The sequence below is a fragment of the Bos mutus genome, chromosome X (genome assembly GCF_027580195.1).
Source record: "Bos mutus isolate GX-2022 chromosome X, NWIPB_WYAK_1.1, whole genome shotgun sequence".
In the NCBI taxonomy this organism is placed as follows: domain Eukaryota; kingdom Metazoa; phylum Chordata; class Mammalia; order Artiodactyla; family Bovidae; genus Bos; species Bos mutus.
In genome coordinates, this window is record NC_091646.1 from 45,370,265 (window position 1) to 45,442,353 (window position 72,089).

Sequence of the window (72,089 nt, forward strand, 5' to 3'; positions counted from 1 at the left end):
ATAGTTTCCTCTTCACCAAATTACTTTTCACTCTTCTCCACACACCCATCCCACCAGGCTCTGCCTTAATTTAACACCTACTTATCCTCCAGCTCCTCAGTTCAAACCTCATTTTCTCCAGATCAAGTCCTCATTTTGAATACACTTTTTATGAACTGGAATAAAACAATGTAGCGGAAGCATATGGAGCAAGAGTGGCAGCCGTACAGTTTGGGGTTGGAGAGGTCAGCAGGTAACAGACGAAGCATGCCCTTGCAGGACTAGTTGATGATTTGGTTAGTAATAGTGTAAGAGCAACAGAAAATTAATAAAAAGTGTCAGTGATCAGATTTGGGTTTTGAAGAGATACTCTGGCTACTGTATGGAGGATCTGCTTAAATAAGGGAAAGGGGTGTGCAAGGAGACCAATCAGGAAGCTATGTGCAATAGTCTAAGAAGGAGGAAGTGGTGGCTTAGACCAGAGTGGTGACACTGGAGGTACAGACAACTTAGTGACAGATATATTAACAATGTGAAATACAGTCAATAAACCTTCTTGAAGGATGAGGTTCGAAGAATGAAGAAGATGGTGTTCAGATTGTGTCTAATCCTGGCTTGTGCAATTAGATTAGAAGACCAACTTTTACGAGTATTTGGATGTGTGGTGGGAGCAGGGTTGAAGGATTGGTAAAAACACTTAGGACTGTGGGCTGGATGTAGATTTTAGTTTTAGACTAAAGTTTTTAAATTACTTAGTAGAGTGTTTTATTGTACTATTACAGCTTCATAATAATTATAGCTTACACTTAGTGAATACATACTTGTACCAGACGCTGTTCTATGTGCTTCACATATATTAAGTCACTTAAACATCAATAAATGATGATGTTTATGATTCCATAATTATCATTATCATTATTGCAATATATAGTGCCTGTCTTTCCTGGACAGAGTTAGTTAACATCAGCAATTTCTTTCTATCCAATTCTTTTTATAGACTCCATGCAGAAAAGTACCATATAGTATAGGAACATTCTTTAGAGAAATTACAGTGCAGTTGATTAGGTTATAGCTATCTCTAGTTATATTCTAATCCTGAGGGCACATCCTGGGTTAGTGACCTTGTTTAGCTTCTGATGTTCCCATGTATGTAACTTGTCTATAAATCTGTACTCAGAGCGGGTTGCTTTCACCAGTGTATGAATCCCGATTAACAGTTAACCTCATTCTCATAAAATGCTTATACCTGGCATTGTCCCTAAATTTTCATGGTTATTTACTAAAGCTACATATGTACTCACTAGAGCATTCTTGCCCAATCTGGGACAAAGAGCTCATTAGGTTTAAAAATAAAATCTCAACTTTTTGCAAAGTCATCTCAGCAAGAAACCCAGCTGGCAGCATTTTTTATTTTATTTCTAAAATTCAATTGTATAAATCAAGGGCCAAAAGTCTCTTAGAGCTTTCTCTGGCCTAAACACTGATAATTTGAGGACTTCAAAATGCTTGCATATAGCTCATTTGGGGACCTGTGGACTAACTGGACTAGTCTACATTGAAATATCAAGGTATAAGAAGTTTGCACAGGTATTTTTGAAATGGATTAAAATTGGCAGGTTGCACGCTATTGTCACTTTTGATCATCAGCACCACCTTTATGTTATGTGGAAATGGATCTCTTTTTTTGCCTGTTAAGATGAAGGGTAGTAAGAAAGAGAAAATGTTATTTATATTGTACAAGAAAACATTAGCAAGACAAAATTCAAAATCAACTATATTTTAATAAAAATAAATTTACAAAAAGAAACATTAGCAGATATCTATTGCAGTAGACAGGCAGTGGTGTCAATTGAACATCTTCTCTCTCAGCTAGATTTTAGGTGGAAAATCAGTTGGGCCAAAAGAAAAGAAAACAAAACAATAGCGGCATTAGAGATGCTATTCAGATTTTCTCAGCAACATGGGACATTGAAGTATAGATTACTGTATAGGCTGATGAACTCTTCATTTGGTTTCCAAATCTATTGCTGTGATCTCAGAAGTTAAGCTTTTGTCAAGAATAGTAAAAGAGAAAAGCAAGCATGACTAAAATAATTGACAGACTAAAATCCTAAGCAAGATTTGGGATACAATACAATACAGTCAGTGGAGCTCAGCTCAGGCTCACCAGCTTCATTCACACCCATTTATAAAACAATCAGGAAAAACCTCCTCTAATGAGGGTTTGCCAAGAAGACACTTGTTAGGATCTATATGCGGGGAAAGCTCTTTGATTCACAGAGAAGTTGATACAGGAAGCTGAGTAACTATAGCTGCCAAAAAGAGGGATAAATAGCAACTCAAAATTGGATGATTTGCAATATACAGCAACAGGAAAAGCTGTCTTACTCTCATGATAGCAGTGGCACCTTGGAGCTACCCACACCACCAAGGAAGAAAGCTGATGGAGCCCAAGAGGCAGCCTGTGCCCTTGCTCTGAAGTTGATTTGCCCAGCCAGGCAAACGCATGTGGGAGGTTTGACTTTGTCGTTCACACTGGTCCAGATGGTGCTTCTCAAAGCCAGAATCTCTGGGCCACCAGAGCAGCATGGAGAAGCTTTCAGCTCCTCCTGAATCAAATTCTGGCTCTTGCAGCAAGGAAGAATGCCAATCTTTTCCAGCCAAAAAGCTACTGAATTCGCTCGTTCCCCCCACCCCCTTTTGTCCAACTCTTTGCTTGAAACATTAGAGTTGTAAAATGTGAGTTAAACTTTTTTCCTTCATTTTCAAGACTATTTCTGATGCTTTGAATCATGACATCATCCAAAATTATGTTTTAAAATAAAAGAAGACATTCATTACATTTTTATTCCAATTGCACTTGATTCAGAAATAAACACTTGGGTTCAAAATGCAGAGTACAACTTGTAAGTCGTTTTCTTTAACTGCCAAGCCCATTGTAATTGTACATGGCTTGCCGATTGGTACTGGCTGAACCTTGTCACTGGAACAGGGTTCACCAGTGACCCTTCCACACCATGCATGCATGCTAAGTCGCTTCAGTCATGTCTGACTCTGTGAGATCCTATGGACTATATCCTGCCAGGCTCCTCTGTCCATGGGTTTCTCTAGGCAAGAATAGTGGAATGGATTGCCATGCCTTTCTCCAGGAGATCTTTCTGATCCAGGGATCCAACCCAGATTTCTTCCATTGCAGGCAGATTCTTTACCTTCTGAGCCACCAGGTTACTTCCATACCATATCATAGGGATTTTGGTTCACAACTTTTAGAACTGCCTTTGCCTTCCTTCTGATCCTATATGCTTTGTCTTATGTAGGGATGTTCGTCTCTACCAGACCATAAGCCCCTTTGAGAGCAGGGAATATGTCATGGTTCTATGACTCTACTCTTTGTCCTTCCAACCCAGCCTAGTGTTCTGAGGAGTAAGCATTAAATGCTTGCTAAAATTTTAGTTTATTTTCCAGTCACTCATTTCACCCTTTAGGGCGACCCATATTTTTTTCTGATCCCATATATCAAGCTAAGAGAATTAAGTGTTTTTCTGTAGTGATGCCTTAAGAGCTTTCTCTGAAACAGGGTCATGCAAACCAGGTAAGGAAAGGGATAGAAAGCATGCTATCAGGTGGTTCAGAACTGGTGCCCAATGTTCATTAAGTTCCTTGCCACATTCTCTTTTAGTTTTCCAATATCTTCTGGGTCTAAGCTTATGGAGAAAGACTCATTTTTCTTGGCTGGGAAGAGATATTATCATTATTATTTAATTTATCAAAATTAAATCATAAGATATTTATCATTATTGTTAACCTCACAAATATGCTGAGAAATTCTACAAGTCATACAGGCTCTTCTTTAGTTCAGATGCAAGTATCACTTCTTTTAAGAAGCCTTCAATAATTGTCCTGGCCTACATTTCTTTCCCCCTTCTCTAACCCAGTACAGTACAGTATAGCTTACTTTAGCATTTAATATACCACTGGAATTATAAACTCTTGAGGGAAGAGCTATGTTAACTTTCTTCATTTCCCTCAATGTCTCCTAACATGGGGACCAGACTCAATATTGGCTGATATTTTATGTATATGACTCAGAATTTATCTTCACTATTAACTAATATGTCTGATAATTTCATTTGAATGGCCCCATATTGTCTCCAATTCAACATGCCTAGTACTGAACTCATAAATTTCCTTAAAACTAGCTTTCTGTCTTGACTCAGTAATTTCTTTGAGCCACCTAGGCCTTAAACTTCACTGTAATCTTTGATTCTCTCCTCCTTTCTTTTCCTTCACAACCAATCATAGCTCTCAAATCCATGCCTTTTAAAATTTCTCCTTCCTCTTTCTACCTGCTGATAACTTCCTAATCCAGCTCTTATCATCTGACACACTATTTCAGGGATCTCCAATTAATCTATCTTGAGTCTCACTTCATCTATACTTTGAAAGTACGCCTTCATTACCAAATATATTTTCCTAAAACTCTGTGATAGTATGTCTTTCTTGCTCAAAATTTTGCTTGCCATTGACATTCGAGAGGCTTGTCACTGCCATCAAAGGTGAAGTCCAAAATCCTTGGCCTGGTTTCCAAGGCCTTCTACATCTTTCTAGCTTTAAGTAATGTTGTTAAGTATATCTCATGACTCCCCTATGTGAATCAAGTGAATCTAACTAACGTCCTTAAAATATGCTCCCTGTATCCCCTTGTTTCAGAGAAGGCAATGGCACCCCACTCCAGTACTCTTGCCTGGAAAATCCCATGGACGGAGGAGCCTGGTAGGCTGCAGTCCATGGGGTCGCAAAGAGTCGGACACGACTGAGCGACTTCACTTTTGCTTTTCGCTTTCATGCATTGGAGAAGGAAATGGCAACCCACTCCAGTGTTCTTGCCTGAGGAATCCCAGGGACTGGGAAGCCTGGTGGGCTTCCGTCTATGGGGTCGCACAGAGTTGGTCACAACTGAAGCGACTTAGCAGCAGCAGCAGCAGCATCCCCTTGTTTATGCTTTTGTTTCTATTCCTGTTCCTCTCTGCTAATGTAATTATCAGTATTATTGGTCCTTTCAGGTACAGCTCAAGAATTGAACACAATAGTTGGTACAATAATGATTTGCTGAATGAATGGATTTTTCCCCCTTTTAGGGTTTATGCTGCACCAATTGTCTTTAGAAATAATTTGTTACTTAGCAAATTTTTCTCACATTGTTTAATTTCAATATACCTTTCTAGAGTTTAAGCCAATTCTAAACTCCTTTTGGACAAGTACTAATTTATATGTTTTTATGTTTAAATTTATGTTTTTATGTTTAGTATCACTCACATACTAAAGCATAGAGTTCCCCATGTATGTAATCAGCTTACAATATACATGTGTAGATTACTCACAGGTGCTCAGTAACTCCTTGCTGCCAAATAGAATATGGAAGTAGAGATTGTGATACTGACTGAGAGGTTTTTAATTCCTGGTGGGCCCTGTGAATTGACTGACCCCTCTCCTTCAGAATCCTATGTTCTTAAATTCATAGTTGGTATTATTTAGCATTTTTTGATAAAACCTTTATTTTTCCAAGATTTTAAGGTTATTGTATGCTGAAATGATGTTATGTGAATATCATCAAATTTTACATGATTAAATGTAGCAAAAGTTAAATCTACTTGAAAAACCATGACAGCATATTTACCTTGTACTTCAGCTATCTTTGATGATGGAACAATGTATTGATTTGATCATTTCAATCCACTTTCCAAGATAAAAAAGCAAACAAATCAACACTACCAATTCTACATGCCATGTTAATTTTAACAGAGAATATAATTTCCAATCTTTGTAATTATGTAACTGAGTAAAAAGTGAAACATATAGTTCATTCCTAAAATGCTTTGTTTATATGTTACCAATATCCAGATGGAAGGCAATATTGCTGATCACAGAACACATGGCTTCAAGGTACCTATTTCATCTGCACACTGGGACTAGATGTTATTAATTTCAATAAGTACATATACTCTGTGAAAAATTAGAAATATCAGCAAGGTTAAATCAGGATGTATGATTTTGTTATTAAGTGAGAGGCTAGTGAGTAGAGAGGAAATAATGTGTTGCAATCTTTTTGGCACAGGTGATCCCCAACACTTATTTCTTGTCCTTTTTTTTGGTTGGTTGTTTGTTCTTATTTTTTATTTTTTTAATTTATTTATTTTATCTGGAGGCTAATTACTTTACAATACTGTATTGGTTTTGCCATACATCAACATGAATCTGCCACGGGTGTACATGTGCTCCCCATCCTGAACCCCCCTCCAACATCCATTTATGATAAAAACTCTCTTGTCATTTTTATAGATCCCTACAAAACATTCTAGCTGATGCAATGAATAAAGTGGTAAAGGATAGGGACTCAAAGTCACCCAGCATATAGAGTTCTAGAATTCTTGGCTTATAATTAAACAGGTGTGTATGTGTGTCAATATAGAAGTATGTGATGTCTGTGTGTAGTTTTCATGTTTGCCAAAAATGATAATAAACAAACAAAAGTGTATTTGATTGTGGTGGGCGTCCCAGGTGGTGCAGTGGTAAAGAACCTGCCTGCTAAGCAGGAGACTCAGGTTTGATCCCTGAGTGGGGAAGATCCCCTGGAGAAGGAAATGGCAACCCACTCCAGGATTCTTACCTGGGAAATCCTATGGACAGAGGAGCCTGGTGGTCTACAGTCCATGGAGTTGCAAAGAGTCAAACATAATTTAGTGACTAAACAACAACAAAACAGAAGTCCTTTAAAATTAGCATAAGTGAAAAAAGGGGTACTTTTTGTAAGAAACACAGTTTCTCAAGGAAACCTGAGGTAGAAAGGGTAGTTTATATTTCATGGGTATTTGGAAACTCACTGTCAAGAAACTGGGAAGCTTCTGTTTTTTAGCACCCTTTTTCCAGATCAACTTTCATAATATCAGCAAATACAAAAGCATGGCCTCCTTACAGCTTCTGAATTTCTAATATAAGAACATTACCAAGAGGTTTATCCAAATAGTAGAGGCTGACCTATATCTCTGTATCACAAGTCCAGTTTCAGTACAACTTGAGGTATATGTTCATCCTCATCTGGTCACCTATGGTTTAGGGGAGGGCCCAGAAGAAAATTCAGCCCAACTTATGTTGAAGGTTTCCACATGTTCAATCATTGTGGGCCTAGTAGGTGATGTGGTATTGGGTACATGGTAAGTATACAGCAGCTGGGATCCACCCTGTCTGGTGGATTTTAGGATACGGGGTGTGGGATTAGCAAATACCCTAAAAAGTGAATATTATAGCTATGTATAGGGGATAGGATAGAGGGAAGAGAGAAATAGCAGAAAAAGAAGCAGAAAAAGGGAGAAATGTAACCATCTAAGTGTATATAGTCATTTAGTTTTGATATATTTAATACACAAATCAGGGAAATAACTGTTTCTCATTGTTGTATTATTTATTGTTACTGTTCTGCTTACATTATCTGTTAAGACTTTTTAAAACTTCATATCCTGAAGATATATGTGTAATTATAATTCAATGGCAGTTTATTACACACATAATCTAATTTTCTATCCTTAATAAAACATCTAAATGAAAACCCAAATAGGCCTTTTATATACTCATTAACACAATATGTAAAAATCAAGACAGTGCCTAGAATTCTATATGCAGTGCCCTACTTTGGTGAGGCAGAGTCTATCAATTACCATCCAGTTTCTTTACATTTTTTAAAGTGTCCATACCCATTAGCTGGAATTAAAATGACATATTTATAAGATTAAATAGTTTTGCATATAGTCCTGTAACATCTATATTTTAGCATGCTGGTGTCTGAAAATGATTACTTTTCTTTCAGACTCATTACAAGTGTATTTTTAATTAACTAAATTGCTGCATCATGTTTCATTTCTTTTAGCAATATCCTTGGAGAGGTTACTATGAATTTTGACAGTAGGCATTGAATTTTATGAGCTCTGTCAGTCCTGTAGGGCAAACAATCTGGCCTGATATAGGTCAGGTGACAGTGACATGTGGGACACAGACTGTAAGGCTGGCAAAAGCTATATTAGTAGTTACAGAAAAAAAAATCAATGTTTTAGGGATAAAGGTTTTACATTATAAAATGCATTCAAATGCAAATATGAATTGAAAAGAGAACAGATAGGCAAAAGAAATTCTGGGGGACTGAGGAAGATGAGGATGAATGCACTGATGAAATGATGAAATGAAGCACTCCACTTTATTCATTGGAATCAGGTTGAAAGTGAAGGAAATGGTAGTCTGCTTGGTCATGTTCAACTCTTTGCAACCCCATGGACTGTAGCCCACCAGGTTTCTCTAGCCATGGTATTCTCCAGGCAAGAATACTGGAGTGGATAGCCATTCCCTTCTCCAGGGAATCTTACCAACCTAGGAATCGAACCCAGATCTCCTGCATTGCAAGTAGATTCTTTATTGTCTGAGTCACCAGGGAAACCCAGGTTGGTGATGTGGAAAAAGGTACTAGGCTGGAAGTTAAGAAACTTGGGTTCTAGTTCAGGGTGACTCATTTCTGTATAAATTTGGGCAAGTCAATTATCTTCCCTGAGTCTCAGTTTCCTTGTTGGCAAAATGAAAGAGTAGGAGCAAATTGTCTCTAAGGTAGCTAACTGCCCAGCCATTTGATCCTATGACCTAAAATGATTCTTCAGTTCAGTTCAGTTCAGTTCAGTCACTCAGTCGTGTCTGACTCTGTGACTCCATGGATTGCAGCATGCCAGGCCTCTCTGTCCATCACCAACTCCTGGAGTTTACTCAAACTCAGGTCCATTGAATCAGTTATGCCATCCATCCATCTCATCCTCTGTCATCCCCTTCTCCTCCCGCCTTCAATCTTTCCCAGCATCAGGGTCTTTGCATTAGATGGCCAAAGTATTGGAGCTTCAACTTCATCAGTCCTTCCAATGAATATTCAGGACTGATTTCCTTTAGGATGGACTGGTTGGATCTCCTTGCAGTCCAAGGGACTCTGAAGAGTCTTCTCCAACACCACAGTTTCAAAGCATCAATTCTTTGGCACTCAGCTTTCTTTATAGTCCAACTCTCACACCCATACATGACCACTGGAAAAACCATAACTTGACTAGAAGGACCTTTGTTGGCAAAGCAATGTCTCTGCTTTTTAATATGCTATCTAGGTTGTTCATAAGTTTTCTTCTAAGGAGTAATTGTCTTTTAATTTCATGGCTGCAGTCATCATCTGCAGTGAGTTTGGAGCCCCCCAAAATAAAGTCTTTCACTGTTTCCACTGTTTCCCCATCTATTTGTCATGAAGGGCTGGGACCAGATGCCATGATCTTAGTTTTCTGAATACTGAGTTTTAAGCCAACTTTTTCACTCTCCTCTTTCACTTTCATCAAGAGGGTCTTTAGTTCTTCTTCACTTTCTGCCATAAGGGTGGTGTCATCTGTATATCTGAGGTTATGCAGATGAGGAATTAACCCCATGCCCAAGGGCAAAGGAGAAGCCCCAGCAAGACGGTAGGATGGGAGAATTTACCTTTAGAATCAAACTTCATTCCCGCCAGAATCATTCTAAAATGATTCTTAGATGGTAATTTTCGATTCTGCTAATCCATGCAATTTTGTCCTGTCAGGGTATGGTATCAACAATTGATGTAATCCAATGATATCTATAAAAAGATGTTTGGTTTGCATATCTCCTATCTTTTCTCTGAGGTTGCATATCTTTTTCATGCTGCCCTGTCTTCTCCCAGGTGATAAGAAGGGAATTTCTTTTGCTGGAAGAAGCTGAGGGAGGCTGGGTGCCTTGATGAATGCAAAGCTATGGGGAGGGTAGCAGCCTGGAACACGCTGAGTTCCGCCTTTTTCTTTTGGCACTCTCTCACTGGGTAGTAATAGGTGGTAATGTTAAATCGGGGACTAACATAATACAAGTTTGATAATCTTACAGGACAGAAATGCAAAGCAAAAGCAATGGGGTTATCAGGTGGCACCCTCTTCACTTCATCTCAGGCAAGCTTCAGGTTCGGAGAAATGGTTAAAAGTGTGAGCCAGTTTGTAATTTGGAAATAGAAGAATTCATTTTCTAATAGGAAAGCTAAATTATATATATATATATATATATATATATATATATATAAACTTTTATTAAAACAGTTCCACCACAGTGACTCTGATTAAGAAGTAGGGCAATTTTCATCATGTAAATTATGTTTTCAAATTAGATTTAAATAGCATAGTAATACTTTTACTCTTGTTATCTACCATTTAAAAGAAATAATTTGGTTAAGTTCTTGAATTTTCACGAGATGAAATTCCATCACAATACTAGAGTAATTGAAACTGTGGTGATTTTTAGAGCCATCCAATTACAGGAATTCAACTCAATTATTTTTCTAATGAAGTTAGTTTTCACTTACATGTGTCGATCATTTCCTGTCAATGTGAAGAAGTCTTAAAAGTCTTTTTCTGATGAGTTCTGGATATTATTGTACCTGTAATGGGATAGTCATTGATACAGTCAGATAATGTAGAGCCCATAAAAGAAGCCATGATTATAAATTTCAGTATGTCTATTTATTGTTTTTCTGCCAGTATCAATAAACAATTGTGACTGTTTTTCTGTAATATACTGACCATAATACATTGAGTGGGAGTCTGAAATTTTACAAATAATTTAATGAAAATGTTAATGCAGGTGCATTCTATTTAGATAGTGTGTTAGTCGCTCAGTTGTGTCTAACTCTTTGTGAACCCATGAACTGTAGCCCACTGGGCTCCTCTGTCCATGGAATTCTCCAGGCAAGAATACTGGAGTGGGTTGCCATTCCCTTCTCCAGGGGATCTTCCCAACCCAGAGATCGAAGCCGTGTCTCCTGCATTGCAGGCAGATTCTTTACTGTCTGAGCCATCAATAGTAGTGGCATAGTAAACACAAGACTAACTGGACCAGTGCCTCAACATTCTGAGAATTATGTCTTTTTCTGTTTTGATAAAATTAAAGTCAAGGGAATTTAGGCCTATGTGATCATAAGCCTTTGCCCTCTGTTTATCCTTAACTGTAGTTTTCAGATTGGAGAAAACTGTAAGATCCTCAGAAGAATGTAAAGTTCAATTGATTATTTAACTGATCCCTGTTCAGACATTTATTCAGTGAGCCCACACATGTCCCAGGCATTGTGCTAAGCTTTGGGGATACCAAGGTTAATTGACCTGGTCCAACCTCTCGAGGAAGACACAGTTTGAGAATTAGTTTCTATATAATACAGGAGAGACAAGTTGTACCAATATAAAATTCAGAGACTGGGCATGTGCTGGTGGGTAGGCAGTGCAGTGAGTAGAAGAAGGAGGGTTATGTGAACAACCTGTGACATCTCCTATCCCAGCAAAGTCAGTTGAATGACTCAGATCTGCAATCGAGAAAACTTGTTTTGGAAAAATATTCCTCTCTCTTAGAGGCTCCTGCTCCCTTTAAGGAGTTAATTTACATCACCTCTCAGAAGTGAGAGATGGACAAAAAGCAGAGTGGAACTCTGAAGCAAAATGAAAAAGATCAATTTATTTAAGCCTAAAACTATGCTTTAAAATTATGGACTCTTGTGTAGAGATATTATGTGTCTAAATATTATTGTACAATATATCTAAAGGTTGGGGTCACTTTTAGTTTAATGACAAAATCTACGTTTTAAAAGGTCAGCCAATGAATTAAACATGCGTGTGGTAGATTTTTGCATTGCTTTACCATTTCAAAGATACAATCCAGTGGAGAAGGCGATGTGCCTGATGTACAATGAAACCAGGTTGAAATCAGGTTTTGTTATCTAAAAGGCTTTCTTGAAAATGTATAGGGTTGAAAAGGAGAAAAAAGTCAATTCTGTTTTTTAGAAGTAAATGTGGGCTGTAGTTACATAATTACAAAACAGTCACCCTCAAAGTAAAAACAAGCATTTAACCATGGCAAAAATTACACTTAACAATGTGTGGGTTTATTGAAACAAACAGAAATACATTGATCTGTAAATTAAATGCTGCTCTTTGAACTGAAGCCCATGGAACAGTTGGAGGGGGCTGTGTGAGGAAGACCTGTCTTTTTTGAGTATATAGGGAAGTGGATAAGGAGAGAAGCCTTGATATCTGCAGGCTAAAGAAAGCAGAATTGTGGTAAAAACTAAGCTGTAAAGGTCTGACAAAGTAATGATTTATTAGTGATTCATTAGTTAGTGATTAAGTCAAGAAAATGAAGAAAGTTCATTCCAGCAATATCAGTTGGCTTGAAAAATGGCATAATGTCAGCATAGCTTCAGATATTTATATTAGTTTTGTTTTATAGCCTTATTAATGATCAAGGGACATTGCAATGAGAACTGATTTGAACTTAACTTTCTTTTTCTTTTTTTAAAATTACAAACACCACAAAAAACAAAGACTTGCCAGCTTAGAAAAATGATAGACAAAAACCAAGGCCTAACCTGGACAGGTTTGCAATGAATATCATAGATGGGAATAGAATGCTTGTAGATAATGAGTGGTAAATATAGGTGATATCTTTCTTTATCTGGCCTCTGCTAGCTTCTCTTCTGAAAAACAGCAACAGCAAAAACAGCCACATCAATAAAAACTCTTTGTGACCCCATGGACTGTGGCACTGCAGACTCCTCTGTCCATGGAATTTTCCAGGCAAGAATACTGGAGTGGGTTGCCATTTCCTTCTCCAGGGGATCTTCCAACCCAGAGATCGAACCCGAGTTTCTTTTACACCCTGCATTGGCGCTGAGCTGCCTGGGAAGCCCAAAAAGAATTTAGGGATGGTTTATTAAAATATGCAGAAGGGCAACATTGACGTGCAAGAAAAATAAAGTCCAAACAGTAAATCCACAGCATAAGGATATTAGAGAAAAAGGCATCACACCTAAAAACAGTGCTGGGAGCAGAGGGTTAGTCTACAATACAAATTTGGGAACTCAAGAGAGGCCCTTCATTAGCATTTATAAGAACTCTTTGATAAAAGACTGAAGGGATTATCTGGATCTGGACTATTGCTTTTTTTCAAGGGGTCAGATAGCGAATTCAACTAGAAAATGAAGTTGCTCAGTCGTGTCCGACTCTTTGCGACCCCGTGGACTGTAGCCCACCAGGCTCCTCCATCCATGGGATTCTCCAGGCAAGAATACTGGAGTGGGTTGCCATTTCCTTCTCCAGGGGAATCTTCCCAACCCAAGGATCAAACCCAGGTCTCCTACATTGGGGCAGACGCTTTAATCTCTATGCCACTGAGTGGGCTATTCCCTCAAATAGGCTTTACTTAGAAAGGATTATCAGCAGCTTCCCTGATGGCTCAGATGGTAAATAATCCATCTACAATTCAGGAGATATGGGTTTGATCCCTGGGAAGATCCCCTGGAGGAGGGCATGGCAACCCACTCCAGCATTCTTGCCTGGAGAATTCAACGGACAGAGCAGCCTGACAGGCTACAGTCCATGGGGTTGTAAAGAGTCAGACAGGACTGAGTAACTAAGCTTTTAAACACAGAAAGGATTATCATCCATTTTCACCTAATTTGTGTGAGTCACAGCGGTGAAATTTCCCCTCATGAAATTGTCAAACCTTTTACAAGAATACTATTTTAATAGTCCCAATCTAAATTTCCAACTGAGAGCAGTTTCCTGTTCTCAGAGTTAACATTCCAACGTGGTCACTTTAAGGAGGACAACACTGGCTGTACTTTGAAGTACCTAAATGGTAGTAGTCAAAGAGCTTGCAATGACCAATTCTTTGTGCAGGGGAGTGAGCAACTAAGGGATGGGGTTCCCAGAGCAAATTGGTACTTTTTCTTCGAGGCAAAGTGCTCATATGTTTAAGGTAAATTACCTCTTCCAGGAAGACCATTTCACTCTCTAAAGAAGTAATTTAGTTCAAAAGGGTACCGATTCAGTATCATTAAGCCTTTCAGCAGCTACATTTTCTATTATGAGCAAATCCTGGATAAGGTAATTTGCCTCAATTAGATGATCACTTTGAATCCAGGAGGGAGTATATTTTACTTACTTTACTCATAGTCATCAATTTCCTTCTGATTGCCCAGGTGTATATGGAAATATGTTGTGTATTATATACAAGCTTAATAAAATAAGACCTCATCCTTTGTTCAAAGTAGCATATGTTCAGCGGTACCTTAGCACATGTCCCAGTTACTGTTAAAAGTTGGATTAAGTCCTCAGGACTTACACCCTTGTCTGTTGACAGTATTCAAAATGTGGTCCTTCATTAAAAGGAGTTTATGAAGTTTTTATTTTTGACAGGAAGGTGCATGGGGTAAACAGTGGAACAGACCTGGTCTAACTTTCATGGATATGGTAAGGATTGCCTTTTTAACAACTATGAAAGTGCTTTAAATATTAAGCCTTATGGAACCACTAATGACGTTTATTATTTAAAAGTCATAATGGAAAGAAATAAAGCTAAGGAAAATTTAGAGAAAATACTTAGGATTAGTGCCAAATAAATAGGTCTTCTGATGGCTAAAGAGTAGGTGAAAGTTACTGGTAGAAAATCTGTTATTAGTAGACTTAAAATGAGAATACAGGAAATGTGCTGCAGGAAAGCGAAAATTATTTGGGTGCCTCAATGTAAACATTAGGCAATGACCAACTGGCCACCCACTTGCCTCCCTGGTTCAGAACCTGTCAATAAATCTCACATTAGTCAACACTTACTGTGTTTTGCCTATAGAACAATCGAAGTAGTCCTACTGTTCTTCTCACAGCCCTTCCTAATTAGGGTGCATCACTGCACTTGAACTGCAAATGGATGGAACTCTACTTTGTTGGGTAACCCAAGTCACTTGTCCAACATATTGTATACTTACATATATTGCAAATCTGGTACTGTAAGAAAGGAGTCGATAGAATAAATTGTTCCAAAGCGAAAGAGCACTACTTTTGTTATGTAGTGACACAGTATACCTGAGACATTTTCTAGCTTAAGAAATAAAATTGGCTTCAAAAGAAATTCATCATTAACCAAACACCTCACCACCACCACAACATCACATCTAGCTATGTTTTCATTTGGGCTTTTCAAGTTTATGCGGTATCTTGAATGCATTTGGGGAACTAGAAAAAGAGAAAAATCTCTTTGATGCCTGAATTTTTAAAAAAACTGTTTCAGTCTATGGTGTTATACACCTTGGCAACAATTATTTTGCTAACCTAATCACACATGTTCACTATTGCTGTGTTATAAAGTAACTAAGGACAGCTGAGAGGCTGCTGGAGATGCTTGACACTCCATTTGAGGAACAACCATAGGTTTGATGGAATGGGCCGGGGATGACTTGTTGTTGTTCAGATGCTCAGTTGTATCTGACTATTTGGGAGCCCATGGACTGCAGCATGCAAGGCTTCCCTGTCCTTCACTTTCTCCTGGAATTTGCTCAAACTCATGTCCATTGAGTTGATGATGCCATCCAATCATCTTATCCTCTGTTTTCACCTTCTCTTCTTGCCTTCAATCTTTCCCAGCATTAGGTCTTATGCAATGAGTCAGTCAGCTCTTTGCATCAGGTGGCCAAAGTATTGGAGCTTCAGCTTCAGCATCAGACTTTCCAATGAATATTCAGGATTCATTTCCTTTAGGATTGACTGGTTTTATGTCCTTGCTGTCCAAGGGATTCTCAAGGGACTTCTCCAGCACCACAGTTTGAAAGCATCAATTCTTCAGTGTTTAGCCTTCATTATGGTCCAATCCTCACATTCATACATGACTAATGGAAAAGCCATAGCTTTGACCAAATGGACTTTTGTTGGCAAAGTGAGGTCTCTGCTTTTTTATATGCTGTCTAGGTGTGTCACAGCTTTTATTCCAAGGAACAAGCGTCTTTTAATTTCATGGCAGCAGTCATCATCTGCAGTGATTTTGCAGCCCAAGAAAATAAAGTCTGCCACTGTTTCCATTGCTTCCCCATACATTTGCCATGAAGCGATGGGACCAGATGCCATGATCTTACTTTTCTGAATATTGAGTTTTAAGCCATGTTTTTCACTCTCCTCTTTCACCCATATCAAGAGGCTCTTCAATTCTTCTTTGTTTTCTGCCATTAGGGTGGTATCATCTGCGTATCTGAGGTTGTTGATATTTCTCATCATTCTTGATTCCAGCTTGTGCTTCATTCAGCCCTGCATTTTGCATGGTATACTCTGCATGTAAGTTAAATAAGCAGGGTGACAATACAGCCTTGACATATTCTTTTCCCAACTGGGAGGGAACCAGTCCATTGTTCCCTATCCAATTCTAACTGTTGCTTCCTGACCTACAACAGGTTTCTCAGGAGGCAGGTATGGTGGTCTGGTATTCCAATCTCTTTTGGAATTTTCCACAGTGTATTGTGATCTATACAGTTAAAGGCTTTAGCGTAGTCAATAAAGCAGAAGTAGATGTTTTTCTGGAATTCCCTTGCTTTTCCTATGATCCAATGGATGTTGGCAATTTGATCTCTGGTTCCTCTGCCTTTTCTAAATCCAGCTTGAACATCGGGAAGTTCTTGGTTCACATACTGTTGAAACTTGATGGATTTTGAACATTACCTGGCTAGTATGTGAAATGATTGCAATGGTGTGGTAGTTTGAACATTCTTTGACATTACCCTTCTTTGGGGTTGGAATGAAAACTGACCTTTTCCAGTCCAGTGGCCACTGCTGAGTTTCCCAAATGTGCTGGCATATTGAGTACAGCACTCTAACAGGATCATCTTTTAGGATTTGAAATAGCTCAGCTAGCATCCCTTCACCTCCACTAGCTTGGTTTGTAATAATGCTTCATAAGGCCCACTTGACTTCTCACTTCAGGATATCTGGCTAGTGCTAGGTGACTGATTACACCATTGTGGTTATTCAGGTTATTAAGATTTTTTTTGTACAGTTCTTCTGTGTATTCTTGCCACCTCTTCTTAATATCTTCTGCTTCTGTTAGGTCCATAATGTTTCTGTCCTTTATTGTGCCCATTTTTGCATGAAATGTCCCCTTGGTATCTCTAGTTTTCTTGAAGAGATCCCTAGTCTTTCCCATTGTTTTGATTTCCTCTATTTCTTTGCATTGTTTACTTAGGAAGATTTTCTTTTCTTGCTATTCTCTGGAACTCTGCATTCAATGGGTATATCTTTCCTTTTTTCATTTGTCTGTTGCTTCTCTTCTTTTCTCAGCTCTTTGTAAGACCTCCTCACCCAACCATGTTGCCTTTTTGCTTATCTTTTTCTTGGGGATAGTTTTGGTTATTGCCTCCTATATAATGTTATAAATCTTGTCCACAATTCTTCAGGCACTCAGTCTGTCAGATCTAATCCCTTGAATTTATCTGTCACTTATACTGTATAATCAAAAGGGATTTGATTTAGGTCATACCTGAATGGCTTAGTGGTTTTCCATACTTTCTTCAATTTGAATCTGAATTTTGCAATAAGGAGTTCATGGTATGAGCCACAGTCAGCCCCTGGTCTTGTTTTTGCTAACTGTATAGAGCTTCTCCATCTTTGTCTGCAAAGAATATAATCAATCTGATTTCGATATTGACCATCTGGTGATGTCCATGTATAGAGTCATCTCTTTGGTTGTTGGGAGAGGTTGCTTGCTATGATCACTGTGTTCTCTTGGCAAAACTCTGTTAGCCTTTGCCCTGCTTCATTTTTTACTTCAAGGCCACTGCCTGTTACTACAGGTATCTCTTGACTTTCTACTTCTGTGTTCCAGTCCCCTATGATGGTTACACCTGGGATAGACTGTGGGGCCACTGTGTACGAGAGGTGGAAGTCTAACTGGTAGACTTCCAGATAGAACTGAAACATGCATTCTTAGCTGAGACACCAAGAGGTGGTTAAAGCAGTACTGAAACATCATGGCATCTGATTTGAAGGGGAAAAACTTGCTTGACAAGGCATCCATGTATTTAAATAAACAAAGATATTATCCATAAAAAATAAGAATTTTCAAATGTTCTTTTTTTTAAGCTTTGTTAGAGATACATTTGTTGATTGCAGACATCTTTATTTCTGAAAATAGGGAATTATCTTAAAAATAAATTAACCTAATTTCAGTACTCCTCTTATGAAAAAGTTCAAGGGCCTATGATCTAGAGATCTTGGCATAGAAAGATACTTTATTAATTTATTTATGTATCTGACTTCTTGGCAATTCTAACTGAACCTGGGTTTAAAATACAATTGATTTTTGTTATTTGTGGTAGTTATGCTTTATAAAGTATCGAACCATTGCTCCTAGGGGATATGCAAGGTTGGGTTCCTGTGAGCTTTTGGTTGCAACATTTTCATCAACTAATCAATATGTAACCTTGTTTTATGTGTGTGTCTCTAAATACACCTTATTTAATATATTGTGTTAATTCATTAACAATAGACTGATAGCCAATGGCACTAATAACTCATGCCTGAATAATGCTTACCTAACACATGTATTTTCTTTGTAAGTCATACTGTAGCCTTTTTGAAATTAGAAATACTTGCCAGCACTTCAGCACTATGCTTGGGGGCCGTTTGGAACAGGAATATCACCAAACAAAAGCATAAAAAAATGTAGCATCAAATAGACTGAAAAAAGGACACTTGTTTATAGTATGAATGCTGAAATAAGAAAGCCAAGTGCTGCCTTGTTTGATTTCAGCCAGAGACCTGTACACTGACAACTCAAAAAATTTTTCTTCACTGCAAAAGTCACAAATGGCAGACAATGCTAGAGTGAGCTAAATTTGAGTTATGATTTATGTAAGTTGTAGTAGGGAAAGAAATTTACAAACATGGAGTCTGCGAATAATGAGGAGCCTATTATAAGGTGACTAATTTTTATATTTCTTAGTTTTAAAGTGATTATTCTGTATTTGCCAAAAAGAGGTTGTTTAGAAATACATAGAATTTCACTTAAGTTTCAAATTTCACCCTTGGCCATTCATTTAGGAAAATCAATTTGAAAAAAAGTTTGATTTCCCTCCAATTTAGTTGAACATTGTAGTTATTTCTGAAGCCATATTCACAAACTTAATAGCTGAGACTTTAAGTCACAAAGATGCATGGAAAGGAAATAACAGGAAGATAAATCAAGGAAGAAAATATATACATAATGGAGCAGAACCCTATGGGAACTTCTTGGGACAGACCCCTCCCTTATATCTTCTCATTTAACTCCTCTCTCAAGTACCTGGAAAACAGTATCTGAAGCACATTTCCTGAGTTGTTTTACAAATGCTAGAACCTTCATCAAATGCAAGAAGTTAATTACTTGGTGCCCTGAGCATATAGTCTACAGGTCTACTGGAGCCTGAAGACTGAAGATATTAACCCCTGTGACACTGCCCTGTTACCTCACCATCAACCTATCAGAAAATTATGCATAAGCTGATCACATACCTTGTGTCTCCTCTTCTTCACCTAGGCTTTAAAAATTCTTTCTTGAATCCCTTTGGGGAGTTCAGGCTTCTTGAGGACTAGCTGCCCTAGATTCCTTGTTTGGTGCCTGCAATAATTGCTGCACTTTCCTTCACCACAACCCAATGTTTGTAGACTGGCTTTTACTGTGCATGGGTGAGTAGACCCAAGTTTGATTCCATAACACATGTTCTCAGGATTGCAGTCTGTAGTAGCTTTAAAGAGCTGAGATGTGCTTAATCAACACTTGTTGATGGGACTTGACAATTTCAATTTTACTTTACTGCTTATAATTGAAAATGATCTGAGGAACAGGATGAATGGAAACATTTATTTGAAGATAACAATACCATTAAGTTAACTCCAAGACACATTACAACTACATTATTTGGACCATGCTTTTATAACTTCCATTCTGAAGTACTTAGGATTGGCCAATATTTAAGACATGAACATTTGATTCCCTATAAAATAAAAATGGTCTAACAGACATTTTATAAAGTGCGCTCTGTTGAAATGCATCATTTCCTATTGCCAAGAGAGCATACACTTTGAATTGAAAGGGAGTGAAAAGAAAATAGAGAATGACTTATGCATGGTACTTTTAAGCTCATGACAGAAATAGCTCAGTCAATACGTATGTGGTCACTCAAGAAACTTCAAAGGGGCTGGTGTCTGAGTGTGGGAGGGAAGGAGAAGAAATATTAAGCTAAGATAATATGTCAATCAACATTTTTTTAAATAGAAAATATTGAATGTGTAACATTGTCTGTTAAAAAAACACTTGAGATGAGAAGCAAAGACTGTGAATGTTTAAAAACAAAAGAGTAGAATTGGACCAACACATGCAGGCAACTGTAGTCTCATTAAAGAGGTCATTACTAGGAAGATAGATTGATGTGTGCATGATTACTATCTACACTGGCAAGTTCAAACATCAGCTGCAAAGAGATGGGAGTGATTTGATCTCTCTCCTAGCTTGGCTTCATCGTATACAATCTGTAACCTCCTTCCTGTCTTCTGTTTTTGCTGTTGGTCTGTGGTTTCATGCAACAGGTTTATATTCTAGGTCACATTTATGAAAAATGAGAGGAACTGAAGAAAAAAATCAAGCTTTTAAAAGGATGCCAATTTTGTCTAGAAACTAAGTCATTACAGAGATAACAGTATTTAAAAACTTGTCTGAATTTCTTTTTATGTATTTAAAAAGCATACTTTCTATAACTGAAATGATCCCCATGAAAAGGAAAAGTGACTTTCAGCACATTACTTTGGGCCATAACATATTTTTTTGGGGGGGGGGAGGGGATTTATGATACCGATCATTAAGAAGTATAAGGACAAGTCCAGAAACACAGTTTTGTCTGATAAGGTATGTCAAAATGCTCAGGCCCAGCTGATAAAGGAGAATAGTCATCACTGAAGAGAAACTAGGGAGAAAAGGCAAATAAAATTTTAAAAACTTCTCATAAGACACAAGGGTTTTAGAAAAATTGATGAGTGAATTATTTCCCAGGGGCATCCTTGGTTAAAGTACGTGCTTATCTTAAAAAGTTTCTTCATTTTTTTAATATTTATTTATTTGGCTGCCCCAGGTTTTAGTTGTAGCATGCAAGCTCTCCACTGAAGTATGTGGGATCTAGTTCCCTGACCAGGGATCAAACTTAGGAATTAAAGAGTGTTACCTTTGATAGTGTGGAAAAACTCCTATTCTCTCATTGGTCTTTCTATATTGTCCAAACGTGCAGAAAGTAACCACTAAGGTCCTCCTCATGTAGCAGACAGATTATGTGGTAAAATGTAGGCCAGAAAAATTACTCCCACGGGGTTTTCCACAAGGACTGATGTTCTGAAACCGAACATTCAACTCCCTCCTAAAATATGCTTATTGATAGCTAAACATTTATTGAGTACTTACTAAATGCCAGGCTTTATGTTAACCACTTTCTATATATTACTTTGTTTAATTTTCATAACAGCCCTTTAAGATAGGTGCTCTTGTCATTTCTATTTTACAGATGAGATAACTCAGGCAAAAAGAAAGTTAAACAATGTAGCCAAGGACACATGGCAAGGAAGTGGTGGAGGCATGATTCAACACTAGTTCGTATTGTCTATAACATGATCATATGAATTAATTGATCAATTATTTAGCTAGTCATTTTTCAAAGGTGGTAAGAAAACTAGTTCTCAGGACAGATAAATTTTAGGATGAGGGAGGCTGACAGGGATTATGGGATACTCCAGAGAATGGAGGATGTCCGTGTGGAGTACCCCGGACAACCAAGAAGGATTATAAGGATACTGAGAGCTGAAAAACTTAAAGGGAAGAAACTGACCACTCCAAAGGGGACTGCTAAAGGTGCAAATTTCATAGCTTTTCACAAATTCACAGAGACCCAGTTCTAATAATTACTATCAATATTTTAAAAACTACACACCTTAACATTCAGAGTAGGTACAGAGCTGTGAAGCTGTGTATGAAGTGAAATCCTACCTTATCTCTGGATTCTTTTCCACCACAGAGGATGGTGGAGATCATAAAAGAACTTTAGTGGGACATGTGGGCAAGGGATAGAGTAACTTCTTGTTACTGTGACTCCCTGGGTTAGGTGTGAACATTATGCCAACAGTGACTGAAGAAGGATTCAGGGAAGCTGCACTTAATGAGGATCTTCCAGAGCTCTGCTATACCTGAACCTGATGACAATGAGAAGCAGAGAACAATAACTGGGTTTATCTATTAGATTGGAACTATCTTAGTGTTCAGATGGGTCTGAGATAGAGAGCTGTGATATAATAATTGTGTTAATAAATGGGTGCTTTGCAATTCTGTTACTGTGAAAAGCTGGTTCAGATCAGATCAGATAAGATCAGTCGCTCAGTTGTGTCCGACTCTTTGCGACTCCATGAATCGCAGCACGCCAAGCCTCCCTGTCCATCACCAACTCCCGGAATTCACTGAGACTCACGTCCATCGAGTCAGCGATGCCATCCAGCCATCTCATCCTCTGTCGTCCCCTTCTCCTCCTGCCCCCAATCCCTCCCAGCATCAGAGTCTTTTCCAATGAGTCAACTCTTCGTATGAGGTGGCCAGAGTACTGGAGTTTCAGCTTTAGCATCATTCCTTCCAAAGAAATCCCAGGGCTGATCTTCTTCAGAAGCAATTAATTTTACTTTATTCCTTCATAGTTCTGAGATTCTTTATCTGATTGCTTCACTTCAGGGGATACAGTGGTATACTTCTCATAGGTATGTATGTACATGTGCACACATATGCACACACTGGAGCACATACACATCACTTACTTCTATTAATAAAACTCTCAGTGACTATAAGGTAGGTATAATTTATTTTCAAGCTTGTACTAAATGGCATAGAAAGAATCTTCATTTACTAACTTTTGATTTCAGAAACCCAACAATATAAGATTTAACAGGTCATAATATTTCTTTTTACTTTTACAGTTTCCTCACTATAGGATGACTGAAACTTTAAACTAATTTTCATTTAAATAAGTATAATTAGCCTTGAGTATAATTAGCCTTTTTCAGAATCATAGATACTCAAAGTTGGAAGAAACCTTCAGGGTAAGTTAGAATAACCACTCTTGATGATTTAATTCTCTCTGAATTTTGTTGTTGTTTAGTCACTAAGTCATGTCCAACTCTTGTGACCCCCACAAAAAACTCTCAGTCTTCCTTCCTTTCCTTCCTTCTTCCTTCTTTCTCTCTCTTTTATTCTTTCCTAAATTCATTTCTTTAACTGAGTACATATTACATGCTTATTACAAAACCTTGTGTACACCAGGATCCAGGATAAAGGGCAGTGACCCCACAAGAGACTGAGCCAAGCATGCCTGTGTGTGTTTGAGAGTCTCTGGCAGAAGTATGGGTTGACGGTGGCCTGCTGTGAATTTGGGGGCACTGACTACAACAGTTCTGGAAGGTCTGGCATCTTGGCTTAAGTCCTTTTGAAGGAGGTCACTGCCATCAGCAGAAAACTGGATTAAAGACTTATTGAACATGGCCTTGCCAGAACAAGGCCCAGTTCTCCCAACAGCCAGTCCCTTCCATCAGGAAGCTTACACAAACCTCTTATCCTCATCCATCAGAGGGCAGACAGAATGAAAACCACAATCACAGAAAACTAATCAAACTGATCACATGAAGCACAACCTTGCCTAACTCAATGAAACTATGAGCCATGCCATGTAGGGCCACCCTAGACAGATGGGTCATAGTGGAGAGTCTGATAAAACATGGATCACTGGAGAAGGGAATGGCAAACCACCTCAGCATTCATGCCTTGAGAACCCCACGAACAGTACAAACAGGCAAAAGATATGACACTGAAAGATGAACCCCCCATGTAGTTAGGAGTCCAATATGCTACTGGAGAAGAGCAAGAAATAGCTCCAGAATGAAAGGAGCTGAGCCAAAGCGGAAACAATGTCCAGTTGTGTATGTGTCTGGTGGCGAAAGTCTGATGCTGTAAAGAACAATATTGCATAAGAAACTGAAACATTAGGTTCATGAATCAAGGTAAATTGGAAATGATCAAACAGGAGATGGCAAGAGTGAACATTGACATTTTAGGAATCAGTAAATTAAAATGGACAGGAATGGGCAAATTTAATTCAGATGACCATTAAATCAACTTCTGTGGGCAAGAATCCCTTAGAAGAAATGGAGTGGCCCTCATAATCAATGGAAGAGTCGAAATGCGTACTTGGGTGCAATCTCAAAAATGACAGAATGATCTAAGTTTGTTTCCAAAGCAAATCATTAAATATCACAGAAACCCAGGTTTATGCCCCAAGCACTAATGCCAAAGAAGCTGAAGCTGAACAATTCGATGAAGACATACAGGATCTTCTAAAACTAACACCAAAAGACAAAACGAACAAACAAACAAAAAACCCCCCAAAAATATGTCCTTATCATGATAGGGGACTGGAATGCAAAAGTGAGAGGTCAAGAGATACTTGGAGTACAAAGTTAAGCAGGGCAAAGATTAACACAGTTTTGCCAACAGAACACACTGGTCATAGCAAACATCCTCTCCCAACAACCCAAGAGACAACTCTACACATGGACATCACCAGACAGTTAATACCAAAATCAGATTGATTATATTCTTTTGCAGCCAAAGATGGAGAAGCACTATCAGATCAGATCAGATCAGTCACTCAGTCGTGTCTGACTCTTTGTGACCCCATGAATTGCAGCACGCCAGGCTTCCCTGTCCGTCACCAACTCCCAGAGTTCACCGAGACTCACGTCCATTGAGTCAGTGATGCCATCCAGCCATCTCATCCTCTGTCGTCCCCTTCTCCTCCTGCCCCCAATCCCTCTCAGCATCAGAGTCTTTTCCAACGAGTCAACTCTTCGCATGAGGTGGCCAAAGTACTGGAGTTTCAGCTTCAGCATCATTCCTTCCAAAGAAATCCCAGGGCTGATCTCCTTCAGAATGGACTGGTTGGATCTCCTTGCAGTCCAAGGGACTCTCAAGAGTCTTCTCCAAAACCACAGTTCAAAAGCATCAATTCTTCGGCACTCAGCCTTCTTCACAGTCCAATTCTCACATCCATACATGACCACAGGAAAAACCATAGCCTTGACTAGATGAACCTTTGTTGGCAAAGTAATGTCTCTGCTTTTGAATATGCTATCTAGGTTGGTCATAACTTTCCTTCCAAGGAGTAAGCGTCTTTTAATTTCATGGCTGCAGTCACCATCTGCAGTGATTTTGGAGCCCAAAATAATGAAGTCTGACACTGTTTCCACTGTTTCCCCATCTATTTCCCATGAAGTGGTGGGACTGGATGCCATGATCTTTGTTTTCTGAATGTTGAGCTTCAAGCCAACTTTTTCACTCTCCACTTTCACTTTCATGAAGAGGCTTTTGAGTTCCTCTTCACTTTCTGCCATAAGGGTGGTGTCATCTGCATATCTGAGGTTATTGATATTTCTCCCGGCAATATACAGTCAGCAAAAATAAGACCTGGAGCTGACTGTGGCTCAGATCATGAGTCCTTATTGCAAAATTCAGACTTAAATTAAAGAAAGTGGGGAAAACCACTAGACCATTCAGGTATGACCTAAACCAAATCCCTTGTGATTATACAGTGGAAATGACAAATAAATTCAAGGGACTAGATCTGATAGAGTACCTGAAGAACTGTCAACAGAGGTTCTTAAAATTGTACAGGAGGTGATGACCAAACCCATCCCCAAGAAAAAAAAATGCAAAACGGCAAAATGGTTGGCTGAGAAGGCCTTACAAATAGCTGGCAAATAAGAGAAGCAAAAGAAAAATGAGAAAAGGAAAGATATGCCCATTAGAATGCAGAGTTCCAGAGAATAGCAAGGAGAGATAAGAAAACCTTTTTAAGTGAACAATGGAAAGAAATAGATGAAAACAATAGAATGGGAAATACTAGAGATTTCTTCAAGAAAACTAGAGATACCAAGGGAGCATTTCATGTAAAAACAGGCACAATAAAGGACAGAAACATTATGGACCTAACAGAAGCAGAAGATATTAAGAAGAGGTAACAAGAATGAACAGAAGAACCATACAAAAAAGGTCTTCATGACCCAGATAACCACGATGGTGTTATCACTCACCTAGAGCCAGATCTAGAGTGTGAGGTCAACTGGACCTTAGGAAGCATTACTATAAACAAAGCTAGTGGAGGTGGAGGGAATTCTAGCTGAGCTATTTCGAATCCTAAAAGATGATGCTGTTAGAGTGCTGTACTCAATATGCCAGCAAATTTGGGAAACTCAGCAGTGGCCACAGGACTGTAAAAGGTCAGTTTTTATTCCAATCCCAAGGAGGGCAATGCCAAAGAATGTTCAAACTATGACACAATTGCACTCATTTCACACGCTAGCAAAGTAATGCTCAAAATCCTTCAAGCTAGGCTTTAACAGTATGTGATCCAAGAACTTCCAGATATTCAAGCTGGATTAGGAAAGGCTAAGGAACCAGAGATCAAATTGGCAACATTCGTTGGATCATAGAAAAACCTAGAGAATCCCAGAAAAACATCTAGTTCTACTTTATTGACTACACCAAAGCCTTTGACTGTGTAGACCAGAACAAACTGTGGAAAATTCTTAAAGAGATGGGAATACCAGACCTCCTTACTGACCTCCAAGAAACCTGTATGCAGGTCAAGAAGCAACAGTTAAAACCAGACATGGAATAATGTATGGTTCAAAATGGGGAAAGAAGTACGTCAAGGATGTATATTGTCACCCTGCTTATTTAAGTTATATTCAGATTACATCATGGGAAATGCAGGACTGGATGAAGTACAAGTTGGAATCAAGATTGCAGGGAGGGAAAAAAAAAAAAAAAGATTGCAGGGAGAAATATCAATAACCTCAGATATGCAGATGACACAACCCTAATGGCAGAAAGCAAAGAGGAATTAAACAGCATTTTGATGAAGGTGAAGGAGCAGAGTAAAAAAGCTGGCTTAAAACTCAACATTGAAAAAACAAAAAAATGAAGATCATGGCATCTGGTCCCATCACTTCATAGCAAATAGGTGGGGGAGCGGTTGAAACAGTAACAGACTTTATTTTCTTGGGCTCCAGAGTCACTGGATGGTGACTGCAGCCATGAAATTAAAAGACATTTGGTCCTTGGAAGAAAATCAATGACAAACCTAGACAGCATATTAAAAAGCAGAGACATTACTTTGCTGGCAAAGGTCCCTATATTTAAAGCTATGTTTTTTGAGTAGTCATGTACAGATGTGAGAGCTGGACAATCAAAAAGGCTGAGGGTCAAGGAATTGCTGCCTTGTAGTTTTAGTGCTGGAGAAGATTCTTGAGAGTCTTCAGACTGATCAAATCAGTCAATCCTAAAGGAAATCAACCCAGAATATTCATTGGAAGGACTGATGCTGAAGCTGCGACACTTTGGTTCATTGTAAAAGACCTTGATGCTGGGAAAGATTGAGGGCAGGAAGAGAAGGTGAGGACAGAGGATGAGATGGTTCGATGGCATCATGGACTCAATGAACATGAGTTTGAGAAAACTTCAAGAAATGGTGAAGGACAGGTAAGCCTGGTGTGCTGCAGTCCATGGGATCACAAAGAGTTAGACATGACTGAGAGACTGAACAACAATTACATGCCAGAGACCTTCCTGAGTGATGTAGTCAAAACAATTAACAAGATACTGTCTCTGATTTTAAGAAACTCATAGTTTAGTAGAGTTGAGAGACATGTAGGCAGATCATTGTGTAATGTGGGCAATAATTGAAAAAATAAGGATATGAAAGGAACAGATAGTACAGAGGAGAGAATAAGTAACTCTTGTGTGTGGATGCTGTGGAGGTGAGGCAAGGTTCAGACAAGTTTTTCCAGAGGGAAAACATGTTCATTCTGGGTTGTAAAGAGTGAGGTTTTCTAGGGGAGAAAATGATGGAAAGGGCAGAAAGAATTGCATAGTAAAAAGGCAGAGAAATAAAACAACCCTGGCATACAGAAGAACTGTAAATGAGTTTATCATGGCTTGTCATTGGTGTGGTGAAGTGGGGAGCAGGAGAAGCCAAGGCAGGAGAGGGAGATCCTAAAGGACTTTGTCTGTGTGGACAGAAGAGTAGGTGATGAGAGTCATTAGGGGTTTTTAAGTAACTTGTCACTATATTTCAAACATACATTTTAGAAACTACTTTGAACAATGCTGAATTTATAAAGTTTTACTTATGGTGAACTGAAATCTTTCTTACTGCATCTTCTGCCTCTTAGTCTTCATTCTCCAATGTCAGATCTTACAGAAGAAAATTAACCTCATTCTTCTTTTATACATGTGCTAAGTCACTTCAGTCATTGTCACTTCACTCTTTGTGACCCATAGACCATAGCCCACCAGGCTCCTCCATCCATGGAATTCTCCAGGGAAGAATACTGGAGTGGGTTGTCATTTCCTTCTCCAGGGTATCTTCCTAACCCAGGGATTGAACCCGCATCAGTCTCCTGCATTGGTTCTTTATCACTAGCGTCACTTGGGAAGCCCTTCTTTTATAAATGCTTCTCAAATATTTACCTACATATGTGCATGCGTGCCTACATACATGTCTTTCAAATATTTAACAATCCTTTGGTTTAAACATTTTCAGTTCTTTCAAAAAATTTATCCTCACAGAATTGTATGCCTGTGAGACAGGAGAGAAGCAGGCAGGGAACAACCATTTAAAGAATGATACAGCCACTGAGAAAAACAAGATACTACAAAAACTGGTTAGAACCGAATAGGTTCAAGATGGGCAAAAGATTCAACTTCCAGTGGACCTTGAGTCTTATTATATACTCATTGTAATACATTAGCATATGCTAAATGACATACCCACTGGCACCATGACAGTTTTCTGGCTGAACATAAAAAGGCCAAAATGTGGGCTGTGGCCCAATTCCTGGAAATCCTTGCCCTTTCTTCAAAGTAATTGGAATAAGCCTCCCACTCATTGGAATATGAAATCACCCAGCCCATAAAAACGACAACCCTGAACCTCAGGATCCCTTTCACCTGCTGAAATGAACAGCATTCTGCCTATGGAATATGTATCTCTCTAAAGAAACTTGCTTTCACTTTACTGTGGTGCTCCTGAATTCTGCCTTAAGCCAAGGACCTTCGCTTGGTGGCCTGTCTCAGGAACTCATTCGAGAACTGGGACATAACCATTCTTTGCAACACCCTTCTTTGCTGCTGCTGCTGCTGCTGCTAAGTCGCTTCAGTCGTGTCCGACTCTGTGCGACCCCATAGACGGCAGCCCACCAGGCTCCCCCGTCCCTGGGATTCTCCAGGCAAGAACACTGGAGTGGGTTGCCATTTTCTTCTCCAATGCATGAAAGTGAAAAGTGAAAGTGAAGTCGCTAAGTCACGTCCGACTCTAGCAACCCCATGGACTGCAGCCCACCAGGCCCCTCCGCCCATGGGATTTTCCAGGCAAAGTACTGGAGTGGGGTGCCATTGCCTTCTCCGACCCTTCTTTGCAACACCTAGAAAAAGAGAGTGGAGTATTTACCCACTGCTGCTTGTCTCCGATTACTTGAAGGTAGTATGTGGCCTGAGAGGGCTATTGAGGCATTGGTGAAAGCCCTGATGTGATGATTAGAAAGCTGCGCCCTATGTCTCTGAGGGGGTATGGTCAGCACGGGATGGGATGGATCTGAGCTCACATGACACTGTCCACTGCAGTTTATGTCAAAGGTGGGACAAGGGCATGTGACACGGGGCTCCTGAGTCAAATGCTCCAGTGAAGGTAAATTTAACCTGTTTCAACAAAGGACCTCTAAAACACAGCGGTCTAAATAATAAATTTAATTTCTTAAGCAAAATCTGGCTATTTCACAGTGGTGGGGTTTCCCTGCTTGACAAGGTTGTTCAGGGACAGAGGTTCCTTTCATCTTGATGCTCTGTCATCTTCTAGGTCATTTCCTAGATCACATGGTCAAAACTGAATTTCTGGTATGTCTAGTTTCCATCTCATGGAAAGGAGAGAAAAGGAATCCAGTGAAAACAATTTCCTTTTAAGCAAGCGAGGCAGAAAGTGTACACGTCCTTTATATTCCTATTTCATTGCCAATAACTTAATAATATGTCCACATTTGTCTGCTTTGAAAGCTTTGAAATGTCTCTAGTTGAGAAGCTATGTCTATAGTAAGAAGTAGGGAAAGGAATTCGGGGGGACAGTTATATATCCTCATTCGTATTGAATTTCTGCCCACTAAAACCGGTCAGTTTCATGTATTTAAAAATTCAAACTAGTCCTGAAGATGCAAAACAAAAAATAAAAAAACCCAATGGTTCAAACACAGCCAAAGCCATATGATAACCATTATTCACTGCAAACAGCTATAAGGATCTCTTGGTGGCAGTGTTTTAGTCGCTAAGTCATGTCCGACTCTTGCTACCCCATGCACTATGGAGCCTGCTAGGCTCCTCTGTTCATGGGATTCTCCAGGCAATAATACTGGAGTGGGTTGCCAGTTTCTTCTCCAGGGGATCCTTCCCAACCCAGGAATCCGAACCCAGGTCTCCTGCATTGCAGGCAGATTCTTTACTGACTGAGTTACTAATTGATCTCAATTGAGAACAGTGTAGGGTGACTCTCCTATTACTATCAGTCCTATTAAGGCCTATTGAACTATGCAAAATGGGATAGGGAGTGTGATGCTCTCCTCAGTAGAGGACCATACCATTTACCATTTGGCAGTCATTCTGCATGACTGGAGAATGTTTACATTTTATTGATGTTTACATGTTGTTGATGTTTACATTTCATTATAATTTAAAGAATAATAGGAAATTCAAAGTTTTCAAGTAGAATATTTTTTGTCACGTGTAAAATTTGAGAAATGCTACTTTCTGACAGGCCAAGTTGCAAAGGGAAAAAAAATAATGTGCCACTACTGTCCTTGTACATCATTATTAATGAGGGCAGTTTCTGCCATGCCAGTGGTATGTGTGCTCTACTTGGGTAGAATCTGTGTCCCAGCCATATCGCATTCCACAGTTATTTGTCTCTATAATATGATTTTGTACACTGCATACATTGAGTTACGTAAAAGAGACAGACCTTTTGTTCCTCTGTAAGAAGAAGTATGTCTCTAAAGCCATTAATTGGGTAGTATGAGATGTTGACATTTTACTGCAACTTGACAGACAAATCAGTGTTATTGAAGGCAGCCTGTAGACATTCGTGACAGCCTAAGAATTAATACTTTTAGCCAATTTCAAAATGTCTGCCTCATATTGGCAGGCAAGGTGTGCTGGTTTCCTGGATTGAAATCAAAGCATTTTTGAGGCATGTCCTAAGCTATTCAAATACTGTATATCATAGAATTAAACTGGATCTAATATCTTGTCTAGCTACAATTGGTTCACTTCAAAATAAACTTCACTTATCACTTCCTGGCTTTTTATTTTGATGAATGAGGTCACAGATGTTTTTCTCATGCCTGTTGTTGTTCAGTCGCTAAGTTGTGTCCAACTCTTTGCCACCCCATGGACTGCAGCATGCCAGGCTTCCCTGTTCATGCCTGTTAACTCAAAACGGAGTTAAATTTCAATGGCAGAGGTTTGCAGCCCAGATATAAGAGTAGAATGACAAAATGACTACAAATAGAATATATGCGAAAATGACTGGCAGAAAGAATTCTTGACAAACATCCATGAGTTTCCTAAAATTTCCACTTTGCTTTACATTTAGGTAGGACCTATGTGCCTATTTTTGGCAAATGCACAGGGAGCATGAGTTTTCTGGACTGTCAGTCAGGACTTTGTATGCTTTCTCTATTCCTCTTTACTATCATTGCAAAGAATTTGGAGGTTATGTGTTTTGTATGGCCTAGCTACAGGATGGTGTAAAGTTTCCAGAACGATTTTATGCTTTATACAAATGGCAAATAAACCGGTGATGTAACCAAAGCAAAATGGTTTAAAATTATCCAGAGACCAAGCCAATTCTCTATCTTAACACTCTCAGTGATTGAAAAGGGAACTAAAAATATCTACTCTTGCAAATGCTGGGTGAAGCTATCAAAAGGAAAGGTTTACTTCTTAAAGGATGCCAAGAAACTATAAAGGCCAAGATGTCAACTTTGAGGGAAGATCATAGTATGGAGAAAAACATGAAATCTGATCTGTAGTTTTCTATTTTTGTTCTCACTATATTTCTTGTCAGTGTCACATGTTTCTAACCAGTTCTGAAATTGGAAGTCAAGCTCATCCAGTAGTTAATGATAGCATCTTCAATTTTTTATAAATGTAGACACCTGCTATCAATAGTAAGTGAGTCTGAAGGACAAATACAAACTGTACTCCTTTTTATGTAGAATTAGTGGTGTATATTGGGCACCCAAAATGATGTAGGAGGAAGGGATTGCACCTAGCTAGAACTTGTACTTAAATTTCATTTTTTTCCCTAGAGGTGAGCTGGAGGGAAGTCACATTTTAGCAGAGGCAATGTTCATTATATTTTAGCCATTTGTTTTTGCTCTTCTTGCTGTAAAAACATCCTAAACACAGAAAATGGTTAATCAAATTTGTAGCAACGACTTCTTTGAGGTTGATTTACTTTAAATTAGAAACTTGTAGTAAAAAGTTCAACTGTAGCATATTAAAGAAAGTCATTATAGTAAACATAACCTTGCCTCCTAAGAAGTAATAAAATACTTGGCTGTCCTAAGTTTAGTTTATTCATGTATCCAAGTCTTTTCAAATTCTCATGTGTTTTTGGTAACTCTATGATATGTCTTTATATTCAATAACTAACTTATTCCAGACAGTCTTTTGTCAGAAAATCCCATATAAGATCAAAAATCTGAGCTCATGACAATAATATGGTTACAAGATGAAAATACTACTTTATGCTCACCATCTCCGCTGACTTTTTTTTTTTTTTTTGCCTTACCTCACTGCTTGCTGGAACCTAGTTCCCTGACCAGGAATGGAACCCAAGCCCTCACCAGTGAAAATGAGGAGATCCAACCACTGGATGGCCAGGGAATTCCCCTACTTCCACCAACCTTTATCTACACAAAAGTGGGAAGCAATATAATATCCACGACAGGAAAAATGATGTCATTTTATCTTCTGAAGACACACAACCTGACTGACTGAATAGCCTGCACTGCTGACATGCTGATAAAGTAGAGTTGGACGGTGTAAATTCTAATTGGTTATAAACTGGCCCCTGACAGAAAGACAACTACTAGTATGTAAGACTGATATCTATTGGAGACTTTCTCATTTAATAAGTAATTCATTGTAATTTTAGGGGAAATTAACTTTCACTATTGGTCCCTAAGAGTTTATCCAGGCAACAGGGTACCTAGCTCTAGATCAAGGAAATTTTATATCTAGGTAGTGCCTATTCAAATATAGCATCTTCTGTTTCCAAGGAGAAGATATAACTTTTATTTCTTGCCTTTATCTTCTTTTTCTTTTATTTATATTTAAGTCTTTTTTTTTTTTTTAAAGCAGATGGAGACTGTTTGGGTTACAGATGTCACTGAATTATCTATGGGCTCAATGAGGAGATAATAAAATTTTATTTTTCATCTGCGTAGAAGACTGAAGGATTATAAAAATTATGTAATAGGGGCATTTTTGCAATCCTAATTACAATTTTTAGTTTGGGTTGTTAAAACTTCCCAGTTTTGCTTACTCTAGATTCAGACTGTCACAGAAATGCATGTGGTTTTACGTGTTCTATGCAAATACTGGCAAGATCCTTAGAATGTCCATCATGTTTCCAAATTTAACTCTTTACCTGTTATGCTTACAGAAGGTTTGGGAAATGATGATAATAAAATGTTCTTCCTTTCTCAACCTGCCTGAAAACAAGCTCTTCATTGGGGTGAAATGCAAGATCAGTTAGGCAATGATACAAAACTAATACAAAACTAGAAAAGTGAGTAGAAATTCACAAGGAGAAGTGTTTTGTTAAATAAAAGTTAGCATTTAATTTAGCTGGGCTGTACATTCTTAATATTTGCTGGATTTTGAATGATTATGTAATTCATTGCTTTTGCCAGGGATTCTCAATTTCAGTACTATTGAGATTTGGGCAGGATAGTCCTTTGTTGTATGAGGATGTCCTGTGGATTGTAGGATGTTGTGTAACATCTCTGTCCTCTACTTACTAGATGCCTATAGCACCTTCCTCCCTGGTGAGTCAGCCAAAAATATCTCTAGACATTGAAACATGTCCCCTAGGGGCAAAAACAAAATTGCCCCTGGTTGAGAAAATTGCCCCTGCTTCAGTGCAAAAGACTTTACAGTAGAAAATTTTGTTTTCTGCCAAAAAGAGGCAAACTTTGTATATTTGATATCTGGAAAAGAGAATTTTTAACATCCCCTTCCTCTATTAGGACAAAGTCATGTTTAGTAATGATAATGGAGTGAAATTAATGGCCAAGAGAGTAAGGACTTTCTTTTATTGATTATTATTATTGTTATTTAGATATGTTTTATGTGTAATCATGCTAGTAAAATATTTTACAATGAAATAAATAGTATGGAAAAGAAAAAAGTAATATATTAACACCTTTCCTTCAGTTTTATTGAAATGTAGTTGATATACAACACTGTATAAGCTTAAAGTGTATAGCATAATGATTTGACTTACATGTATGGTGAAATGATTACCACAATAAATTTAGTTAACATCCATCATCTAATTTAGATAAGTAAAAAGGCAAAAAAACAATGTCTTTTTCCTTGTGATGAGAACTCTTAGGATCTAATTGCTTAATAAATTTCAAATATACCACACAGCAGTGTTAATTATAGTCATCATCATGTTCTTCATTACATCCCTAGTGCTTATTTATTAGTGGAAGTTTATGAGATATAAGTTTATAAAGAAAAAATAATAGAGTAATATTTTTACTTATACTAATGTATTTTTAAGGGAAAAACTTACACCTACATATTGGTGTGTTGTAATAATAAACAATAAAATAACAATGTTGTAGATTAATGACAGTTAAAAGTTCAATAAGAAGTTAAAAAAGGATACATTTTAATGTTAAATTTATGTTCAAATTCAGCAAACTAAAATATCCTCTTACCACACCAGAATACCAAATCCAGATACAAAATTCGAGTAGTCACATAGAATGACAATATTGAAGCAGCTCAGGTCCAGTTTATCGGCTGTTAAAATTATTGCCCTGCCATTGTTTATTTTGAAGCTACTATTTAAATGCAGGAATATTCAAAAGCACAAAGGTTGGCAATGTGAACTCTACCAACAGCAAGCTTATATGATTCTAAGCTGTTCTGAACTTTCTCTGGAAATGAATGCACATAGAGGGATTGATTATATTCTTTGCAGCCAAATATGGAGAAGCTCTATACAGTCAGCAAAAACAAGACCAGGAGCTGACTGTGGCTCAGACCATGAACTCCTTATTGCCAAATTCAGACTTAAATTGAACAAAGTAGGGAAAACCACTAGACCATTCAGGTATGACCTAAATCAAATCCCTTATGATTATACAGTGGGAGTGAGTAGATTTAAGGGCCTAGATCTGATAGATAGAGTGCCTGATGAACTATGAAATGAGGTTCATGACATTGTACAGGAGACAGGGATCAAGACCATCCCCATGGAAAAGAAATGGAAAAAAGCCAAATGGCTGTCTGGGGAGGCCTTACAAATAGCTGTGAAAAGAAGAGAAGTGAAAAGCAAAGGAGAAAAGGAAAGATATAAACATCTGAATGCAGAGTTCCAAAGAATAGCAAGAAGAGAGAAGAAAGCCTTCTTCAGCTATCAATGCAAAGAAATAGAGGAAAACAACAGAATGGGAAAGACTAGGGATCTCTTCAAGAAAATCAGAGATACCAAAGGAACATTTCATGCAAAGATGGGCTCGATAAAGGACAGAAATGGTATGGACCTAACAGAAGCAGAAAATGTTAAGAAGAGATGGCAAGAATACACAGAAGAACTGTACAAAAAAGATCTTCATGACCCAGATAATCACGATGGTGTGATCACTGACCTAGAGCCAGACATCCTGGAATGTGAAGTCAAGTGGGCCTTAGGAAGCATCACTACGAACAAAGCTAGTGGAGGAAATGGAATTCCAGTTGAGCTATTCCAAATCCTGAAAGATGATGCTGTGAAAGTGCTGCACTCAATATGCCAGCAAATTTGGAAGACTCAGCAGTGGCCACAGGACTGGAAAAGGTCAGTTTTCATTCCAGTCCCAAAGAAAGGCAATGCCAAAGAATGCTCAAACTACCACACAATTGCACTCATCTCACACGCTGGTAAAGTAATGCTCAAAATTCTTCAAGCCAGGCTTCAGCAATATGTGAACCGTGAACTTCCTGATGTTCAAGCTGGTTTTAGAAAAGGCAGAGGAACCGGAGATCAAATTGCCAACATCCGCTGGATCATGGAAAAAGCAAGAGAGTTCCAGAAAAGCATCTATTTCTTCTTTATTGACTATGCCAAAGCCTTTGACTGTGTGGATCACAGTAAACTGTTGGAAATTCTGAAAGAGATGGGAATACTAGACCACCTGATCTGCCTCTTGAGAAATCTGTATGCAGGTCAGGAAGCAACAGTTAGAACTGGACATAGAACAACAGACTGGTTCCAAATAGGAAAAGGAGTACGTCAAGGCTGTATATTGTCACCCTGCTTATTTAACTTATATGCAGAGTACATCATGAGAAATGCTGGACTGGAAGAAGCACAAGCTGGAATCAAGATTGCCGGGAGAAATATCAGTAACCTCAGATATGCAGATGACACCACCCTTATGGCAGAAAGTGAAGAGGAACTAAAAAGCCTCTTGATGAAAGTGAAAGAGGAGAGTGAAAAAGTTGGCTTAAAGCTCAACATTCAGAAAACGAAGATCATGGCATCCGGTCCCATCACTTCATGGGAAATAGATGGGGAAACAGTGTCAGACTTTATTTTTCTGGGCTCCAAAATCACTGCAGATGGTGACTGCAGCCATGAAATTAAAAGATGCTTACTCCTTGGAAGGAAAGTTATGACCAACCTAGATAGCATATTCAAAAGCAGAGACATTACTTTGCCAACAAAGGTTCGTCTAGTCAAGGCTATGGTTTTTCCTGTGGTCATGTATGGATGTGAGAGTTGGACTGTGAAGAAGGCTGAGCACCGAAGAATTGATGCTTTTGAACTGTGGTTTTGGAGAAGACTCTTGAGAGTCCCTTGGACTGCAAGGAGATCCAACCAGTCCATTCTGAAGGAGATCAGCCCTGGGATTTCTTTGGAAGGAATGATACTAAAGCTGAAACTCCAGTACTTTGGCCACCTCATGCGAAGATTTGACTCATTGGAAAAGAGTCTGATGCTGGGAGAGATTGGGGGCAGGAGGAGAAGGGGATGACAGAGGATGAGATGGCTGGATGGCATCACTGACTCGATGGACGTGAGTCTGAGTGAACTCTGGGAGTTGGTGATGGACAGCGAGGCCTGGTGTGCTGCGATTCATGGGGTTGCAAAGAGTCGGACATGACTTAGCGACTGATCTGATCTGAGAGGGATCTGTGGGCTTCCCTAGTGGCTCAGACAGTAAAGCATCTGCCTGCAAGGCAGGAGACCTGGGTTCGATCTTTGTGTCAGGAAGATCCCCTGGAGAAGAAAATGGCAACCCCTTCCAGTATTCTTGCCTGGAAAATCCCATGGACAGAGGAGCCTGGTGGGCTAGAGTCCATTGGGTTGCAGAGTCAGACACGACTGAGTGACAACACAACAACAACAACAACAGAGGGATCTATGTGTGTCAGAAGCTATATGGATAACTGGAAGTCCTTTGAGTTCACTCCATGTCAGATATGTTTATCATGACAAGTGATAGAAAAAAGTATTATTATTGAATGTAACAAAATATAAATGATTAAATCTCAATAGTAATCACTGTAATTGATTTGAACTTAGACAAGTGGTTCCCAACCAGGAGTGATTTCTGCCTCCCAGGGGATATTTGTCAATATCAAAAGACATTTTCTTATGTCATCCCTGAGGAAGAGCTACTGGCATCTAGTGTGTAGTGGCTGCATCCTCCAATGCATAGGGGAGCCCCCACCACCCAGCAAGAATTATCCAACTCAAAATGTCAATAATGCTCAGGTTGGGAAATCCTGACTCAGACTGATCAAAGATTCCCGCCCCTCCCCGGCCCCAACAGAGGAGTATTTTGTCCCTGACATTGTTTAATATCCAGGTGCATGGTGACAATAAAAAAGCAGAGTGACTTTTAGTTTGTTTTATTATTGTCTGTAAATTTTCTACAGACAATGCACCTCCCTTATTTTCTGTGTCTGGAGCAGACTTCTCTCACCACTCCGGCATGGGTAAGATGTCTGACAGCAAAAATCTAGACGTAGAGATAATTATGTGGTTTTCATAGGCCTCACTAAAATATTCAATGCCATTAACTGAACTGGACTAATGAAGCTTGTAAGAAAAATTAGCAATTCTGAAAGATTTCCCAATATGCCAAGGTTTTTCTGTGGTGATGTGCTTCATGGTTTAGTGCTATGGAGTTTGGCTGGCCCCAAGTATTAAGAAAGGGCTTCCCTTGTGGCTGAGCTGGTAAAGAATCTGCCTGCATTGTGGGAGACCTGGGTTTGATCCCTGGGTTGGGGAGATCCCCTGGAGAAGGGAAAGGTTGCCCACTCCAGTATTCTGGCCTGGAGAATTCCATGGACTGTATAGTCCATGGGGTTGCAGAGTCAAACATGACTGGGTGACTTTCACACACAACAGGTATTAGGAAAGGGCTTCCCAGGTGACGCTAGTGGTAAATAACCTGTCTGCCAATGCAGGAGATGCAGGAGATGTGGGTTCAATCCGTGGGTTGGTAGATCTCCTGGAGAAGGGCATGGCAACCTACTCCGGTATTCTTGCCTGGAGAATCCCAATGGACAGAAGAGCCTAGTGGCCTGCAGTCCATGGGGTCACAAAGAGTCGAACATGACTGAAGTGACTTAGCACATAAATGTTAAGAAAAACTTACATTTTAAACTAAAACTTTTTTGAGACCTAGGAAGGCAGGAGGTGCAGGGCAGTATTGGTAAGCAACATTCACACTAATTGGAATTTCAGGGAACACATATAAATCAAGAAATAGAAACAAAAAATCAAAGATAAAAGCAGACAGACAGGTGGGACAGATCAGATATGAATTTCACCAATGTTTTCTTGTTTGCTTATTGTTCTTTTTCTTTTCTTTTCTTTTTTGGTGTGTGTGTGTGTGTTAACTGGATCAGCCAAGACTGCAAAAGGTTTTGTCCTGGGTATGTTAATGATGGTAAATCAAAGCCAAATGGATAATTTCTTGTCTGATAAATTCCCCTGTAATGGAAGTGAATCCATTCTGCGGAGGTGACACACTCATTCTTGTCTCTGTGTCTTGTTTCTCTTTCTTTAGATAGCCCGTTCACCTTTCAACCAGAAAAATAGACAAATTTAGCATTTTCCTCGTGACCTGATTTGAATTAAACTTTAGTTGTTTATGTAGCTTCCATCCCCTTGTTTTTGTTTGTTTTTACTTTTATACATTTTCATGATTTTCTTTGTGGGATTACAAAGACCCAACTCTCTCTCCTCCTTTCCTGCAATGAGGTTGTAACTCAGGGTTGATGAGTCAGAGCATTTGCCTTCTCTTAGCTACAGTGATTGGTTCACAGACAATAACATGACAAAAACAGAATGACTCAAACTCACTGGAGTTTCTGAAATAGTGGGATGTTAGCATAGTGTTCGGAGAAGGCAATGGCACCTCAGTCCAGTACTCTTGCCTGGAAAATCCCATGGATGGAGGAGCCTGGAAGGCCCCAGTCCATGGGGTCGCTGAGGATAGGACATGACTGAGCGACTTCACTTTCACTTTTCACTTTCATGCATTGGAGAAGGAAATGGCAACCCACTCCAGTGTTCTTGCCTGGAGAATCCCAGGGACGGCGGAGCCTGGTGGGCTGCTGTCTATGGAATCACACAGAGTCGGACACGACTGAAGTGACTTAGCAGCAGCAGCAACAGCATAGAATTGATGGCAGCCATCTTGCTACCACAGAGGGATAGCCTTCCTGAGAACAGAGCCAATATGAAGGAAAGCAGAGCTGACAGATGGAGAGGAAGAGAGGAGAGAGATAGTTGATTACTTTATTTGATTCTTTAGATGAATTTGTATTTAATGTATACACCTAAACTTCCAATCTACATAAATCAATAAAACTCCTTTTTTGTGGAAGCCAGTTTATGTTGGTTTTCCATGACATTCTGTTGTATGGGTGTGTGACTTGATGTTTGTACTGTGATTTTGGTAATACCAAGCTTAATTAAACATATCGAGTTCATTCTTAACTAAAAAACCCCAAAAAACAAAAAAAACTGACACTTATCATACAGTCATTCATGACTACTTTCAGCACTTCCTTCCCAAAGTCTTCATTGACCATTTTGCTTCATGTAATTCTTTCCAGTTGTGAATTTGCATAGGATTTATAAGTTTATATTATATACTCTGGCACTTGATTTTATACTCTTGTATATGCTCATTAAATTTATGTGTATCCAGTCTTCATTTAAGTAATAGAAATATATTCATGGTTTATAAATTATTTTTTATATTTCCTATTTAGTGTATAAACTTATAGAGGAAAGATACTTTGTCTCATATTCCTTTTGTATGTTCCATAGTACTCAGCATAAGGTGGTCCCATACTGGGTATTTAATATGAAGCAGATTTATTCAAAGTTCCATTCATAGCTATCCTAGTTTGTGAACATCTGAGGCACTTTCAATTCAACAAACTGCTGCCAGCACATACATTCCTAGAGATAGTAATCTTGAGGTTAACAAAAATAAATAAGTGCAATTCATCAAGAACCAATTTGCAGAAATAGAGGAGGGTCTATTCACTAGAGTGAGAGTTGGGAAGTCAGGAACCTTGTGATATTTTGTTTTTGTCCACACCATCATCCAGCACAGTACCAGGCAAATAGTAGATGCTTGATAGAGATTTATTAACTAAATGAAAATTGCTTTATAGCATGCTTTCTGAAAGGATTGCTGTGTTCTGTAATTTGCACTGTCCTATATGATAACCACATGTGGCTACTGAACACTTAAATTGTTGCTAGAATGACTGAATGTGTACTTGTATTTGATTTTAATTAATGTAAATTAAAATAGCTACATGTGGCTAGTGGCTACTGTGCTCTACCTTGTGGATTTATAAGGTCAAGGAAGCAACGTATGTAACACAACACAAGGATGTTGATAGAAAAACACATTTAAGAGCTACTACAGGTTTTTTTTTTTTTTTTTTAAGCAAACCTAAATTATAGTGATAGTCAAAGAAGTAAGCCATTTCTCTTATAAAGCCCAGCTCAAATATCACCTCCTTTGTGAAATGTACCTTGACTCTAACTCCCGCCCCATATTCACCCTCATCCATGTCAGAATTAATATATTAATAATTCTTTCCAATTGTACTTTGTTCAGACAATTATAAACAAGTTTGCTATGCTATGTTATGGGCTTCCCTTGTGGCTCAGCTGGTAAAGAATTTGCCTACAATGTGGGAGACCTGGGTTCAATCCCTGGGTTGGGAAGATGCCCTGGAGAAGGGAATGACTACCCACTCCATTATTGTGGCCTAGAGAATTCCATGGATTGTATATTCCATGGGGTCACAAAGAGTCGGACACAACTGAGTGACTTTCACTCACATGCTATATTATAACTTGTTTTACTTTTGCCTAATTAATGAGATAGATTTATTGCTTTTTGAGGGCAGAGATCATATTTTATTCTATTTACTCATTTAAAATCTATTAATAAGTTCTTAATGTCAGAGCTTACAGTCCAGGAGGCAAAGAATATCTTAAATATACCTTAACTGTAACAGGTAATGAATGCTACATGCAACGGACTGAATTGTGTCCTTCCAAAATTTATATGTTGAAGTCTTAACCTCTAACATGACATTATTTGGAGGTAAGATCTATTATGAGGTAATAAGGGTTAAATGAGGTCACAGTGCACGTGTATGTGCTAAGTCACTTTAGTTGTGTCTGACTCTGTGACTCTATGGACTGTAGCCTGCCAGGCTCCTCTGTCCATGGGATTCTCTAGGTAAGAATACTGGGGTGGGTTGCTGCACCTTCCTCCAGGGGATCTTCCACTGCAACAGACATAAAAGGGTTGAGTCTTAATTTGATAGAATTTGTGTTCATATGAGAAGAGGAAGAAACCCCAGGACATTCTCTCTCTGTGGGTGTGCCCATGTTACAGAAGAGGTCAAGTGAGCACCCAGTGAAGTGGTGGCCACTTACAAGGCAAGAAAAGAGGCCTCTGAATGAAACCTACTTTACTGGCACCTTGATCTTGGACTTTCAAGCCTCCAGAACTGTGAGAAAAGTTTCTGTTGTTTAAGCTACCTTCTCTGTGGTGCTTTGTTATGATAATTCAAGCAAACTAATATATTATAATTGGAATTTTCTTAGTTCATAGTATCTATTTATGGTCTATTTATGGAGGCATCAAGTAGGGGAACCTAACAGGACATTGCACAACTCATACCGTGAACCTGGAGTGATGCTTCCTTAAGATAACCTTAAGCTGAGACCCCAGGAAGATGAGGAGTTAGCCTAATGATGAAGCATTGAGCACTCAAAGGAACTAGCATATCTGAGGTGAATGGCATCATGTGGAGCTTCTAAGGAAGTCAAAGAAATTTGGTATGCCTGGAACTGCAGGGTGAAAAGGTACAGGTTGAGGATGGAGACTGTACAGGACCACAGAAGCCAAGGAAGGTATTGAGGCTTTATCTTGGAGCCTCCAAAATGAAGCCACTTGGAGAATTTTAGGTAGCAGAGAGGCACAATTAAATTTTTGTTTTGGAAAGCTCACTTTGGTTGCAGACTGGAGACAAGATTGGAAGAAAGCCATTGCGAAGACAGAGAAACCATTCAGAAAGCTGCCTCAGTTGTCCAGATGAAAGATGGTAATGACTTGGACCAGAATTCTTTCATCTCTAAGGCCTAGTATAGTACTGAGCCAATAACAGGTGCTCAATGAATATTTGAGATGAAGCAAATTGAACCAAAAAAATAAAGATTAATGCATTCTTTCTTTGGATGACAAAAATCAAATCACAGCTACTGAAAGAAACAGCATTGAAATATTTACATGAGGTCAACAGATATCAAGATCACATTTTGGTTGGGTAAAACACAGAGGATTTTAGGGCTCACACCACTAATTTTGGTGACATCTAAACCAAAAGAAAAGTACTTATACCTAATAGCATTGTCTTAGAAAACAAAGAATAAGATTAGTAGTACAGTGATGAACAAGACAGAAAGGCGACAAAGATAAAATCTGACAAAAATCTGAAAAAAACAAGACAAAAATATGACCTCTGGATTTTGTATCCAAATAAGGTTTTCACATTAATTGAAACAAAATGAAATTCTGATTTATAGTATGTATTTTAGGAGCTAGAGGTGTATTTTATTAAGACTAAGAATGCAGAGGATTATCCTATATTATTACTCCAAAGTAAGCTCAGATAATAATGGTAGAAGAATTTAGGTGGGTAAAAATCATATTACAAAGTAAAGTGAAGTCGCTCAGTCATGTCCAACTCTTTGCGACCCCATGGATGGTAGCCTACCAGGCTCCAGGTGCATGGGGTTTTCCAGGCAAGAATAGTGGAGTAGGCTGCCATTTCCTTCTCCAGGGGATCTTCCCAACTCAGGGATTGAACCAGGGTCTCCTGCGTTGCAGACAGATGCTTTACCATCTGAGCCACTAGGGAAGCCCAAAAATCATTTTAGGAAAGATTAAAACCTGGGAGACAATTGAAAATACTGGCTTAAATGAAGAAATACTAGGGTGTTTGATAATTTTTTTAATTTAAATTTATTTATTTTAATTGGAGGCTAATTACTTTACAATATTGTATTGGTTTTGCCATACATCAACATGAATCTGCCACGGGTGTACACGTGTTCCCCATCCCGAACCCCCCTCCCACCTCTCTCCCCATATCATCCCTCTGGGTCATCCCAGTGCACCAGCCCCAAGCATCCGTATCCTGCATCATACCTGGACTGGTGATTCGTTTCTTATATGATATTATACATGTTTCAATGCTATTCTCCCAAATCGTCCCACCCTCACTTTCACCACTACTATTCAACATAGTTTTGGAAGTTTTGGCCACAGGAATCAGAGCAGAAAAAGAAATAAAAGGAATCCAAATTGGAAAAGAAGAAGTAAAACTCTCACTGTTTGGTAATTTTTAAGGGATAGTTTAGGTTTCATCTTGACCAGAAGCAAAAACATTGGCCAGTTGGCTTCTTTAGATAACTTTCATATTCTTTTAATTTGTCTTCTTACCCTCTTGAGTATTCCGTACATTTCTAACTGGCCACCTTTATTAAGTGTACATTTTTGCCAGTCATTTGTCTCTAGCTTCTAAAGTCTCTATTTTAACTTTGAAGCCTTTTTCTACCAGGTGTCTGGAATAGTACTCTAACTCCAATTCAATAAGCTATTTCTCTTTGCTGTGCTTAGTCGCTCAGTCAGGTTCGACTCTGTGACCCCATGGACTGTAGTCTGCCAGGCTCCTCTGTCCATGGGGATTCTCCAGGAAAGAATAGTGAATTGGGTTGCCATGCCCTCCTCCAGGGGATCTTCCCAACCCAGGGATTTGACCCAGGTCTCCAACATTGCAGGTGGATTCTTTGCCGTCTGAGCCACCAGGGAAGCCCAGGAATACTGGAGTGGGTAGGCTATCCCTTCTCCAGGGGATCTTCCTGACCCAAGAATTGAACTGGGGTCTCCAGCATTGCAGGCAGATTCTTTACCAGCTGAGCTTCCAGGGAAGCCCAAACTGTTTCTCTACAAAACATTCTGCAAATTCCATCTCTTCCAGAATCCACCACAACTTAGTTTTCATATATTTTATTTCTGGACTTGTTTAATTCTTCTTTCAGTTTCTCTATATGTTCTTATTACCTATTTGCATCATTCTGTTTCAGATTATATATTTCCATGGGGCAAAGTTATGCAAGTTTGTTTCACCTTGGATTGAACTTGGATTGAACATCCCTATAAAGGAAACATCTGAGTGTTGTGTACAAAGTGGGTGTGTGTGTGTGTGATTCCTATAAACTTGAAAATATTTATATTTCCTTTCAAGTATGCATCCAGACTCAAACTTCTGTAGTGAGCAGATATATAACAAAGATCATTAAAACATATGTTTGATTCTAGGATGACTTCAGGGAGTATCGGGATTGGCTCAGACTATTATTTTGATCATTAACAAATAGCATGATTTAATGTAACCAACATTCTGAGACCAAAATGGAAAAAAAACCCAATGCCCTCTGCCATTACATATCTTCTTTCAGTTCAAATTAGTATACACTCCATTTTCATCATGACAGAGAGAAGTGGAAAGAATGGGTTTACTCAGCCACAAATCAATATATAAACCCTGATCAATGGATGTGAAGCTTCTCTGGATATTTGAAATATTTTTATGCATTTTGGCATACTGTATAGTAGGAAGCAATCCATTAGGTTTTAAAAAGGTGAAAGCCAATAAAGATAGGTTAGATGTCAAATTCTCATATCCCTTAGGCTTCTGGTTATGAGAACTAGCTTTTCTGTCTGCTTCTTTCAATTATCAAAATGTGGATAATCTGAAAATCATACACGCACACACATACTCCTTTTACATCTCTGCATTTTCCATAGGGGCATTAAAAGCATCTTTACCTTAGTTTTACATTTCCTGAAAAAAGAAAATACTAATATTGACTCAGGAGTGTATGATGATTAATCATTTAAAATCTGAAACTAGAAATCCTTAGACACTGTAGAGCTCTCCATGTAACCTATGTCATTTCTCGAAAAAGCAGAAGCTGGATATGCAACTAAACTTTGCTAGATGGGTAAAGCAGCTCCTTTTCATATGAGGGACTCTCGAAAATCTTGCTTTCCACATAGGAAGGCTTCACTGTGAGGCCATGATTAGTCACAGGTTGCAGCTGTCACACTTTATCATATTAGAGCTAAATGAGATATCATAGCATAACATGAATTACTGACACATTTTTTAGTCTATTCTTAACCTATGGCCAAGATTTATGGCTAGCATGACTACAAATCACAAGGTGACTTCTTCACTCAGAAACTTGTACTGAAATATTGTTAGACCATAGCTGAACTGTGAAACAAAAACCTTGCAATTACCTCCTCGCCAGGGATGAGTACCAATCTGTGCCAAGTGAGACAAACAGCAAATTCATGGGATGGTATTTGCCTTACTTGTTGAGGCTATACTGTCGTATTTAGTGTCTGAAACAAAAGATTCAGATCTTTGATTGCTAGCCAGGCTCTAGAAATACTGTGCAGAGGTATAACTTCTCTGCAGGTCATGTGGATCTCTAGGGGCTTGGAAATACTCTATTCCCTTCTGAAGATTTTCCTCTTTGAACTCATTGTGGCACTAAATTCATCTACTAAGATATCATTCCTGAAGGAATTTGAACTTGTGACTCAGGGAAGGGGAAGTTTGTAAAAAATTGTTACTTAGATTGTGAAATTATGCCTCTGGCTAAGACTGGTTCTTAAAACACTGCTGTAAAATACAGATGGAAGAATAAGACCTGGTGGGTTAAAATGTGATTGGCTACTTCAGTTGAGGGGAAACACGTGCTACCCTATATAGTCCTGCCAGGAGAATTGCTCAGAAAGTTAGGAAGTTATGAAAGATTTGTGCCTGCAGAAATTGAGTCAATTGTTCCACTGGGAATGCGGAGGGAAGGAACAGATAATATTAAACCTCAACATTCAGAAAAATTATTTTAGTTCTATATTATCCTGTAATTATTACAGCTCTGCAGGTCTCTACTTGTTCTGCAGTATCCTACATTTTTGCTGAATGGTTTAATACATCTGCAGTAAGAAAATGTGTAAAAAGGAAAAACTCAATGAATTTAGTAATGTGTGGTTGGTTTGATTGCCTTAGGAGAGGATTCTAAAAATATATAAATTATTTCAGGGTCACTTAAACTGCTAGCAAAGTCTCTAGCTATTGGTTAAAGTAATGAAGATTGAAGTCAGTCCCAAAATGACACCCCACTCCCCACCTAGAAAAAAATGAAAATGAAAGTTTGCAGCTCTGGCAACATACATTTATTTATAAAAAGCTTAGAGAGCAGAATATCCAGAAACTGCGGGCATTTACACTCTGGAGATTGAAACTCAGGAAAAAATTATTTTCTTGGGCCATAAGATATCCCATTTGTGCAATTTTAATCTGAATGTGGATACGTGTATCCCAAACTTCCCATATCTGTTTGAACAGGTGTTGAGCCACACAGCTTCTCAAAACCAGAATCCATTGTGTTAGAGAGTGGGTAGGATATTCCAAATAGCGATGGGAAATTCAGCCTTGAAGGTTCATATGGAAGGACCCTAGGCATTGTTCAGAATGACAGCAGGAAAAAAAGGTTCATAGAATTCCTAAGTAGTAGCTCTGTGGGTTGGGTTTTTTGACTCCAAATCTCAGTGTAGTGTGAAAATTACCATGGGTACAAACCCTTCAAGTCCTTCCTGTTTGAAATCCAGAATCATCAGTTCAAAATGAAGATTAAAATTTAATCTATTTATGCATGTCAGCTTATATGGGAATGAAAGGTCTGCTCAATTTGTCCTGCTCAGGTTGGTATGGCAGGGAGTCAAGTGATCCGTGACTCACCCTTCCCAGGACTGCCTGTGTGTATATATATATATATATATATATATATACTTGGACAAAGAGTGAATAAGTATCCTTAATGCTTTAGATGTTTCTTAGAAACATGACTGAGTGTTCATTCTATAAGGTTGAGGTAAGGATAAGGCTTCTTTCTGCTGCCATCCTAAAAAAAACAAAACACTCTTTGGCTTCCCTGGAAATCAATTTTATTTGAATCTGAGGCCATTTTGAAGTGACTATTATGAAGGTACTAAGCTTACTATATTTGAATAACTGCTCTACACTTCCTCTTCAAGAAAAAAAAAATTCAGATTAACTGCAATGTAGCCTGCAGACAGCTCTACTGCCACAGACAGAGGGAACAAAGAGCTCCCATTGCCTGACCAGCTTTCTGCTGTAGAGGTTCAACTTGTATTGAATTGAGATCATTTTAAATTAACAGAGATTTGACATAACCAAGATTTGACTAGTTTTTCATCTTCTCACAAACCCTGTGGAAGTATTTTTTTGTAAGAGAGGGTGACACTAGGTTTAACTTGAAAAAGTTTTTAAATATTTCTATTATATACATTGTTTCAGCAGTTTAAATTCAAGAGCAAAATTTCAGTGCTCTCCATTCCTTTTTCCTTACCTGGTAGACATCTTTAATTTCTCTAACTATGGTCCCATTTTTCATTTGGGTTTCCCAGCTTTTTAATGTAATGGTCATCTTCATATCTTAATAAAACAAAACTTGAATTATATGCACTACTGGGCAAGCATGACATGACTTTTGCTAGCATATGTAAGGCGTGAAAACCTGGGGGAAAGTACTATTCAATTTAAGTTCCACTTGAGCACGCTGCAGTGCACTGGAAATGAGTTCAGTCTTAATGGCACTGAAAAAGGTAGAAGCAGGGAAAGGTGGAGATCACCGATTTGAACCTAATTAAAAAGACCTGATAAAAATGTTAGAAAGCCAGACGGTAAAGTCAATTTCTTAGTCCTGCGCCAGTCCAGGGATGGAATATGTTTAGCAGGTGACATTCTGCAAGGGTAGACTGGTAATATCAGCAGTGAGACCAAAAGGATTTGTTCACATGGTTAGACTTGGAAAATGTTTTCACGCTTCTTTGTCTAAGTGGAAACAGCCAAAAGAAGAAAATGTGAAATCTGTATTTTAATCAAATCCCCAAACTCTACAAGAGCTTCAAGTACTTGATTACTACTGAATATTTGCTACACTAATTTGAAAACTAAATACTAACATCGTTATAATGGCAAATAGTGGAGTGGAAATTCAGCACACTAGGATAGTTACCATACAATTTTATGAGAAAATAGTTCTTTAATTTTAAGAGTTAAACAATTGATGATTTGAAAACAGCACTTGAATTAAAAGCACTTAAAAATGATATCCAAATTTAGGAAACTTCTGATTACCCCAAATCCATCCATTTAGAAATTAAAAATTTCATCTGAACATACAATATTAGATGGGTCTTTCTTGGATATTTTTATTGCCATGGCTTTAGACAATATCTCTATGTAAAATGACTCAAAATAATTAAGTCAGAAATTTCCTTTGCTTCCTACAGATCACTTTCTGTCATCAATGTAGTGTTGCAAAAAAAAAAAATGGGCAGAAACTTTCAGCTGACGAGTATTTATGTATTGAGTGCTATTAAAAATTAAATATAATTAGGAACCAAGTGAGCCATATTTTGAAATGTTTTATTTGGAAAAAAGGAGGAATGTTTAAAAGGTGTTAGGTACCTAACTAGGGACAAAGAGAAGAAGAATGGGGGGAAAAGAGTGAAGAAAATGCAAGACTGTCTTGGGTGTCTAATTTTGCCACCAGAAATGAACATTTGGAGCATTGATTCACAGCTTTGATCTTCTTCAATCTCTTTGTTCCTCTGTGATGTAACCGAATAATTTATAGGTAACTAAGGCTTCCAAAAGTGCCAGAAAATAGTAAATAGATCTGTCTTTTTCTGGTGAATAGCAAACTACTAGTAATGCCTTGGATTTACAGTCTCCCTTTTACAAAGAGCTCAGGGGGAAGACATTGTGTCACCCAATTCATTTGAAATAGTGAAGAGCCTTTAACAGAAAGTTTAGGTGGTGTCAGAGACATGGCTAATGAGCTTTGTTGAATTCCAGGTTTCATAAGGTAAGATGTTAGTGCTCACCTTCCAAACAGAACTCATTTGGTACCGCATTCTCTGAAATCTTTCACAAATTCTCCCAGGGCAATTTGTTTCAACTATTGACAGGCACATTATTTGCTACCTTAGCAGTCCCACGACTATATGAACCACCAACAAATAACCTATCTAAGCTCTTCTACACCTGAGGCATACTAATTGCTAAGGAAAATCCTTGTCAGAATGCTCTTCATTGCTGCTGGACAAATAGGGGCTTGGCCAAAACTTTGTTTTCTCACCCAGTTTGGTTCTCTAGTAGTAGATCTCTGTCTTCCAATTCTTTCTGTTGCATCTTTGAATTGCATTCATAGAATGTTTAGACTTTTAAGTTGAATTTGCATATTTGGTATTATTTATTTTCACTAAAAGTATTCCCACAAATATCCAATTATAGAATTTTGACTGAACAGATTGTTATACATACAAATGCTAAAATATGAACATTATTCTGTTTTTTAAAAAAATCCACTATATTGAGACATCACTCACACACAGTTAACTGCATAATAAAACTGTACAGTTTATTGCATTTTGACAGTTATGTCCATCGTCAAAGTATTAGCACAATCAAGATACATACAATTTCCATCACCAACAAAAGATTCCTCAGGCCACTTTGCAATTCATCCTTTATTTGCTATCACCCAGGCAACTGATGATCTGCTTTCTGTTCCTCTAATTTAGTTTTTATTTTCTAGAGTTTCATATAAATAGAATAATACAGTATGTACTCTTTTTGTCTTAACTCCTTTCATTTAGTGTTATCATTTTCCAATTCGTTTATTTTGTTGGGCATATTAATAGTTCATTTCTTTTTCTTCCCTATATGAATACTGCACAATTTATCTTTTAACTTCTTGAAGGGCATTTGGGTTGTTTCAAGTTTTGGGCTATTACAAATAAAGCATCTATTAACGTTTATATACAGGTTTTTGTATATATGTACTTTCATTTCACTTGGGTAAATACTTAGGAATGAAGTGGTTGAGTTTTATAATAGATATATTTTACATATATTTAAGAAACTACCACATTGTCTAGCAAAATATTCTATTTTTCATCCCCACCAGCAAGATATTAAATTATCAGTTGCTCCATATTTTCACAAAAACTTGGAGTTTTTTCCTTCAAGTTTTAGTCATTTTAATGTGTTAATTTGCATTTCCCCTGATGATTGATATATTGGGAGTCTCTTCACATGCTTATTGGCCATCTGTGTATATTCTTTTGTGAAGTATCTGTTAAAATATTTTATCCATTTTTAACTTTTTATGAGGGTTATTTTTATTATCAAGTTGTAAGAGCTCTTTATATAAGCTGGATACAAGTTCTTTGTCAGGCTCTTTTGATAATCAAGGATTTTAAGCTTGATAAAGTTTAATTTACTAATTTTTCTTTTATGGTTGTTGATTTCTGTGACCTGTTGGAAAAAAAAAAATTGCCTATCCCAAAGTTACAAAGATTTTTTCTGTTTACTTCCAACATTTTATATTCTAGTTTTTTGTATTAAAATCTAGAATTTATTTTGAGTGAATTTTTGAACATGAGTTAAGGTTCAGCATTTTTTTCCCATATAGATATGCAGTTACAGCACTATTTGTTTTAAAGACTCTTTTGCTGTATTTAATTCCCTTGATACTTTAGTTTTTTTTTTTTTCTTTTTAAAAATTTTATTTTATTTGCTATTTTAGGATTTTTATTTTGTATTTAAATTAATTTTTACTAAAATATAGTTGATTTACAATTCTGTGTTAGTTTGTGCTGTATAGCAAAGTGAATTAGCTATACACATACATATAACCACTCTTTTTTATTTTCCCATATAAGTCATTACAGAGTATTGAGTAGAGTTCCCTGTGTTATAAAATAGGTTCTTATTAGTTACCTATTTTATATATAGTAGTGTGTATATCTGGAGAAGGCAATGGCAACCCAGTCCAGTACTCTTGCCTGGAAAGTCCCATGAATGGAGGAGCGTGGTAGGCTGCAGTCCATGGGGTTGCTAGGAGTCGGAGGCCACTGAGCGACTTCACTTTCACTTTTCACTTTCATCCATGGAGAAGGAAATGGCAACCCACTCCAGTGTTCTTGCCTGGAGAATCCCAGGGATGGGGAAGCCTGGTGGGCTGCCGTCTATGGGGTCTCACAGAGTCAAACATGACTGAAGCGACTTAGCAGCAGCAGCAGTGTGTATATGTCAATCCCAATCTCCCAATTTATCCCTCCTCTCTTCTTTCCCCCTTGGTAACCATAAGTTTGGTTTTTACATCTGTGATTCTATTTCTGTTTTCTAAATAGGTTCATTTGTACCTTTTTTTTAAGATTCCACATGTAAGTGATATTCTATGATATTTGTCTTTCCCTGTCTGACTTTACTCAGTGTGATTATCTCTAGGTCAATCTGTCAGTGCAAATGGCATTATTTTGTACTTTTTTACGGTTGAGTAATATTTCATTGTATATATGTACAACATCTTCTTTATCCATTCCTCCATTGGTAGACATCTAGGTTGCTTCCTTGTGCTTTGCTACTTTTGCTGAAAAATATTTTAACCATATATATGGGGCTATTTATGGACTACTTTTTGCCCTTTGATCAGATTATTTATCTTTTCTTTTGCATCACACTCAATTACTATTGCTTTATAGTAAAGCTTGAAATCAGGTAGCATAAGTTCTCTAATTTTGTTTACCCCTTTAAAAATTGGTTTGACAATTCTAGGTCACGTGCATTTTCATATACACTTAGAATCAACTAGCAATTTCTACAAAAAATTCCCTACTGGAATTTGAATTTAGATTGTGCCAAATCTACAGTTTAATTTGGGAAAAATTTATATCTTAACAACATTACATTTTCCAGTCCATGTCAGTGGTTCTCCCCATTTAATTTCTCTCAGTAGTTTTCAGTGAGGAGATGTCTCATCTGCTTTGTTAGATTTATTCCCCAGTTTTGTATGTATGGGAAGAGGGGCTACTGTCAAATGATTTTTCAAAATTTTATTTTCCTCTCATTTTCTAGTATACAAAAATAGAATTAATTTCTGGATATTTTCTTTGTATCCTGTGATCTTGCTAGATTCATTTGTGAGTTCTATTAGTTGTTTCGTATATTCTGTAGGGTTTTCTGTATAAACAATTGTGTCATCTTGTAACAGAGACAGTTTTACTTCTTTAATTCCAATGTTTATGTCTTCTATTTCTTTTCTTTGTCTTATTTCAATAGCTGAGGCTATCAGTATAACACTTAGGGGAAAGTGATGGCATCACCTACGCTATGGACATGAGTTTGAGTAGGCTCCAGGAGTTGGTGATGGACAGGGAAGCCTGGTGTGCTGCAGTCCATGGGGTCGCAATGAGTCAGACACAACTGAGTAACTGAACTGAACTAAACTGATAAAATATGTTGTTTAGTTTTAGTTTTTTTATAATGGATGAAATTAATTTAATTGACAAATTAAAGAGTTTTTTTCCCTATTCCTAGTTTCCTGTGAGTTTGTTTCTGTTTTTAATCATGAATTGTTATAAGTTCAGTTCAGTTCAGTTGCTCAGATGTGTCCGACTCTTTGCGACCCCATGGACTGCAGCACGCCAGGCCTCCCTGTCCATCACCACCTCCTGGAGTTTACTCAAACTCATGTCCATTGAGTCAGTGATGCCTTCTAACCATCTCATCCTCTGTTGTCCTCTTTGCCTCCCATCTTCAATCTTTCCCAGCAGCAGGGTCTTTTCAAATGAATCAGCTCTTCGCATCAGGTGGTCAAAGTAGTGGAGTTTCAGTTTCGGCATCAGTTTTTCCAATGAATATTCAGGACTGATTTCCTTTAGGATGTACTGCTTGGATCTCCTAGCAGTCCAAGGGACTCTCAAGAGTCTTCTCCAACACCGCAGTTCAAAAGCATCAATTCTTTGGCACTCAGCTTTCTTATAGTTCAACTCTCACACCCATACATGACTACTGGAAAAACCATAGCTTTGACTAGATGGACCTTTGTTGGCAAAGTAACGTCTCTGCTTTTTAATATGCTGTCTAGGTTGGTCAGAACTTTTCTTCCAAGGAGCAAGCATCTTTCAATTTCATGGCTGCAGTCACCATCTGCAGTGATTTTGGAGGCCCCCAAATGAAATCTGTCACTATTTCCTTTGTTTCCCCATCTATTTGCCATGAAGTGGTGGGACCGGATGCCATAATCTTAGTTTTCTGAATGTTGAGCTTTAAACCAACTTTTTACTCTCTTCTTTCACTTTCATCAAGAGGCTGTTTAGTTCTTCTTCACTTTCTGCCATAAGGGTGGTGTCATCTGCATATCTGAAGTTATTGATATTTCTCCTGGCAACCTTGATTCCAGTTTGTGTTTCATCCAGCCCAGCATTGCTCGTGATGTACTCTGCATATCAGTTAAATAAGCAGGGTGACGATATACAGCCTTGACCTACTCCTTTTCCTATTTGGAACCAGACTGTTGTTTCATGTCCAGTTCTAACTATTGCTTCCTGACCTGCAGTTTCTCAGGAGGCAGGTCAGGTGGTCTAGTATTCCCACCTGTTTAAGAATTTTTTGCAGTTTATTGTGATCCACACAGTCAAAGGCTCTGGCAGAGTCAATAAAGCAGAAGTAGATGTTTTTCTGGAACTCTCTTGATTTTCGATGATCCAGCGGAGGTTGGCAATTTGATCTCTGGTTCTTCTGCCTTTTCTAAATCCAGCTTGAATATCTGGAAGTTCATGGTTTAGGTATTGTTGAATCCTGGCTTGGAGAATTTTGGGCATTACTTTACTAGCGTGTGAGATGAGTGCAATTGTGCGGGAGTTTGAGCATTCTTTGGCATTGCCTTTCTTTGGCAATTGTTAGCAAATGTTTTCAAATCCTTTTTCTATATCTACTGGAATAATATGTTTTTTTTTTTCCCTTTAATCTGTTAATGTGGTATAATATACTGATTTATCACTGAGTGTTAAAGTAACCTTGCATCCTGAGATAAAGCAAGCTTAGTCATTGTGTTATCTTTTCAATACATTGTTGGATTTGGTTTGCTAATATTTCTAAGGATTTTTGCACTTACATTTATGAGAGATACTAGTCTATAATTTTTTTCTTCTATTTTGGTAATATTTTATTTGGTTTGTGGTATCAAGGTTATGCTAGCTTCAAAAATCCATTTAGCGGAATCTCTCTACTCCTCTATGCTCTAAAAAATGTCTGTTTTACCTCGTCAAATTTAGTAAGTTGTATAACTTAAAAATTTGTCCATTTAAAGTAATATAATGAAATTTTAAAATTAAATTTTAAAAATCACTCACAAAATTTTAATTTATCTTCTCATGTCTCTTGGACATAGTTTGGCAGCTTCTTTTTCATTCTTGATAATGACTTGCATTTTCTTTCTTTTTCTTAATCAACATAGCTAGAATTTTATTAATTTTGTTGATCTTTTCATATAACCAGCTTTTGGCTTTGTTAATTTTCTGTATTTTCTGTTGTGTTTATTTTTAGTGTCATCTTTATCTCCTTTCTTCTACTTACTTTTGATTTACTTTCTTTTTAATTTTTTAGCATCTTAGGTAAGTTTGTTTTTTCTTATTTTCTAATGTAAGCCTTTAAAATGATAAATTTCCTTTTAAGCACTGTGTCTTGACATATGTTATTTTTATCATTCAGTTAGAAAACATTTTTATTTTTCTCAGTTTCTTTATAATTTCTTATTTAGCTCATGCATTACATAGGATCATCTTGTTTGAGTTCCAAATATTTGAGAATTTCATAGATTCTTGTTGTTATTGATTTCTAATGTAATTCTGTTGTACCCAGAGACTATGATTTCAATTCTTTGCATATATATGCTTTGTAGAGATATACTTTATGGTCATACAGAAATGTATGTGTGTGTAGTGAATGTACCATGTGCATATGAAAAGAATGTATATGCTGTCATTACTGGGTATTGTATTCTATAAATATCAATTAGGTTTACTTGGTTGATATTATTCTTTAGATCCTAGATGTTTAAACTGACTTTGTCTAGATAGTGTATCAATACTGAAAGAACAGTGTAAAAATCTTCTACTTGAATTGTCTTTTTTGCTCTTCAATTTTGTTGATTCTTGCTTCATGGATTTGAAGTTTTGTCATTAAGAACATTTGTATTTACAATATTTTTCTGACAAACTGATTATATTATCATTGTAAAGTTTGCTTCTTTACCTTTAACAATACTATTTCTCTTAAAATTTCTTTTAGCTGGTATCAGTATAGCTACCGTGGCCTTCTTATGCTTACTGTTTGTATGATATATCTTTTTAATCTATTCTTTCTACACTTCTGTACCAGATTTAAAGTATGTATGTTATAGACATTAAAAGTGTGTATGTTTAAGATGGGGTCTTGGATTTTTAGCATTTTTTCATAATCTCTGTCTTTTACTTGGAGTGTGTCAACTATTATCATTTAATGTAATTATAAATATGATCATCTTTAGATCTTCTATTTTACTATTTGGTTTTTGTATGATCATTCTTGTTTTTGCGTTTCTGTTTTTACTGCCCTGTCTTCTTTTAGATTATTTTAATATATTTTAGAATTTTATTTGAATTTATCTATTAACTTTTAAACTACATCTTTTAAAATTTTTTAGTGATTCTAGAAATTACAATATACATTCTGAAGTTGTCACAGCCTTCAAAGGATTAATATTTTACTATTATGTTGGTGCCAAAGTAACTGCAGTTCTTACATTGTTGAAATTTGCCATTTGATATTGGAATACATTGCAAATAAATGTGGTTATGTTGTACATCACTTTAAGGCACATTTCTTGCTTTATATTTTTTTGCTAATGACATTGTGCTTATGCGTGCAAAGTCACTTCAGCTGTGTCCGACTCTTTGCGACCCACTGGACTGCAGCCCCCCCAGGCTCCTCTGTCCATGGGATTCCCAGGCAAGAATACTGGAGTGGATTGCTGTGCCATTCTCCTGGGGATCTTTCCAACCCAGGGTTTGAACCCGCATCTCTTATGTCTCCTGCATTTGGCAGGCGGGTTCTTTACCACTAGTGTCACCTGTGAATTTGAGCAGATTTTTTTATCTGAGTTCAAAATGGGTCATAAAGCAGCAGAGAAAACTTAACACATGAACAGCACATTGGAACTGCTAACGAATGTATGGTGGAGATGAGAGCCTTGAAGATGAGGAGTGTAATGACTGGCCATCCGAAGTTGACAACGACCAATTGAGAGGTGTCATCGAAGCGGATTCTCTTACAACTATCTGAGAAGTTGCCGAAGAACTCAACATTGACCATTCTACGGTACTTTGGTATTTGAAGCAAATTGGAAAGGTGTAAAAGCTTGATAAGTGTGTGCCTCATGAGCCGACTGAAAAAAAAATCATTGTTTTGAAGTGTCATCTTCTCTTGTTTTGTGTACATGCAAAAACAACAAACCATTTCTCGATTGGATTGTGATGTGCAATGAAAAGTGGATTTTGTATGGCAATTGGTGATGATCAACCCAGTGATTGGACTGAGAAGAAGCTCCAAAGCACTTTCCAAAGCCAAACTTGAACTAAAAAAAGGCCATGGTCACTGTTTGGTGGTTTGCTGCCCATCTGATCCATTACAGCTGTCTAATCCCAGCAAAACCATTACATCTGAGAAGTATGCTCAGCAAATCAATGAGATACACTGAAAACTGCAAGGCCTGCAGCTGATATTGGTCAACAGAATGGGCCCAGTTCTTCTCCACAACAATGCCCTTACCTTGTGTCCTACAACCAACGCTTCAAAAGTTAAATGAATTGGGCTATGATGTTTTTGTCTCCACCATTTTCACCTGACCTCTCACCAATCAACTACAACTTCTTCAAGCATCTCAACAACTTTTTGCAGGGAAAATGCTTCCACAACCATTAGGATGCAGAAAATGCTTTCCAAGAGTTCCTCAAATCTCAAGGCACAAATTTTTATGCTAGAGGAATAAACAAACTTATTTCTTGTTGACAAATATATGTTGATTGTAATAGTTCCTATTTTGATTCATAATGATGTGATTGAGCTAGTTATAAAGATTTAAAATTCAAGGTCCGAAACCACAATTAGGTTTGCACCAACCTAATAATTGCATAAAATGCAGCCGTACAACCAAGTAGGTCCATTTATCACCTCTCCTCACCTTCTGTTATGCAATGTTTGCCATATATATTAAAACTACCTGCATTTTAATCCCACAAGAGAATGATATTATGTTTGCTTTAAGTGGCTGTGTATATTTTAAAGAAATGAAGCAAGAAATGGTCTTTTCACTCAAATATTTACATTTTTTGGATTCTCTTTTATTCTTAAAGATCTAAGATTCTCTCTGGTGTCATTTGTTTTCCTCCTAGAGAATTGTCTTTTTTTTTTTTTAATTTTGGATATGCTGGTGATTCATTTTCAGTTTTCTTTTGTCTGAAAACTTGAAATTTATTCTATGCCAGTTGCTTCCTCCAAATATTGACTCTTCTCTTAAATCTGCATGCTTTTAATTTATCAGAGGGTAATTTTAAGTGTTTACTCACTCATACTAGTAGAATTCCCATTAACCCATTTTGGAAAACTATTTAAAATATGGGAAAGTATTTATGCAATAATAATAAATGAAAATAAGATGATAAACAGAATGTATTTCAGTTTTAGAAACAAAAAATGTAGCTATACATTTATAATGTATAAAAATGGAGAAGAAATATATCTAAGTCCTATTAGGGCTTCCCTGATAGCTCAGTTGGTAAAGAATCCGCCTGCAATGCAAGAGATCCCAGTTCGATTCTGCTGGGATTCCTAATCAGGAAGATCCACTGGAGAAGGGATGGGCTACCCAATCCAGTATTCCTGAGCTTCCCTTGTGGCTCAGCTGGTAAAGAATCTGTCTGCACTGCAGGATACCTGGGTTCGATCCCTGGGTTGGGGAGATCCCCTGAAAAAGGGAAAGGCTACTCACTCCAGTATTCTGGCCTTGAGAATTCCGTGGACTGTTTAGTTCTTGGGGTCACAAAGAGTTGGACACAACTGATATTATTCCTAATAATAACTAGGAATTATTTCCTGGTAGTTGGATTATGGTTGATTTTTATTTTATTCTTTAGAACTTGCTAAAAGCTATATTTTTAAAAACAGCACATTTAATTTTATGATTAGACAAATAATAAAATTGATTTAAAAAGATATCAGAAGGCAATGGATTAATAAATGATAAATGAATCATGTAGTTCATAAATCCTTTACTATTTTGAAGGAGGAAAAGATTATCTAGACCAAAAGATCACAGAAGCTTTTCATAGGAGAAGTAGGATATGAAATGTTTCTAGAAGGGGATAGTTTAAATAAGTGTTGGGTTATGTAGGTGAAGTGGAAGGAACATTCTAAAATTTTTCTTGGTATGGAATTTAAGGCCTTGAACTCAAGAAGGTATTTGCTAAGCCTCTCTATTTTTTAAGATGCGTATGAATTTGTTTCATTGTGTTTCATTCATAGGCTGATTCTGTTAGCAAGGATGACAGAGTGATAGGTTACTCACTCAGGTTTCTGCTTTGTTTCTGGCTCAGTGGCTTTGTTTCTGGCTCAGTGGCTGGAACTGGGGAACTAGGCAAGAGAAGAATGCAGTAATTGATTATTTTTTACTTCTTTGCTTTCTTTCAGTCTCTTCCAATTGTCATTTTCCATTTAGGGAAATATTCTCAAATAGAGATAATAATCTTGTAAACCTTTTTTATCAAACTTCATGAGAGAATTATTCCTTATTTCTCTTGACATCATTTTGTTTGCTTTCATCTTCTAATATGGAAAAAACTCTACATTTTTTAAATTTAAAAATTGAAAATTTAACTTGGAGTTAGAAACAAAATGCTTAAAACTTATCATATAGTATTTTGATGATAAGTTCAAAGAGCTACTTTTGGGAAACAACATGACAATTATGCTTTCTAATTTTAACAAAATTTCAAATGAACAGGAAGCCTCATATTGTGCAAACATTTATTTTTATTCTTTGAAACACAACTTTTAGATGAAAGAGGCAAGTTATAATAAAGATAAACTCCATATAAGATATTTAATCACAAATCTAACCTCCAGGATATGTCCCAGTGGGAACATCCACTAAAGCCACTCTTTTACCATCCTGTACAGGAATCACTGACGTTCAGTTTGATGAGCCTGAAGCCCTATGAGATTGTGAGTCCTCAAAGGAAGAACCAACTATGTTGAGAATGCTAAACAGGGAAATGGGCCCGTATATTTTTGAAAGATAATCAGTAAGTATGTAGAAATTGAAAAGTTATTACTTAGGCATCAGATAAAAATTATTTTAATCGAGGTTCTTTATTTCTTGAACATTTTATGTAATTGACATTTAATGCTTATAAATTTTGAAGTAATATAACCATGCAATATTCTCACGAAATATATAGATTATGATCGACAAAATGCTATCTTGTGTTCATTTACTTGCCAGTATTCTTTATATTTATCATTGTAGTTAGTCAAGTTTTCTAATATATGAGCATCCAAGTCATTCATCAACAACCAGCGGTAATAAATATTAGAACTAAATTGAATCATTAAAGAATTGTATACCTTTTAATGAGGCACCAAAGAACATTTAGTCACTTATCATTTAAAATTCACTTAAGCATCTAGAGTAGAAGTGCCCAGTAGAACTTTCTGTAAAATTGAGAATGTTTGTTATGATAGCCACCAGTCACATGTGGCTATCAAGCACTTATAGTGATACTAGTGTGCCATAAGAAATGAATTTTTATTTTTTAAAATTAATTTTAAAAGCAGCATGTAGCTCAATATAGGTGAAGTGTAAATTTGGAGTCCTCATGTGTTTTTGAAGTGAAGTGATAAAGTGATAATAAAACTGAGTATTTTTTCCTTCCTTTGTCTTAATTCATTCTGAAAACAAAAACTTAGTTAAAAATATAAAATTCACAAAAGCTTTTGAATCCACTCTGGTCATTCTTCAAATAAAGAAGTTGGCACAATTGAGTGTGCACTACAAATGTTTGTTCATTTGTGACAGGGTTTACATATTATCCTCAGTTGTAATTTTTTGAAATGGTTTGTATTTGATGCTCTATTAAACTGGTTGAAGATGTTAAAAAAAATCATATGCTTAAACTTAACAATCGATACTGAAGTTTAATTGTTAAAATATATATATATTCAATTTTTGTTGAAGAAGCCTGGATATGTAAACTTGTTGTTTAAATTAGAGAAATCACTTCAACTGTCTGTGAATTTTAGTGGCTGATATCCATCTGAGCTTCCTTGGTGGCTTAGATGGTAAAGTATATGCCTGCAATGTGAGAGACCTGGGTTTGATCCCTGGATCGGGAAGATCCCCTGGAAAAGGAAATGGCAACCCACTCCAGTACTCTTGCTTGGAAAATTCCATGGACAGAGGAGCCTGGTAGGCTACAGGCTATGGGGTCACAAAGAGGTGGAGACGACTGAGCAACTTTTATAACATGAAAAAAATTTCTCAGATGAAAGGAGAATGTAATGATTATACAAATTTGTTTCTATTCAAACTTTATCATGAAACTCCTAAGGGTTTGCTGTGAATACCTTCCAGCAGCTGGGGTAAGAATATTTGCTGCAGAGAGCTCTTTCCCTTTTCCTGTGGTCAGATATTTATGGGACAGTAGTGGTGATAGGATGATGTGACAAGAGGGGAATTATACAAGTCAAAATATTGTAGAACTCTGTGTAGTTTCTGTTCTCATCTAGGTATTCTTGCTCTTTTTGGCTCTCTCTATTTCTGTCTCTGTCTCAGTAGTTGAGCATGCGTGTTTTCTAAGTCACTTCAGTCGTGTCCCACTCTTTGCGACCCTGTGGACTGTAGGCTGCCAGGTTCCTCTGTCCATGAGATTTTCCATGCAAGAATACAGGAGTGGGTTGCCATGCCCTCCTCCAGGTGATCTTCCCAACCCAGGGCTTGAACCTGCATTCCTTTGGCTCTTGCATTGCAGGCAGATTCTTTACCACTGAACCACTGGGGACTGACCCTCAACTTACTATACTAGTGTCCATGGATTTAACATACATCATTTCAGTCACTATTAGGGGAACAATAAATTTCCTCAAATCCAAAGTAGGGCTTTTTGAAATATCTTTCAATACTCTACCTTTAAATTTCTATTGGTTAACTTTGCCTTCATCCTGGCCTTTCTGTCTGCTCCCTGATTGAGATTAAGCTAAGGAGCAATGGTGAAAAGCTTGGGAAAAACTGGAAGAGGAAGAGCTGTCATTGGCAGGCTCCATTTTAACTGCAGGGTTGCTATAATGTAAGAGTCATTAATGTGCTAGATCTTATGTACTTGGTCTTTAAAAGTACCTTACAGCATACTGCAGTTAACTGTTTATTGCTTCCATTTCCTCCCACCCAACTCCGCCCCCCCTACTGTGGGTGTCTTGCCGTTGCTGGGAAATCAGCAGAGTATATTCTGCTGCTCCCCACTGAAGACAGAAATAAGTGCTTAGTCTTTTTTTGACGCTTTCCACCTTCAACACCCACTGTGCTATGGCTCGGTAGAGTACTTTATAGGTGGTTAAATTAAAATTTCTTTTTCTATCAATAAAATGTAAAATTTGCCCTAATGGCCTCAATCTATATTTTATTCAGTACAGATAACAAGATAATTTTCTTAATGAAAGTAGCTAATATATGCTCTACATATGGAGTTTTAAATTGTGATGATAATGTCTTTTTGGTGACTGTAGTCTCCACTTTTGTGATGTAATGTTTTGTAAAGATGGCTAGTGATTTTACTGATTATTCTCAAATGGCTTAATAAACACATTCTTAATGGTGCTATGAATAAATTTTAAAAATTATTTTGTTCAGTAAAGTGCCTATGTGGTAAGAGTTTTAAGCCCTGAAAAATTTACTCAAATCCATTGCAGGCAACAACTGGTTTTATTTATTTTAGAAAAAGCTTAATAGCTCTTTTAAAATCTGAAAGTGATTTAACAATTAGAACTTTCATTAACTGTACCTGATCCTTGTGTACACACTTAAAAAAAAAAAAAAAGACTTTTTGAAGGAAAACTGCATTTCCCAGGCCCTGTTAATGTTTGCCTCTATCTGGTTCCAGAAGCTTGAAGCTGCACGAGAACCACAGGAATTAAGGGAGAATGGGGAGAATTCACTTACAAGAATTTGAAAGAAATACTCAAAACAATGGGTTCAATTACACTGTGTTCATGATTCTTTTCTTGTGAAAGGAGAAACATCAAATGTATTTTAATATGTCTGGACAACAGAACTTGCTTCTTAGAATTAGATTAAAAACAAGACAGTGAAGGATCATTTCTGACCTGAGTAGAAGATTCTATGCTCTTTGAGAGATTGCAGAATTCAGTTCAGTTCAGTTCAATCGCTCAGTCGTGTCCAACTTTTTGCGACCCCATGAACCGCAGCACACCTGTCCATCACTAACTCCCGGAGTTTACCCAAACACATGTCCTTAGAGTCGGTGATGCCATCTAACCATCTCATCCTCTGCTGTCTCCTTCTCCTCCTACCCTTGATCTTTCCCAGCATCAGGATCTTTTCAAATGAGTCAGCTCTTCACATCAGGTGGCTAAAGTATTGGCATTGCAGCTTCAGCATCAGTTCTTCCAATGAGCATTCAGGACTGATTTCTGTTAGGATGGACAGGTTGGATCTCCTTGCAGTTCAAGGGACTCTGAAGAGTCTTCTCCAACACCACAGTTCAAAAGCGTTAATTCTTTGGTGCTCAGCTTTCTTTATAGTCCAACTCTCACATCCATACATGACTATTGGAAAAACCACAGCTTTGACAAGGTGGATCTTTGTTGGCAAAATAATGCCTCTGCTTTTTAATATGCTGTCTAGGTCGGTCATAACTTTCCTTCCAAGGAGTAAGCATCTTTTAATTTCATGGCTGCAATGACCATCTGCAGTGATTTTGGAGCCCCCCCAAAATAAAATCTGATACTGTTTCCACTGTTTCCCCATCTATTTGCCATGAAGTGATGGGACCAGATGCCATGATCTTAGTTTTCTGAATGTTGAGCTTTAAGCCAACTTTTTCACTCTCCTCTTTCTCATCAAGAGACTCTTTAGTTCTTCACTTTCTGCCATAAGGGTGGTGTCATCTGCATATCTGAGGTTATTGATATTTCTCCTGGCAATCTTGATTCCAGCTTGTGCTTCATCCAGCCCAGCATTTCTCATAATGTACTCTGCATAGAAGTTAAATAAGCAGGGTGACAGTATACAGCCTTGACGTACTCCTTTTCCTATTTGGAACCAGTCTGTTGCTCCATGTCTAGTTCTAACTGTTGCTTCCTGACCTGCATACAGATTTCTCAAGAGGCAGATCAGGTGGTCTGGTATTCCCATCTCTTTCAGAATTGTCCACAGATTGCAGAGGATACTTATTAAAAAAATCCTACCTTTCTTGTCTATGGCTCTGTAAGTGTCAGGCTGTTTCTGTTGTCATCCTGGTATTCAGTCAAGAATATGAAGCACCTGCAAGCAAGAAGTAGCTTTCTATTAAAAGAAATTAGTCATCCCTAAGACCTGTATATGTATGCTGACTCTGTGAAAAGTAATTGTTTCAAGCAGTTAAATCTTGAGATGGTATTCTGCTTATCCTAGCTCCTTAGATAACTAATGCAATTAAAAGTGTTTTAAAATTATAGAAGCAATCTATATTCTCCATAAAACAACACAGAATGATACATAGGAATTTATGCTACATAGGAATTATTAGGTCAATTAAAAAATTGACACGTGGTTGGTTGCTTAGATAAAAATATTGTATCAATATTAAATTTCCTGAAGTTGACAATTCTACTGTGGAAATGTAAGAGAATATTATTATTTAGAAGAAATGCTCGCTGAACTATTTGGGGGGTAAAGGGCTTTATGCAAGTTACTTACTCTTGAATAGTTCAGACAAATGTTATTTATGTGAATATATATTTTTATGTGTCTGTGTGAATACGTGTAGATGTATGTGGAAGAGAAACAGCAAACAATGAAGCAAATAGAGTAAAAGGCTAATGTGTGAATCTATGTAAAGGATATGTGTGTGTTCATGGTTCTGTTGCTATTCTTACAACTTTAAGATTGAAATTATTTCCCAAATAGTTGAAAAAAATGTGAAAGCTTTCTCTTTCCCAGTTTTTTTCTATGCATACCTCTCACATAGAGATGTTTTAAAATATATAGAGGATATACTAAATATTTAATTTTGTGGTTTGATTTTCTTCTTTTTCATTTATCAATATATTTTGAATTGTGTAGTGTTTTGGTCACCTGATTTCCAAGTACATGTCTATCTTATTTTAGCCAAATTCCCTTAGAGGACCTAGTTGCTCTGTCCTTCTCCATGACCTATTGAATTTTATACATGTGTTTTAAAGAATTTCATCAACCTTTATATGAATGAAAAATGGAGATTTTGAGAAAATCAAAATATTCCTGGGGTCCTTCTATAAGGGAAAACCATGCTATGAAGTCCAACTCACAGTGTTCTGTTATTTACTTATGAAAAAGGTAAGTCATTCATATGTTTCAGATTTCAAACTGTGCCAAAGGACATATAGTGAAAAACACTCTTTCTACCCTCTTCCCTTGCTACCCTCTTTTCAGAAGCAGTCAGTGCTAGTTCTTTCTTCTGTATTCTTGCATAGATATTGTATGCTTTTACAGTATGTGTGTATGTGTATATGTGCATGTACAGTTATTAACATATCCTCACTTATGAATATTATGATATCTTCACATATATGCATATTGTATTCAAATTCATCATATACTTATTGAGCCGCTTCTATGCACTAGACACTATCTTAGGTGCTTGTGATACATCAATAAACAAAACAATATCCTTACTCTCATGTAGCTATCATCCTAATGGAAGTAGACATACAATAAACTTGGGCAAAATAAATACATTACATAATATGTCAGAAGGTGAAAAATGTTATTAAACAAAGAAGATAGAATAAGGGAGGTTGACAGTGCCAGGTCATGGAGAAGGGATGGACTGAGCTGGAATTTTAAATGTGATGGTCAAGATAGGCCTCCTTGAGAAAGTAACACTTAAGCAGAGACTTGAAAAAGATTTGGCTTCCCTGGTGGCTCAGGGGTAAAAATTCTGCCTGCAATGCAGGAGATGTTGATTTGATCCTTGGGTTAGGAAGATTCCCTGGAGAAGGAAATGGCTACTCACTCCAGTGTTCTTGCCTAGGGAATCCCATGGACAGAGGAGCCTGGTGGGCTGCATTCCATGGTGTCACTAAAGAGTCAGACTCTACTGAGCACACATGCAAGGCTAGCAGAAAGAGATAGGAAGATGGTGTTGCAGATATCCGGATACCAAGAAAAGGGATAATCAATATAAAAGCCTTAAAGTGGGAATACTATGCCCAGTATCTTCAAGAAATAGCAAAGGATTCAGGGTGATGGGATCAGAGTAAACAGAAAAGAAAATAGTTCCATAGGAGTCCTGAGAAGAAATGTAGAGCCAGTTCAAGTGAATGGAGAGACACTGGAAATTTTTGAGCAGAGAAATGGTATCATGTAGCTTACATTTTAACAAGATAGTTCTCTGACTGTTGTGTTGAGAAGACACAGCAAGGGGGCTTGGGTGAAAGCAAGAAGACAGGTTAAGTGGTTTTTGCAAAAATTCAGGCAAATAATGGTGGTTTAGACTAAGGTGGTAGTAGTGGTCAGGTTATGCATATATTCTGAAGGCAGAACCAACAGTGTTTCCTGACTGTATGTGGGATGTAAGAGAGAGAGAGAAGGAGTCAAGAATAACTCCTATAGTTTGATGTGAGCAACTGTATATATAGATATGCCACTGGGGCAGAGACAAATTTTGAGAAGCTTGAATTTTCTTTACAATTTTGGGGGCCTGCTTCAGGAAAATGAATATAAAACTACCCATGTAATATTAGATATTAGGTAAAATGGGAATATTTATTAATAATGAAGGAATAAATGACACATTTTACAAATATTAAAAAACTTTCAACTACATTAATATCACAAAGTCCAGAAAAATAATAGTTTTAAAATTAATTACTCTCTATCTATTATTGTTTGCTTAATTTCCAAAAATTTTTATCTTTGGTCTCCAAATACTCCTTTTTAAAGCAACTTGTTCTTGCTTCGTGCTTAAGGTGTGCCTTATCTTTCTGAGTAATAGCTTTGATTGTTTTAAGTTTTCTTCTCCTTCTGAAGTCTTCATTTTCTGCATTTCTTGTTTTTTTTTTCTCCTTTTTTAAAACATTAGTTCTGTTTGTTTTTTAGTTTTATTTTTTATCCTTGTCTCTAACTTGTGTGTTGGAACCTTTCCCCATGATTTGATAATCTTTGGTTGTCTGCTCTTGGTTGAGAGTGCTGATTGTAACTGAGTCTGGGGTATAGCTGATTTACTCTGAGTGCAGATGAACTGTTTAAATGCAGAACCGCTAGTCATCTGCATATTTAGGTTTTTCTTTTTGAGCTCATCAGGTTCTCCAGAGAAGATTTTTCCAATCTCTTGCCTGGAGGATGGAATTCTGCAGCCTTAGTGAGGGAAGCATTCGATTGATTATGCACATGGTTTCTCAATCCCCTTGTTTTAAGCGGTGTCCAGGGCCAGTGTGCCTGGTGTTTTCCAGTTCAGTGACTCTCTATTTTTTTCCCAGAGCTGGAGAATAAACATGCAGACTTCTGTGGAGGAAAGTGAAAGACAGTTATCTACCTCTGTAGAATGAGAAAAAGGATCTTTCTAAATTAAGTTGCTTTTCAGATATTTTCACCCAAACCTCCTGATTTTAACTTTCTCTTAACACTCTGTTCCAAAAGTACTTAGTGCTGCCAATTTTTGAAACTTATGATGATACTGGATTATAAATTAGGTTATTTCTCAGCATTCTCCACTGCTGGCTGAGTTCCCTACTGTCTCAGGCTAAGTCACCTCATGCTAATTCACCTGGGTTCCACTTCAAAAATTATATTGCTCTTTATTTCTTCTAATGTACTTCCCAGATTTTGGGTTTATGTCTTAAAAAATAAAAACAACTTTCCTTGCATTTTTAGTGAGGTTTGGAGGGATTAAAATTCGATTCCTGAGTACAGTTTAGCCATCTAATACAGACTTTCTTGGGATCCAACAATTAAAAAAATATTCATTTATTTTTATTATTTATTTATTTAATTTAGGAATAATTTTTTAAATTGTATTTTATTTAACTTTACAATATTGTATTGGTTTTGCATATATCAAAATGAATCTTCCACAGGTATACATGTGTTCCCCATCCTGTACCCTCCTCCCTCCTCCATACCATCCCTCTGGGTTGTCCCAGTGCACCAGCCCCAAGCATCCAGTATCGTGCATTGAACCTGGACTGGCGACTCGTTTCATATATGATATTATACATATTTCAATGCCATTCTCCCAAATCATCCCACCCTCTCCCTCTCCCACAGAGTCCATAAGACTGTTCTATACATCAGTGTCTCTTTTGCTGTCTCGTATATGGGGTTATTGTTACCATCTTTCTAAATTCCATATATATGTGTTAGTATACTGTATTGGTGTTTTTCTTTCTGGCTTACTTCACTCTGGATAATAGGCTCCAGTTTCATCCACCTCATTAGAACTGATTCAAATGTATTCTTTTTAATGGCTGAGTAATACTCCATTGTGTATACGTACCACAGCTTTCTTATCCATTCATCTGCTGATGGACATCTAGATTGCTTCCATGTCCTTATTTTTAATTATTTTTGGCTGCTGTGGGTCTTCATTGCTGTGTTTGGGCTTATCTTTAGTTGAGGTTAGCAAGGGCTACTCTCTAGTTGCAGTGTGCAGGCTTCTCACTGCAGTGGCTTCTCTTGTTGCAGAGCGTGGGCTCAGTAGTAGTGGCACATGGGCTTAGTTGCTCTGCTGCATGCGGGATCTTCCTCGTCCAGGGATTGAACTGGTGTTCCCTGCATTGCAAGCTAGATTCTTAAGCACTGGACCACTGGGGTAGCCCCTGGGATCCAACCATTAAATACTTGGTTTTCTTACTGTTAAATTTGGACCAGGATTTCTGATTCCATTCATTTTTTCAAGGTAATGAGCACTGCCACTACTACAACAAACTCTCTTATCATTTTTCATTATATGAGAACTGGCTATAGATAAAAGGGCATGTTAATCCATGTCAATGATTCAGCAGTTATGAATTGAGCAACTATTGTGTACCAGGCACTGTGGTAGTCATTTGATATATGGAAATAAGTGAATCTACCCTCATTGGAATCACAATCTAATGGATGGAAGCAATGTAGACCAAAAAAAAAAGGTATCTGTAATATCAGAAGTATGATCCAAATTCCAACATAGCCTAGATGAAGGCATCAATAACTCTGTCTGGGTCAGGCTCAGGGAAGTCTTCCTGGAGGGGTTGATGCTGACATAGGGAATGGGTGTTAGCAGCTTGCCACTTAGAAATAGTATGGAGAGGGTGTGGAGAAAAGGGAACCCTCTTACACTGTTGGTGGGAATGCAAACTAGTACAGCCACTATGGAGAACAGTGTGGAGATTCCTTAAAAAACTGGAAATAGAACTGCCTTATGATCCAGCAATCCCACTGCTGGGCATACACACTGAGGAAACCAGAAGGGAAAGAGACACGTGTACCCCAATGTTCATCGCAGCACTGTTTATAATAGCCAGGACATGGAAGCAACCTAGATGCCCATCAGCAGATGAATGGATAAGAAAGCTGTGGTACATATACACAATGGAGTATTATTCAGCCATTAAAAAGAATACATTTGAATCAGTTCTAATGAGATGGATGAAACTGGAACCTATTATACAGAGTGAAGTAAGCCAGAAAGAAAAACACCAATACAGTATACTAACGCATATATATGGAATTTAGAAAGATGGTAACAATAACCCTGTGTACGAGACAGCAAAAGAGACACTGATGTATAGATCAGTCTTATGGACTCTGTGGGAGAGGGAGAGGGTGGGGAGATTTGGGAGAATAGCATTGAAACATGTATAATATCATGTATGAAACGAGTCGCCAGTCCAGGTTCAATGCACGGTACTGGATGCTTGGGGCTGGTGCACTGGGACGACCCAGAGGGAGGGTAGGGGAGGGAGGAGGGAGGAGGGTTCAGGATGGGGAACGCAGGTATACCCGTGGTGGATTCATTTCGATATTTGGCAAAACTAATACAATATTGTAAAGTTTAAAAATAAAATAAAATAAAATAAAAAAGAAATAGTATGATTAAGCTGCAGTGGACAATATAAATCTTTCACCCTCTAATTTTGATCTGAGAGTGCTTTTAGGTGTTAGAATCCCAGATACAAAGCAGATGAAATAAGTAAATATTTCAGGCCATTTTAATTCAGGATAATGGAACATCACAATATCAATGTTCACATCATAATTCACAGCTGAAATGAAACACAATGAAATCAGTCTGTTTTTTCTGTCTTTATAGGGATGTTATGGCAATTAATATAATTGCTTATATAAAATGCTTTATGAGTATAACATAAACATTTTAAATATCAATTCAAAAAGAAAAGCTGAAATTGTAGTGACATAACCTCATTCAACTAGTACTTAACTAAGCACCTGTTATGTGATAGAAATTCTTTAGGTGTTGTAGATACAGTGATGAACAAATGGATGGCAGAGGAGATGAGTGTAAGGAAGGGAGAAATATAGATTGCAGTAAGATAAAATAGCAGGTGGAACTGTCCCAGTTTTAGATTTTTGGGACAGAGTAAGAGCCATTCAGGACTCTGCAATAAAGTCAGCATGTCTGGAGCCCAAATCATGAGGCAGAGAACAGCATAAGATAATGCTGCAGTGATATAGGAAGCTGCCAGTTAATAAATTTGTAAGGATCCATATTAAGGAATTAAATGAATTTTATCCTAACAATGATGGACACTGAAAGGGAGTAACATGTTTATATGTATATTTTAGCAAGATCATCCTGCTGATACATTTTAAGTCCTTAAGAAAAGATCACCAGTAGCTTCTAATATAATAAAAGAGGCACTAGGCATTTAGTACACAGCTCCACCTATGACATATTTATACAAAAACTGAACCTAAAGCAGACCAAGTTTCTAGGTTAAAATACAAGTTTATAGGAAATGCAGGAAGACAGCAGACCATGTTCAGTGAAACCACAGGGATACAAACAAAGAACTACAGGCTGTTGGGAACTCTAAGACAAAAGACTCAATTTATTCAGGAAATAAAGTCAAGGAAATAAAAATCTTGAGGAGAAACCTACAGAGTAGGATGGTATTTAAGGGCCACTTCAACCAAATGGGGGCTTCCCTAATAGCTCAGTTGGTAAAGAATCCACCTGCAATGCAGGAGACCCTGGTCCGATTCTTCGACTAGGAAGATCCGCTGGAGAAGGGACGGGCTACCCACTCCAGTATTCTTGGGCTTCCCTTGTGGCCCAGCTGGTAAAGAATCTGCCTGCAATGTGGAAGATCTGGGTTTGATTCCTGGGTTGGGAAGATCCCCTGGAGAAGGGAAAGGGTACCCACTGCAGTAGTCTGGCTTGGAGAATTCCATGAACTGTATAGTTACCGGGGTCACAAGGAGCTGGACACGACTGAGCTACTTTCACTTTCAACTAAATGTAGGGAGAGGATTTTGTTTGTAGAATGATTCAAACAATCAAAAAAACCTGATAAACCACTGTGATACTCTTAGGGAAATTTAAACAGTGACTAGATATTTGAAGGTTCTTAGGTAAGGAATTTCTTTGAGTTTTCTAGCTGTGAAAATGATGTAATGGTCATGTTTTAAAAACAATTTTTATTTTCCAGATAGGTGCCAGCATAAAAACAAGCAGATTAATAAATAAGACAACTAGTTGCTGTGTTTGTTACTACTAGTTTTCTCCTATAATTGGTTGTAGGAGAGGAAGATTGGAAGTAGAATGACCATGTAGGTAGGAGGTTTTTGTACCAATCCAGGAGAAAGAGAATGGAGGACTAGACTAGGGTGATGGCAGAGAAGATGGAGAAAAGTAGATGGTTTCAAGACATACTCTGGAGGTAGAGCTGACAGAATTTGTTGATGAATTGGATTTGTGGGAATGTTGATGTAA